Source organism: Triturus cristatus, chromosome 1_1 (assembly GCF_964204655.1).
Source record: "Triturus cristatus chromosome 1_1, aTriCri1.1, whole genome shotgun sequence".
NCBI classification, from domain to species: Eukaryota; Metazoa; Chordata; class Amphibia; order Caudata; family Salamandridae; genus Triturus; species Triturus cristatus.
Window position 1 is genome coordinate 848,140,418 of NC_140579.1, and position 72,089 is coordinate 848,212,506.

Consider the following 72,089-nt stretch of genomic DNA (forward strand, 5'->3'; position numbering starts at 1 on the left):
AGCGTACCCCCCACCCCAACAGTGTAAGTACGACACGTACCCCCACCCGCGTACGTATGGAGCGTACCCCCCACCCCAACAGTGTAAGTACGACACGTACCCCCACCCGCGTACGTATGGAGCATACCCCCCACCCCAACAGTGTAAGTACGACACGTACCCCCACCCGCGTATGCATGGAGCGAGCCCCCCACCCCAACAGTGTAAGTACGACACGTACCCTCACCCGCGTATGCATCGAGCGAACCCCCCACCCCAACAGTGTAAGTACGACACGTACCCTCACCCGCGTATGCATGGAGAGAACCCCCCACCCCAACAGTGTAAGTACGACACGTACCCTCACCCGCGTATGCATGGAGCGAACCCACACCCGTGTATATTCGATGCGTACATATTGTGAATTAGGAGGGGTGTGTGCAGAGTCCCCCCAGCAGTGCCCAGAGACAAGAGGGGTGGGTGCCTATCACTCCCAGCAGTGCCCAGAGACAGGAGGGGTGGGTGCCTATCACTCCCAGCAGTGCCCAGAGACAGGAGGGGTGTGTGCAGAGTCCTCCCAGCAGTGCCCAGAGACAGGAGGGGTGTGTGCAGAGTCCCCCCAGCAGTGCCCAGAGACAGGAGGGGTGGGTGCCTAACACTCCCAGCAGTGCCCATGCAACGCAAAGGGTGGAGTAGCCACAGATACCATGCCCACAAATGTCAGTCAGGTGCACAAAGACCCTGCAGTACATGTACCACATGTGTGCGAGGCTGGGAGTATACGCATGCATAGCGCCGAAAAGAAAACATGTCCACATGAAGTCATGTCAATAGTCCACACACACAAGTACTATGACTACCAAGGATGCCACGAATGATGCAGGTGGAGACATCGCTCAGCATGCATGTGCAAAGTTGAAGGAGTCCGTCACACACCCAGCTGATGTAGACACAGCTCAGCACCACATATTGGGAACACCCTGCAGGGAAGATGTCAGGGTACACAGAGGAAGGAATACACCTTGGTACAATTCCACCATGCAGCAACTGCGTACATGGACAGAGAAACCTAGCTAACACCGTGTGATGGCACACAGATACCAGGGTCCCCCCTATGAGCAGCACACTACTACATTTCCCACACACCCAACACATGATTACCACCCAAAATCAGGTCGCAGCCCCACCAACAGCAACATCAGAAAAGCAGTAGTGTTCAAAGGAAACAAAAATGGCTTTAATCAGCATGATCTTAAATAGTGTGTTAGTAGAAAGTTCAATATTTACAAAGCCCATAGGGCAGTCCATGAGTCACAGCTGGATGGGGGACACAGTGGGATGCGTGTCCCCTAGCTTGCCTGCACAGTTACAAGCCGTCGTCTTCCACAGGGATGAGGGCATCATGTGGGGGGAAGGAACAGGCACCGCAGGGACAGGAGGGCGAAGGGTAGGCGACGTGGGTGCAGGGATGGAGGACTCCACCACAGGGGGTGGGGCAGGGCCAAAGGTGGAAACTAGGAGCGCGCTGCACACCTTGGCAAGGTCCTCCAGGGACTCCCCTGCACCCGAAGGAACCACAGGCCCCAAGGAGGGGGGGGGTCAGAGAGATGGGTCGCAGCACCACTGGGGGAGGGTGTGGACAGGGGGGGGACTCAAGCACCCTGACCGTGGACTTCCTTGACCGCTTGCGGGGTGGTGTCACTGTGGGGCTCAGGGACAGAGCGGCCATGAAGGAGTCTTTGGGGGAGACGTTGCCAGGAGAGCTGAGGGGAGGGGATTTGGAGGGAGTGGATTGGGTGGAATGCGGACTCCCACTCTGGCTGCGTGTCACACGTTTGCCCCCCGACCCAGTGGGTGTGCCTACTACACCCTGTGTGTGCGTGTCAGGAGGTGTGCGGCAGACCTTCCCTGCTGGTGTGGTGCCTGTGTCTGTTGTGGTGGGTGCATGCTGATGTCTGGGTGTATGTGGGACAGGTATGGGAGTGGGAAGTGTGGAAGGGGCAGGGGTAGGGGGTGGGACGTAGCGCTGCAGGAGACCCACTGCTGCAGTCAGTGTCGAGTCTATGGACCTCAGCAAGTTGCGTTGGTCAGCCTGCGATGAATGAATGCCCTCCAAGTATGCCTCCATGTTGTTGAGGACCTGGCTGTGGGCATGGAGGACATTAAGGATCGCAGTCTGACCAACCTGCAACTGCCGCTGGATGTCCACAGACTCGGCATTGGCGGCAGCAGTGGAGACAGGGGCAGGGGGTGCGGTGCCTGGCAGGAAGGAGGCATGCGGTGACTGGGCACGCTGGGAAGGGACACGAGCACGTGGGAGGCGGCTGATGCCAATGGAGGGGGCGGTGCGAGATGTAGGGCTGCTGTCAGATGGTGGTGCAGCCACCGCCCACTCGGAGAGATCATCCTCGGACCCGTCAGCTTCATACTCTGTTGTGCCAGTCGACAGGTCCCCGGCTTCACTCTCCTCCGCCTCAGTCCCACTCAATGTGCCAGCCACGATGTCACCGCTGGCACTGGTGCTCGGTCCCTCTGCGCCGTCTGTGTCCATGTCTCCCTCCGCGTCCCCCGACGATGCTGTGGGCAGGGTGAAGAGACAGAAATTAATCATACACCTGTATACATATGTCACATGAGTCCAATCTACTTAGGTTACAGTGCATAGCCTGAAACAAAAGAAGAGTTACAACTACAAAACAAGGTACATATGTAGGCCCTGCAAGACACAGTTGTTTGACCCACCATGCCACGGATAAACTATGGAGAGCATGACACAATAGCAAATGAGATGACATGGAATTTTGACTGAGGAGCAAGGCCCTGGGGACAATCCAGCACTGCATCTGCACCACACAGCGTGGCAGGAAATAGGGATGAGCAGGGACCATAGCCAGGAACTAGAGGCACATGCAGCATAGGTAATACTGATAACATGCCCACCCTGACTGGCACACTGCACCTTGAGTGTATGTCCAGGCAAACATCACACACTGGCCAGTCCTAGCAAGGAGATTTCAGGTCTTGACATGTAGGCCATGCCCGCACCACCCACCCCCTACATGAGACAATTCTTTGGAGACACAGGAAGCACGTACATCTCTTAGTCTGGGTGAAATACACATGGGATGCAAAAATTCAATATTGCACACAAAATACCCAAGGTGCGCCTGTCCAAATAATCATGTACAAATGGGCATCATCAGATGATTGTAACAAGACACACAGGCAATGGCCACCGTGAGTATGTACTGGGAAAATCAGGTCAGGCTGGACAGTGGACACTTGTACTACATTTCACATCAATATACATGGTGCCAGGGGACAATGGCACAGAGCACAACCTATGCTGTAGACACAGAGATATTCAACATTTTCGGATTACACACATGATACCTAGGTAAAGATGCCCCTGGGGACAGTAGTGGCCACACAACTCCCATGCTCCTGAATGGGAATGACTGCAACACACGCTAACATCCCTGCACTATGCGTACCGCACACTCATGCACATCATGTCACAGGCCACCACATAGGACATGCGTGCTGGAAGGCCTCGCACTTGAGAGATTAACTCCCATGTCTGGACTCAGCATTAGTGCCAACTGACATGGAACCCACAAGTCCAGAACTGGACAGGGCACAGGCAAGGTCCCAAAACCTGTTACACACCACCCCCACACATGATGCTGCAGGCATAGTACACTTGGAGAAGGTGCCAGGCTACATAACCTTGTGACGGAGTGACTACACACAGACCAGGGAACACATTGCAAGGAGGGGAAGGGAGGCAGGAGAGCACTGCAATACTGTGGGTAACAGGATCTGCACAGCACCATAAAACCCTGGCAGTGTATCCATGGAACAGTGCACGTACAAATGCTGGTGAAACACAACAAACACACATGTACCTACCCCCTTCCTGTTGCTGCATCTCCTGTAGGCGCCTGTCCAAGTCTGGAAAGACCACCGCCAGCACACGCTTGTGGATGTGGGAGAGACGGCGGTGCCCGCGGTTCTTATGGCTCTCAGGTGAGTCCCCCAGCAGGACCCGTGCGATCCTCTGCGTCCAGCACCGGATATCCTGCCAGCGTTTCCTCCCCTGGGACAGGCGCCGCTTCCGACCATCCGCACTCCTCACGGCGCTGACGGCGGTCAGCCATATGTGCTCCTTGGCAGAGGCGTCTACCTGTGAGGATGAACAAGTGACACTACATCAATACACCTGGCACATGTCACAGAGACACATATTAGAACACATTTGCTGTTTACAACAAGGCATAGTATGCATCCAACGCATTGCACCTTTGTCATAGGGACATGATCCTCTGGGGAAGGCCAAAAGCAGTACGTGCCATTGAAAGGACACAGGTGGAATGAGGGCAACTACACAATCAATGGTCCAGGCTCACACTGTGCATCACACCCACCCCTCCTGTCTCTGGGCACTGCAGGGGGGACTCTGCACACACCCCTCCTGTCTCTGGGCACTGCTGGGAGTGATAGGCACCCACCCCTCCTGTCTCTGGGCACTGCTGGGAGTGATAGGCACCCACCCCTCATATGTCTGGGCACTGCTGGGGGGACTCTGCACACACCCCTCCTGTCTCTGGGCACTGCTGGGAGTGATAGGCACCCACCCCTCCTGTCCCTGGGCACTGCTGGGAGTGATAGGCACCCACCCCTCCTGTCTCTGGGCACTGCTGAGGGGACTCTGCACACACCCCTCCTGTCTCTGGGCACTGCTGGGAGTGATAGGCACCCACCCCTCCTGTCTCTGGGCACTGCTGGGAGTGATAGGCACCCACCCCTCCTGTCTCTGGGCACTGCTGGGAGGACTCTGCACACACCCCTCCTGTCTCTGGGCACTGCTGGGAGTGATAGGCACCCACCCCTCCTGTCTCTGGGCACTGCTGGGAGTGATAGGCACCCACCCCTCATATGTCTGGGCACTGCTGGGGGGACTCTGCACACACCCCTCCTGTCTCTGGGCACTGCTGGGAGTGATAGGCACCCACCCCTCCTGTCTCTGGGCACTGCTGGGGGGACTCTGCACACACCCCTCCTGTCTCTGGGCACTGCTGGGAGTGATAGGCACCCACCCCTCCTGTCTCTGGGCACTGCTGGGAGTGATAGGCACCCACCCCTCATATGTCTGGGCACTGCTGGGGGGACTCTGCACACACCCCTCCTGTCTCTGGGCACTGCTGGGAGTGATAGGCACCCACCCCTCCTGTCCCTGGGCACTGCTGGGAGTGATAGGCACCCACCCCTCCTGTCTCTGGGCACTGCTGGGGGGACTCTGCACACACCCCTCCTGTCTCTGGGCACTGCTGGGAGTGATAGGCACCCACCCCTCCTGTCTCTGGGCACTGCTGGGAGTGATAGGCATCCACCCCTCCTGTCTCTGGGCACTGCTGGGGGGACTCTGCACACACCCCTCCTGTCTCTGGGCACTGCTGGGAGTGATAGGCACCCACCCCTCCTATCTCTGGGCACTGCTGGGAGTGATAGGCACCCACCCCTCATATGTCTGGGCACTGCTGGGGGGACTCTGCACACACCCCTCCTGTCTCTGGGCACTGCTGGGAGTGATAGGCGCCCACCCCTCCTGTCCCTGGGCACTGCTGGGAGTGATAGGCACCCACCCCTCCTGTCTCTGGGCACTGCTGGGGGGACTCTGCACACACCCCTCCTGTCTCTGGGCACTGCTGGGAGTGATAGGCACCAACCCCTCCTGTCCCTGGGCACTGCTGGGAGTGATAGGCACCCACCCCTCCTGTCTCTGGGCACTGCTGGGAGACATCAGGCATTCCGCCCCTGGGACCCCCCCTACAGTACATAGCATGTGTGTCACACCTGGACACAATGGCAGAAGTCACAGTCACAAAAAAGGGACACAGTCTATGCCAGTGGACACTGCACTCACCTGATAACCTGGTCGCCCATACAGCATGGGGTACTGTGGGAGGATCACATCCACCAAAGCCATGTTCTCCTCCAGGGTGAATGGCTGTGACCTCTCCACAGCCCTTGACATGGTTCCAGGGAATCAGTAGCAGCAGCTGGGTCGTGGAATACAGAGATGTGCAGGCAAGTGCTCCCTCATGGGACCTGGCTGCCTTATATCTGCCTTGCTGGCCCATTTCATGCACAGGAGTGTAGAGTGATTGGTCACTCACATTTGCATCCTATGTTTCCTCCAATCCCTTCAAACCTAGCAGTCAGTGGGTTCTTATTCTGTTTTTTTCTTCAGCATGATGTCAACCCCACAAACACATTGCAACAAAGTAGATTCATTCCAACTGACTTCTGCTGTGCACCTTCCAGAACAAAATCAAAGTTTAAACTTGGTCTCCATGACAACCAGCATGCATGTAGGCCTTAATACTTGTCCCTCATGTGTCCCCTATGTAATTTGGAGCTTCACACACAGGTACGGTGCGTTCCGGGGCCCTAGGGCACCCCAAATGCATAGCAACGGCCCGTACACACGCCTGTACGCTCCCTATCACTATGGGTGTCCTCGCGTATGCGTACTCGTAGTGGTACGGCCCGTACACACGCCTGTACGCTCACTATCACTACGAGTACGCATAAGCGAGGACACCCATAGTGATAGGGAGCGTACAGGCGTGTGTACGGGCCGTACCACTACGAGTACGCATACGCGAGGACACCCATTGTGAAAGTGAACGTAGGCACGCGTGTACGGGCCGTACCACTATGAGTGTTCTTGCGTATGCGTACTCGTAGTGGTACGGCCCGTACACACGCCTGTACGCTCCCTATCACTATGGGTGTCCTCGCGTATGCGTACTCGTAGTAGTACGGCCCGTACACACGCCTGTACGCTCACTATCACTATGAGTACGCATACGCGAGGACACCCATAGTGATAGGGAGCGTACAGGCGTGTGTACGGGCCGTACCACTACGAGTACGCATACGCGAGGACACCCATAGTGATAGGGAGCGTACAGGCGTGTGTACGGGCCGTACCACTACGAGTACGCATACGCGAGGACACCCATAGTGATAGGGAGCGTACAGGCGTGTGTACGGGCCGCACCACTACGAGTACGCATACGCGAAGACACCCATTGTGAAAGTGAACGTAGGCACGCGTGTACGGGCCGTACCACTATGAGTGTTCTTGCGTATGCGTACTCGTAGTGGTACGGACGGTACACACGCCTGTACGCTCACCATCACGATGGGTACACATACGGCAGCACTCCCATAGTGATACGTGATGGTACACAGGCCCTCTTAGCAGAAGTACGGTGTTTTTCACACATCACAGTGGTGACAGGCAGCACACAGGAAGGGATAGGGCTGACACACTTGTCCATGGATGGACATCAAGGCATTGTCTGGGCAGTACTACATGTGTGGGGCACAGGTGTGAAAGGCTGTGACGTGGCACAATACTCCTGAGTGGAGAAGGCACCAGATGTATGATGAGATGTGTACATATGTAATGTGTGACGGTGCAATGTGTGCCAGGCATGCCCTTGACTCCTTTGACATGTGTGCATGTCGTACTGCACACTTGGCATGAGCGTCACTGGCATGGCACGGACACCAACACACGCAAGTGTCCCCTGAGGCCCGGTACAGGGGTTACCACACCTGACATGTCACTACCCACAGTGCACGATGTGACTATGTCATGTATGTGTGGGGGGTTCACATTAGGCAGATGTTTGAGCTCCCTCAAAAGCTGCAGCCGTTGCAGCAACCAACATGTGTCTGTGTGTAGATGGCCATGGCACACTGTTCCGCACACCATGCCACATGTGGTATCGGCTGTGAGGTGCGTATGTATGCATGGGACACGGAGTAGCGTAACAAGGACATGTCTGCATCCTCTCTATGAATGTGTGGTGAGTCATGACATGTGCACCTTCATGTGACCTGTGGCTCTAGTGTTCCGCTACCAGTCTCTGCAATCGACATCCTACTTCTGCTGATGTGTGGGTGTATGTCACTCCTGTCTTGCGTCTGGCTGTTCACTTGCACTGGGACACAGCTAATCCCATGCCATGGCATGTGGAGGTTCTCAATCTGCGTGTGTAGCTGGGTCTTGGTGGGAGTGTCACCTGCCAGCCATACGTGTCCAGGGCATGTGGCACATACCTGACTCCGTATGTCGCATATGTGTATAGACAGATTAACATGTGCTCAGGACAAATTATTTGTTGTTGTGGTGCACTCACTCTTCCTTGTCACTTCCAAATTACTGCAGAGCGCCGCCTCTTCCCCGACCAATTCCGGACTTGGCTGCCATGCGGGAGAATGATTGTATCCGGTGCTACCGCTTCCCCCAACGGTTGATTCTGGATTTGACGGCGAGACTGGCACCACACCTGCAACCGCTGCACAGGTATCCTACGGCACTGACACCCAAGCTGAAGGTAATGGCAGCCCTACATTTTCTAGCCACGGGTACCTTTCAAAATACCATAGCTCATGTTGGTGGCATGTCCCAGAGCATGTTCTGCCGTGTGCTGCATGATTTCTTAGAGGCCATGTTGATTCACCTGGATGACTTCATACATTTTCCTACCCCTGAAATGTTGACTGGGGTCAAGCGTGGATTCTATGCCCTGGGAGGGATGCCCCATGTCATTGGGTCCATAGATGGGACACATGTTGCTTTGGTACCACCACACGCACAGGAGGTAGCGTACCGCAATCGCAAGCACTACCACTCCATCAATGCCCTTGTGGTGTGTCTGTCCAACATGGTGATTTCACATGTCTGTGCTCGTTTCCCAGGATCAGCACACGATGCCTACATCATGAGGCGTAGCAGGATGCCAGAAATGATGACGCAGCTGCGCAACGAACGAGCATGTGTTGTTGGTGGGTACAGTCTGTCTGTCCTGTATTTTGCGTAGACTTCCAGCACGACCGCTTCTCCTGTTCTAACGATGTCCATGTGCTTCCCATGTAGGGGACGCTGGCTATCCCAACATGCCATGGCTGATCACACCTCTCCGCAACCTCATCACGCCGGCCCAGCTCCGCTACAACACCGCCCATGGCCGGACAAGGCGAGTGATAGAGAGGACGTTTGGGCTGCTGAAGAGCCGATTCAGGTGCCTACACAAGACCGGCGGCGCACTCCCATATGCCCCGGCGAAGGTCTGCAAAATCTTCATGGTCTGCTGCATGCTGCACAACATGGCAGTTGAGAAAGCTGTGCCACTCATCCTGGATCAAGATGACGAGGACCATCCACCCGTGGAGGACGAAGGGCTTGGCAATGGGGCTAGTGATGTGGAGGATGTGGAGCCGCAAGAGGACATCCGGACTCAGCTCATACGCGACTTCTTTGCTTAGTGGTGAGTACCAGTGTCTGAGTGTGCACGCATTGGTCCCCGTGTGGCATGTGTTGTGATGTGTGTCTCCACCTGCATGTATGGCACGTGAGTCAGAGGTGTGTGTGGGTGTGTCACTGGAGTGATGGTGCCAGTGATGGTTGTATTTCCCCAGTCATAATTGTGACCTAGCATGTTGTCATCCATACATGTGTCGAGTAAATGCACATGCAAGTGGCTGTGCTTTTTGTGGCTGACTTCTTGTGTGTCTCTCTTCCCCAGGTACTTGCGCATGCCGTCTGCTGCTTGCATTGTTGTGGCACTGCTATTCCTCATGGACACGTCATCGTGTGCTGACTCAGCGTTACAGGCACGGACACGTTTGGAAGTCTCCTTAGGGTAAGGGATGCATCAGGGGTGTATTGGGTGTGGCAGTTGTTCACGATGTATGCACACTGCCCCTGTCGATGTTTGGTTCCTCTGCAGCCATGTTGCATCACCATGGTACACATGACATGCAGCTGGGTACACCTGAATAGATGGTCAGACTTGTTGACAGTCATCAGTGATGGGATAGTGGATTGTGATGATGGCATCAATGTGTGTAACACTGCCCTCGGACACAAACGGTTTGCATTGGCTTGACATGCTCTGGGACTTCCACATCAGCGGATCAATGGTGTATGGCAGGCTCTCCGTGAGCAGCTGTGGGTGTTTAGCTGTTAGCCAACGCTTGTGTGCCAGTTCCATGGCTATCACGCATTTGTGCTGCAGAAGGGGGGTGCCAGTGTTGGACCCACATGTTACTCCACATGAAGTGTTCATGTGTATTTCAAGTTGCCTCTGCAATCCCGAAAACATGACTAATAAAGGTGTCCCTATGCCTCCAAGGTGCCTCTTCTCAGTCAATGCTGGTGTGTTGCCACGGTGCATCCAGCATGTCTGGCATGGTTTTCCCTGATAGTGGCTATGTGTCTATGTGTCGAGTAGCAAGATGCAAGCTGTGTGTGTGGGATGAGACTGTGTATTGTGCATGATGTCCATGACTGTGTGGGTATTGTGACATGTGCCATCCCCATGCATCCAACGTTGGCCAGGCCCCCATTATGTGCATCCACCGGACTCAAGCTTGCAGGACATGGTTCTGCCACCTGTCTACACATACCTGGGTGCCCCCCAGGACACTGGACATGATCCCTGACCTCTGCGCATGACTGTTGCTGTACTCAATATGTCTGTCAGCACGGTTGTGCGGCCACCCCCTCAGCTGGTTGGGCCCATCACGGGTGTATATGGTGCTCCATGTCTGTCTTGCCTAATACACTGTGACCCGTGTGTTCTGTGCCAGACTCATGCCCCAGGGTGTGGATGGTTGAAGTCAAAAGAGAACTCAGGCATGGTTAGACTTTACAAGACACATGTAAGGTAATAATGCAACCAGCAGGCATCTTCTCTTCATGGTGTGACTTTTTATTTTAGTAGGGGGGGTATGACATGAGGGGCTTTCCGGGTGTTTGGAATCCAAAGTTCAGTAGGGGAGTTGGTGTCCTTGCCATTTGAAATCCTCAGAGTCCATGCCACAGTCTTTGTCAACATTGGTCAGACAGTGACCAGCAAGGCCATGTGGCAGAGAATGTCTTTTGATGCTGTGCTGCTGTTGCTCCAGTGGGCCAGGTGCCAGGCCAGGTGTCCTGGGAGATGGTGCTGTAGCGCCGACCCTCACGGTCTTTTCCGTGGACGACCCGCCCTCCTGCGGGGACGCTCAGAAGCAGGCCGTGACGATGTCTGGGATGCTCCATCGGATGTTTCCTCCTCCTCCTCCTGATCCCTCCCTGTGGGTGGTGATGTTCTACGCCTTCTGGCACAGGGAGGGTTGCCCATGTTGTCGGCCATCCGACGGAGTGTATCGTGAATTCCCGTGTACGCCGTCACGAGCTCAGCCTGTCCGTCCTCCATCCTCCGTTGGTGTTGCAGTAGACAGGCATGTAGCTCCGCATGTTGCTGGGCCTGCTGGGTCTTGATCCCCTCGAGGACGGACACAACCTGGGCCAGGCCCGTGGTGTCCTGCCGGTATGTGTCCAGGATGTTTCGGACATGGGAATATACCGGATCCCCAGCCAACTGGTCAGGCTGGCGCCTCCGCCGTCCTCCACTCCCACCACCCCTGCCCACTTGCACCTGGCCTGCCCTTGTGGGCACATCGGGTCTCCGGGACCCCTGAGGGGTGGCATTGGCGTTGTCGCCTGCCTGCTCCTGGGTGCCCGGGACACCGTGTCCCTCCTGGCCAGCCTGGCTGCTTTGTGGTGGTGGGGCAGGGATCCTGGGTGTCTCCTGGGATGTGGCAGGAGTGGGGGTGGTGGTTGGCCCCGTTGTACCTGACGCAGGTGCTGCAGGTGGTTGGACACCAGAGGGGCCAGGTTGGTCGGGGTCGTCCACAGAGTGGTGAGAGTCGTCGCTGCCGGTGGGATCGGCCTCCCGCAGAGCCGGGTCCTGTGAGTCTTCCCCCCAGTGTTGGGGGGTGAACCACGAGGTTGACCTGTGTGTGAGAGAGACAATGTTAATTTTGGTCCATGCAACATCCATGTTTCATCAGTTTCAAAGTTGGAACATTTCCTCTGGGAATTTGGATCTGTCTTGCATTCCACTCACAGTGCACTTGTGCATGGGTGTGTCCCTTGGGCACAGCTTTGGCGCCTTTAACTATGTGTGGCACAGTCTTACTTGCTGCGTCAAGTGTGACTGCAGTCAGCAGTAGAGTGGGCAGGTGTGGCGAGCCGTGCATTGGCGCCTTCCGTGTTGCACTGTACGTGGGCACATGAAGTAGTTACACACACTTCAATGATGCAGGTAGCTGTCGTTGTGCTCGTGCACAGGTTGTGACATGGCCCTGTGTTTTGCCATGGAGGAGAGGGGGGGTGCTGGCACTGGCCACCCTTGTCTACATGCACGCAGTCCACCTGCTGACGAGAAGACATTCCCACACACCACATGGCTGATTTGCTCTCCCTGTGTCTCCCTCCCTCTATGTCCCCCTCTCCCTCCCTCCGTGTGTCAGCCTCCTCCCTCTGTCCGTGTCCCTGTGTCTCCCTCCCTCTCTGTCCCCCTCTCCCTCCCTCCGTGTGTCAGCCTCCTCCCTCTGTCCGTGTCCCTGTGTCTCCCTCCCTCTCTGTCCCCCTCTCCCTCCCTCCGTGTGTCAGCCTCCTCCCTCTGTCCGTGTCCCTGTGTCTCCCTCCCTCTCTGTCCCCCTCTCCCTCCCTCTGTGTGTCAGCCTCCTCCCTCTGTCCGTCTCCCTGTGTCTCCCTCCCTCTCTGTCCCCCTCTCCCTCCCTCTGTGTGTCACCCTCTGTCACCTCAGCCCAGCTTCCTGGGCACACACTGTTAGCAGATCTTTGAATGGCCCTTGGCTTGTTGATGTGAGTTTGTTTCTGATCTCCAGGCACCCATTGGGTGTAGTGTGTGTCTCTGCGCTGCTGCTGTGGTGGTGTGTGCTGCCACTCTTTCACAATGTTGGCTGTTCATTAGCTGCTGTCATGTGCAAAACAGTGCCTTCACCCCCATGTGTTAATGCAAGGCGTCCGCCATTTGCTGGCGAGTCTTTCCTGTGTGGGGACACACTGTTCGTCTGGCTGTGACCTAGGCCATATGGCCAGAGGGCATTGTTGTCTGCTTCTGAGTTGCACTATGTGAATTTTGGGGCCCACCCTCCCGCCATCCGGGTTACCGTGTCATGTGTTGGTGTCTTCTGTGGCCTGTGACTTGACATTGTCCAGCTGGGTGCATGGGGCATGGTGGCGCCAGTGGCATGTGCGTGTTCATGGAGTGTGGTTGAGTCATGCGATAGCTTGGGGTGGTTGCGTGCCTGTTTGTGAGTTTGGTTGTGGATGACGTTCCCCCCATGTGAGGTGCGTTGTTTGTGTACTCACCCGGGTCTCGGAGTCCTCCTAATCCTGCAACTGCCTCCACCGGCAGTATGGCCATCACCCTCTCCTCCCAGGGATGGTAGTGTACGGGTCTGCGGGACGGCCCTCCTCCAGTGATGTTGGCCTGGTTGTGTTCATCCGTCATCTTGGCTCGGACCCTCCTCTGCAGATCGTACCACCTGGCTTGGCATTCCTGCTTTTTCCTTCTGGTGTCCGCAACAGCATTCACAGCATCGACGATGGTCTGCCACATGGCTGTTTTTTCTGCAATGCTGGTCTGTCTGACCAATGTTCCAAAGAGCTGTGGCTCGACTCTGAGGATTTCATCGACAAGGACCTCCAACTCTCGGTTACTGAACTTTGGATTCTTGTTAGTGGGCATGGTGAGGGGTGTGGGTGTGGATGGTGGGGGGGGTGTGTGGATGGGTGTGGGTGTGTGGGTGTGGTTGTGCAGGTGTGTGTGTGAATGTGATGAGGGGGTGTTTGTGAAGGTGGTTGTGTGAAGGTGTGCAAGTGTAAGGTGTGGTGAAGCTTCTAGTTTGGTGCTGTAGGTTGTCTGTGGGGTCTGGCAGCAGTGAGTCTGTTGCAAAGGCTCATGGTTTGTGTGTGTGGGCCCTTTTTATTGGTCCATTGGTGGGTGTGGCTGTGTTTGAAGTTTGGGTGGGTGTGTTATAAGGAGTGGTGGTGTTTTGGGCCTCTGTTTGTTTTTGGCAGTTACAGGTCAGTGAATGTGTTGTTTTGGTAGTTGTTGGACATGTTTTGTGGCTTTGAATTCGAATGGTGTATTCTTGTGTCGTTTTGGTTTGTCCTGGTTGTGTACGTGCGTTTTTTGGCGTGTATACGGTGTGTACATGGCCCATTTTGTTGTACAGTGCTGTCCTTGTGTGTGGCTTGGTACGAGTCGTACATTCGGTTGTGATGTTGGGGCCTGGGGTGCGCTCCGTCCTTAGGATGTTGTGGTGGGGGTACGCTCCATGCATACGCGGGTGGGGGTACGACTCTGACGTACACGGGTGTAGGTACACGGGGGTACGACATGTACAGGGGTGTACATACACGGGTGGGGCTTCGACACGTACAGGGGTGTACATACACAAGGGGGTACGACACGTACAGGGGTGTACATACACGGTGGCACGACACGTACAGGGGTGTACATACACGGTGGTATGACACGTACACGGGTGGGGGTAGGACTCGAACGTACTGGGGTGTACATACACGGTGGTACAACACGTACACGGGTGGGGGTACGACTCGAACGTACAGGGGTGTACATACACGGTGGTACGACACGTACAGGGGTGGGGGTACGACTCGAACGTACAGGGGTGTACATACACGGTGGTACGACACGTACACGGGTGGGGGTACGACTCGAACGTACAGGGGTGTACATACACGGTGGTACGACACGTACACGGGTGGGGGTACAACTCGAACGTACAGGGGTGTACATGCACGGTGGTACGACACGTACACGGGTGGGGGTACTACTCGAACGTACAGGGGTGTACATACATGGTGGTACGACACGTACACGGGTGGGGGAACTACTCGAACGTACTGGGGTGTACATACACGGTGGTACGACACGTACACGGGTGGGGGTAGGACTCGAACGTACAGGGGTGTACATACACGGTGGTACCACACGTACAGGGGTGGGGGTACGACTCGAACGTACACGGGTGTACATTCATGGGTGGGGGTTCGACACGTACACGGGTGTACATACAGGGGGGGTGTACATTCACGGGGACTACGACTCGAACGTAGGGGTGCTGGGGGGAGTGTTGGGCGCGTATGCGGGCACATGTCTCCATGGTTGCAATGGGAGTTCGGTGCGGACGGTGTTTTTACCATACGGTTGTAAGATCAGACGCACGGGTTGGATCGTGATTCCTCGGTCGGACTTCACTTTTCACATTTGTACGGTAAATCGTCCGAGGACGTGTCGGACACATTTTCCGACCCGAGGACGTGTGGGGAATAATTCCCAAGGCGGTTCGTATGGACTTTTTACCATGCGAATCGTGATTGCCAGTTTGTACGGCACTTGTACGATTCGTACGGTAAAAAGACCGGATACGAGTCGTACGGGGAATTTTTTTCACGGATCGTGATCGGCACCCGAGTTTTAAATTTCGACCTACAAGTATATCGAGTTGTTAATATCGTAGGTAAAGAATATCGAAGTCAAGAATATCGATGGACAGAATATCGACCCCAAGGTAAGTATTTTCGAAGTTAATAATATCGAAGTCATTAATATAGATGTAAGTAATATCGTAATCAAAAATTTCGATGTCAATAATATCGATATTTTATTAGTGTAATGTATTTTAATATGTATTTTATTTGTATGTTAAAGATTATTGTAATGTATTTTAATACATTTAAAAATAAATGTTTAGAGATTAATAATTATTTAAAATATAATTTAGCGTTTTAGTATCAGAGCGGGTTGTGGGTTTATAGGGGAATAGGGTGGGAAGTAATTTAATTATAATTAATTAATTAATTAATATGTATTGTTTAATTGGTATTTATGATTAATTAATTGTTAATTAATTACTACTTGTAAATTAAATATATTAATTGATTAATTAATTGTTAATTAATTATTAATTGTAAATTAATTTTATTAATTGGTTAATTATATAAGTTATAATTAGTTTAATATTAATATTTATTTATTGGTATTGTTAATTAATTAATTGTTAATTACTAATTAATTGATTTATTTTTATTAAGTGATTAATTGATGATTAAATTAATTATGTGAATTTTTATGTGTAGTGGGTTGTGGGTTTATAGGGGAATAGGGTGGGATGTAATTAAATTCAAATAATTACTGATCATTTCTATTTATTTGTAATTAATAATAATTAATTGTTAATTAATTATTAATTGGTAATTAATTGCTATTAGTACGTTAAATATAGTAAATATAAATAATTTATTATTTTATGTTATTTGTTGTTATTGCTAATTAATGTATTGTTAATTAATAATTAATTTGTGAAAAATTTAAATTTGGTAGTTAATATGTATAAATTAGTAAATAATAAGTATATTAATTATAAAGAATGTATTATTAATTGTAAATAATAGATAAACTGATATTTAAATGTATTGTGTATTTTGTATGTGTAGTGTGTTGTGTGTTAAAGGGGGAATAGTGTGGGTTGTAATTTAAAGTTATTTATATAAATATTTATTTTAAATAATTGGTATTTAATAATAAATATTTTGTAAATTAATTATTAATATGCAATTTTTTTATAACTAATTATTTAATTGGTTATTATGTTTATAAGATCCCTATGCTATCCAGTGCTTTCCCAACTGTTTTACTATCTGGAGTAGGAATAGTAATTTTTACCCCTACGCTATCCAGCGCTTTTCCTACTGTTGCACTCTCTGGAGCTGGAATAGTAATTTTTACCCCTACGCTATCCAGCGCTTTCCCTATTGTTTCACTTACTGGAGTGGGAATAGTAATTTGTACCCCTACGCTATCCAGCGTTTTCACTACTGTTGCACTCTCTGGAGTGGGAATAGTAATTTTTACCCCTACGCTATCCAACGCTTTCCCTACTGTTGGACTCACTGGAGTGGGAATAGTAATTTTTACTCCTACGCTATCCAACGTTTTCCCTACTATTGCACTCTCTGCAGTTGGAATAGTAAATTTTTTTCCCTACACTATCCAACACTTTTCCTACTGTTGCACTCTCTGGAGTGGGAATAGTAATTTTTACCCTTACGCTATCCAACGCTTTCCCTACTATTGCACTCTCTGGAGTTGGAATAGTAATTTTTACCCCTACGCTATCCAACGCTTTCCCTACTGTTGCACTCTTTGGAGTTGGAATAGTAATTTTGACCCCTACGCTATCCAGCGCTTTCCCTACTGTTTCACTTACTGGAGTGGGAATAGTAATTTGTACCCCTACGCTATCCAACGCTTTCCCTACTGTTGCACTCTCTGGAGTTGGAATAGTAATTTTTACCCCTACGCTATCCAGCGCTTTTCCTACTGTTGCACTCTCTGGAGTTGGAATATTATTTTTTACCCCTGCGCTATCCAGCGCTTTCCCTACTGTTTCACTTACTGGAGTGGGAATAGTAATTTTTACCCCTACGCTATCCAGCGCTTTCCCTACTGTTTCACTTACTGGAGTGGGAATAGTAATTTGTACCCCTACGCTATCCAGCGTTTTCACTACTGTTGCCCTTTCTGGAGTGGGAATAGTAATTTTTACCCCTACGCTATCCAACGCTTTCCCTACTGTTGGACTCACTGGAGTGGGAATAGTAATTTTTACTCCTACGCTATCCAACGTTTTCCCTACTATTACACTCTCTGAAGTTGGAATAGTAATTTTTTTCCCTACGCTATCCAACACTTTCCCTACTGTTGCACTCTCTGGAGTGGGAATAGTAATTTTTACCCTTACGCTATCCAACGCTTTCCCTCCTATTGCACTCTCTGGAGTTGGAATAGTAATTTTTACCCCTACGCTATCCAACGCTTTCCCTACTGTTGCACTCTTTGGAGTTGGAATAGTAATTTTTACCCCTACGCTATCCAGCGCTTTCCCTACTGTTTCACTTACTGGAGTGGGAATAGTAATTTGTACCCCTACGCTATCCAGCGTTTTCACTGCTGTTGCACTCTCTGGTGTGGGAATAGTAATTTTTAACCCTATGCTATGCAATGTTTTCTCTACTGTTGCACTCATTGGAGTGGGAATAGTAATTTTTACTCCTAAGCTATCCAGCGTTTTCACTACTGTTGCACTCTCTGGAGTGGGAATAGTAATTTTTACCCCTACGCTATCCAACGCTTTCCCTACTGTTGCACTCTCTGGAGTGGGAATAGTAATTTTTACCTTTACGCTATCCAACACGTTCCCTACTATTGCACTCTCTGGAGTTAGAATAGTAATTTTAACCCTACGCTATCCAACGCTTTCCCTACTGTTGCACTCTTTGGAGTTGGAATAGTAATTTTTACCCCTACGCTATCCTACATTTTCCTTACTGTTGTTTTTGTTGGAGTTGGACTAGTAGTTTTATTGTGTCTGATATTTAATATGTTTTGTATTATTTTTGCTATTGTAATATATCATTAATAATAAAAATTATTCACATTAAAAATATTGATTATTATTTGCTATATGTAATTATTAAATATTTATTAATGTTATTGTTTTATGTGTATAGATGTATTGGTAATTTTTAAAAACATTTAATAATTTATACGTTACAGAAATTATTATTAAAATTAATTATTAAGTAAGTATATATATTATATATTATATGTTTAATTAAAGTTTTATTAAATTATATATATTAATTATACATTTTAAATATTATACAATATATTTAATTATGTTTATTTAATTTCTAAGTATAATTTGGTTTATTTTACATATATTTTTAAAGTAAAAGAAAAACGATATTTTTAATAACGATATTTTTGACATCGATATTTAATTTTCGGTATTTTCGTACTTACCATGTTGTAGATAGGATGTCGATATTCTTGACATCGATATTTTTGTTGCGATATATTTGTAGGTCGATTTTCTGTCTGTCGAAATTATGTCATACAACCTTCCTGCGTAGAGTGTGTTGCTGTAGTCATAGCCTGCTGCTGACAAGGGCCTGCGTCACCGTTCTTCTTGTTTCGGTCGGGATCCACTTGTAGATCCTGCGGAGCATGCGGAGGGTGTTGTAGCAGGAGGAGGAGACGGCGTTGACCTGCTTCACCATGGAGAGGGAGGAGTCGAGGACGAATCCTAGGTTGCGTGCGTGGTCGGTGGGTGTCGGCGCTGCCCCCAGCGTGCTGGGCCACCACGAGTCGTCCCAGGCTGAGGGGCTGGGTCCGAGGATGAGGACCTCTGTTTTGTCCGAGTTCAGTTTCAGACAGCTGCTCCTCATCCAGTCGGCGACGGCCTTTATGCCTTTGTGGAGGTTGGTTTTGGTGGTGTACGGGTCCTTGGTGAGGGAGAGGATGAGCTGGGTGTCGTCGGTGTAGGAGATGATGTTAAGGTCGTGCTGGCGGGCCACTTTTGCGAGGGGGGCCTTGTAGACGTTGAACAGCGCCGGGCTGAGGGATGACCCCTGGGGGACTCCGCAGATGATGTCGGTGGCTTCGGAACGGAAGGGTGGGAGGCGGACTCTCTGGGTTCTGCTGGAGAGGAAGGACGTGGTCCAGTCGAGGGCCTTCTCTTGGATTCCGGCTTCTTGGAGGCGGGCTTTTAGAGTGCGGTGGCAGACTGTGTCGAAGGCGGCTGATAGGTCCAGGAGGATGAGGGCTGATGTTTCGCCGATGTCGAGATGGCGCCTGATGTCGTCTGTGGCGGCGATGAGGGCTATGTCGGTGCTGTGGTTTCGTCTGAATCCGGATTGGGTCGGGTCCAAGATGTTGTTGTCTTCGAGGTGGCGGGCTAGCTGCGTGTTGACGATTTTATCGATGACCTTCGCCGGGAATGGGAGCAGGGAGATGGGCCAGAAGTTCTTGAGGTCCTTGGGTTCCGCCTTGGGTTTCTTGAGGAGGGCGTTGATTTCGGCGTGCATCCAGCTTTCCGGGAATGTCGCTGTTTCGAAGGAGATGTTGATGACCTTCCGTAGTTGGGAGGCGATGGCTGCGTCGGGTTTGTTGAACACGTGGTGTGGGCATGGGTCTGACGGTGATCCTGAGTGGATGGAGTTCATGACCTTGCGTGTCTCATCATCATTGACGTTGAGCCAGGAAGTCAGGCGGTTGGTGTGGGTGGTGTTCGTGGGGTGGGGTCTGGCATTGTCGGGGTGGTTGTGGTGTTGAAGCTGTCGTGGATGTCAGCGATCTTACGGTGGAAGGAGGTTGCCAGTGAGTTGCACAGTTATTGTGAGGGTGGGATGTCGTTGGCGTTGGCGCTGGGGTTGGAGAGTTCCTTGAAGATTTCGTGTGCGTTGTTATCCAGGCGGTCTTTGAAGAAAGATCTCTTGGTTCGTCTAATGAGGTGGTGATGTCTGTGGGTGGCGTCCTTGTGGGCTGCGTGGCTGTCTGGTGTGCGTTCGTGGAGCCATTTCTTCTCCAGTTTCCGGCAGGCGCGTTTGGAGGTCAGGAGCTCGTCGGTGAACCAGATGGCTTTCTTGCTGGCGTGGTTGATGAAGGGTTTCTTGATCGGTGTGAGGGTGTTGGCGCAGTCTTCGATCCACTGCCTGAGGTTGCGGGCGGCGGCGTCTGTGTTGGTGGGTTCTGGGCGAGGGTGGTGGTCAGATGATCTTCGGTGATTTTGCTCCAGCAGCGATGGGGCAGTTGTTGGGTGCAGTGGTGCGTGGTTGGTTTCTTGAAGGTGAAATGAATGCAGCGGTGGTCGGTCCAGTGGAGTTCGGTGGTGTGGTCGAGGGCGACGTGGGTGCTTGTGGAGAAGATGGGGTCCAGCGTGTGGCCGGCGGCGTGGGTGGGTGCGGTCACGAGTTGTCTGAGGCCGAGGTTGTCGATCAGGGTGGCGGAGTTGGCATCGTTGTTGTTCTCGAGGTGGAAGTTCAGGTCCCCGAGGAGGATGTAGTCCGTGGAGGCGAGTGCGTGGGTGCTGGCGAGGTTGGCGGTGGAGTCGCTGAACGGTGCTTGGGGAACGGGGGGTCTGTAGACGAGTGTTCCTCTGAGGGTGGTGTTGGGGTCGGTGTGGATCCGGAAGTGCAGGTGTTCGGCGGTCTTGAGGGTGTCGTCCGCGTGGGTGGAGACCTTGAGGGTGGACTTGTGGATGATGGATATTCCTCCTCCGATTCCGTTGGTGCGGTCCCTGCGTGTGATCTTGTAGCCGTCCGGGATGGCTATGGCGATGTTGGGTGCCGAGGAGTCGTTCCACCAGGTCTCGGTCAGGAAGGCAACGTCTGGGGCGGAGGTGTCGAGCAGATCCCAGAGCTCGACGGCATGTTTGCGTGCAGAGCAGGTGTTGAGGAGTATGCAGCGGAGGTGGTTAGGTCCAGTCCATGGGGGTTTGGTGGCTCTGTCGCAGGTGAAGCTGCAGGTGCGGTAGGAGAAGGGTCCGTGGGTCCATTTCGGGGTGGCCTGGCAGAAGGTGTGGTATCGGCCGGCGTTGAGAGCGTGGAGGGTGCTGGCGTCGTAGCGGAGTCTAGTGTTGTGGCGTTAGCGGGGTCCAGGGGTCCTGGCGCTGGGCGCGGTCCAGGCGCGGACAGGCGCAGACGGGCTTGCCTCTGGTACGCCAGCGGTGCGGCCGCGCTGCGGCCTCCATATAAGGCAGAGAGGGAGGAGCAGCTGGGAGGCGGGAGCGGGGCGGTGGTTGGGCATGGGAAACAGAAAGCAAAAGGGGGGCGGGGCCACAGGGGAGCGGCGGCAGGAGCGGGAGAGACTGGGTACAGAGGCAAGAGGGGGAGACAATGAACCAGGCAGCTCACAGCAGAAATGAGTCAGAAAAATCCAAATACAAGCAATTGAATACAGGGAAGAAAAACGGCAAAGTTAACACAGTGGGCACAATAGAGGCGGCGAACTTACGCTAACAGGAGGCGGCAGTGGGGAAGGCACAGGCACAACTGGTGGAGCTGTGCGGCGTGAGGAGCAACCTGGCCCGCAGAATTAAAATTACCTCCACCTACCCTGACTAAACTGACGAGTAAGCCATGTGATGTGCAAGCGCTACGCGTAGAGGGTCGGAGTCAGAAAGTTTGTGGCAGCCACGGAGCTTGGACAAGGTACAGTGAGCTACTCATGGTATTTTCAGCTGTAGCTACCGCCATTTGACACCGAGGGGGAGCGGTGGTCAAGGCCATCAAGGTGCCAGGTGCCCCGAGGGGCAGCAGCGCTGAGTTATCAGCCTCCCGCTCGAGTCTCCCATAGTGTTCTCTTTGTGGCAGCCGTGACCTCCTGATCCTAATCCAACAGAGGGTGAGCGTGGTGGCTGTAGACAGCCACCACTTGGAGAGAGCCCCAGACCCCCGCAGAAGCGAGCCAGCTAGGACTGGGTGCCGCTTGTGGGTGCGCCCGGCGTGCTCTATACCCCCCCCCGACCAGCTCTCTTCCTCACTGCCTAGCGCCCCACTCAAAGATTAGTGGACCTTGCAGGCCACGCAGATTTCAAGTGGAACTACGACAGATGACAGTGTCCAGTGACCAGTAGAAGCTGGGGCCTTCAGCCCACTCCCTACGCCAAGTCATCTGCCTCAGCAAGGACATCTTGGGCTGTCCGATGCAGGAAAGAAGGGTAAGAAGCCAGAGGACAAGATGCTAAAAGCCCCTGGAAGGGCTGTTTCTTGCTTTGGTATTTTCTGGGAAGTGCCTTGGAAAACTGGACCTTGGACCAGTGTATGAGACTCTGACAAAAACAAACATGGAAAAAGCACTGCACATAACTGCTCTCTGAAGCCGGCAGCCCACCAACCAGCAACTGCAAGAGGGCATGTTGCCAGTGGCGGCTCCTCCACTAAGGCAGAGGAGCATCGCCCCACTGCTTTTGGAGCAGTGAAAAAGGGAACAATAAAATGATAATAACGTTATTATCATTTTATTTTTTGCAACTGCGGGACTGGGTTAGGGTGGGGTGGGCTGGAGGCACAGAGAGGAGGAGTGGTTTGGACACACTTAAGTGCACATGACTGCTTGGCCGGCCGTCTCAGCCTGGCCAAACATTCATGCACACTTTGCATATTCCCTACCAGGTTGTAAGGCACAGCCTGGTGTGGAATATGCACAGATTCCCTGTCCCTATCTGAGGGCCAACCGTTCAAAACACTTTTGTGTTGTGATTGGCTCTGGGAAGCTTGTGTGCCCGTGTGCTTCCTGCAGCTTCTTCCGGACTGGAATTAGGAAGAGAAGTAAAACGGAGACGGAGGAGAGGCGGCAGAAAAGGTAAGTGCATTTTTATTTTGTATTTTTCAAATCCCATCCCCCTGCCCTGCCACCCCTGTTCCCTACCAGCTTCTATTGCATGTTGCCGTCTAGACCAGCCGGCTAATGACCCCCCCTTTCTTAACAGTACATCACAGGATCCACGGCTAGGACGCCAAGAAAGCGCAGACAATCCAAGTTAACTTCAAGGCAGGGGTGAGTACCCTCCCTTCAACATACTCTAAATACTCAGTTGTCGCCCTACACAGGGCTTTTGAAGTGAGAGGAGAATGGGGACTGGAAGAGACCAGAAGAGACCAGAGGCCCCCCTCAATCTAAATACTCAGTTGTTGCGGAGGTAGGCAAAACTCCACCTCTGTGGAGAAAAAAACACTACGTAGAACGTCTTGCAAGTGCGCATGCGCAAGACGTACAATGTAGTGGTTTTTCCAATGAAGGACGCGAGAGGAGAAGGAAGGAGAGCGGCCAGGCAGGTGAGGCGGCAGACACACAGGTAGGTGCCTTCTTTTATCATTTTTAAAGAATTTGGGAGGAGGGAGGGAGCAGAGCAGAACGAAGCGTAGCTCCACTGAGTTTTTTTCAAACTCCGTGGAGCTACGTGTAGAAGAACTACGCCAACTCTGCCCACCCTTATTCATAATGCACACACACCGGGGAAGTGTCTGATATCCCATGCGCCAAGTGGTGTGCCTCATGGAATCACAGGAGTAAATGAGCCAGTGTAAAGATATAGTCAGTACGGGAGAGGGTACCATGGGCTCCTGAGTGATAGGTGCACTGTCGGGTGGTCAGATTGAGTGCCCTCCATAAATCCGTGAGGCCTAGAGCCGATAAAATACCCCCAGATTAGTGCCTGACTGGTCTTGAGGGTGCACGGGTAGACGGTTGATTTCAAATGAAAGAGATGCATTACAGTCCCCTCCCATAATCAAGATGTCCTCTGGAAGATCAAGGAGGTGAGCTCCCAAGTCAGGGAACAACTGTGTCTGCAGCCTTGGCGGAGCGTAGAGCAAGATTATTTTGAGTAGTTGACCCTCCCAACTGCCTGTTATGGCTACAAAGGGATCCCGGTCATCATGTGTAGTCTTGAGCATAGTAAAGGGAAAAGGAGGAGAATATCAATATACCCACCTCCCTGGAGTCTCGGGTGTAGCCTTCTTGGGCAATCATTTTGTAACCCCACCTGTTTAATGCTCCGTACTGTGTTCCCTGGACATGGGTCTCTTGCAGCAGGACCACCTCGGGTGAGTATCTTTTTAAGTACTGAAAGACCTCCCCCCTTTTTATCTTATTACCCAGGTCGATAACATTCCAGGAGAGAATCCTAAATCCTTTGATTGATGCAATGTTACCTATCTAACTTATTTCCCAGGAGATGGTTTTACAGGACTGGGATTCCGTGTTGCCCCCCTTTGGGATGCAACTGTGAGTATCCCCTCTCCGCAGGATGGCTGCTCGTAGAGGCCTTCCTTTAGACCCACCAGCGTAATCTGAACCTGGGAGAGAGGGGGCTAAGTCCTCTCCTATTGGAGCATGCAACATTTCTTTTATATATCTCATTGCAGATCCTCTAAAAAACAACAACTTCGAACAAAACCAGGCAGTTACAGCCCAAATCCTCTCCCCACCTCCCTGCATGACATAACCTATGTAGGGGATGGACACCAGACCAACCCGCCCAATTTCCGCCGCAGCCTTCTGTTAGCACATGCTTTTGGGACCCGATACAGCAGGGGCGCTGTGACGGAAACGAGGCTCGCGCCCGGTCGCCTTCGTCGTAGCCCACCGCCGTGACAGAGAGTAGCCCAGCACCCTCGATTGCATCCTCGCCCGCGCTGCCCACTGCCATTGTACTTACAGGTCAGACCAGTAGAGTTTGGGCCCCGTCTCGTTTCAACACAGGCTCCCAGTTCACAGCCAACCCGCCAGTAAGATATACTCGGCTTCCTTTTGCCTGCTCTGGATGTTGGGCCATCCCGCCTGGTGCAGGCAGCGGAGGACTGAAGCGTCAATCCCTGTTGCCTCTTCCAGGCAGGAGACAAACTCGATTTCGGAGGTATAGAGTAGGTTTTCATTGCCTCTGCAATCGACTCTGCATGGATGTAGTACAGATATTTGAGGATAAATGCGGCGGACGGTCAGAGCTTTCTTAAGCTGCGCCCATCTTGGTTGGCAGCTAACCACACCCCCCTCAATAACTACTCTTGAGTCACAGAGAGTCCATATTGACTGAGTGGAATGATGTTGTAGATTTCAACAACATCGTAGCAGAAAGCAAGCAATTCAAGGAGTGGGGCATCCTTGTCAACAAGCCAATGACAGAAAAATACCCCCATATTGTGTCTAAGAGCCAAAATTATTCGATGCAGGGCAAAACTGCTAGCCGTATACTGAGAGGAAGTGGCAAGTCACAACTCAGAAATAGGAAAAAAATATCACCATGAAATTGTCAAGAGATATGGGGGTCAGCTCCCCCCTCGTGCTCCAAAAGGACTCACCAACACCTATCTCAACGATCAGACCAACTGGGCCTCACTATCAGCAGCTCTCACAACCAATGGCCTGACGAATTCCTAGCACTCAGTTAAACAACGAAAAGGCACTTAGAACCGACATAAAAATAATTAGCTGGAACGTTGCAGGACTGAATTCTCTAATGGGCAATAAGAACACTTTGGAATATCTGGATACTGGTGATATCCCATGAATACAAGAAACGAGGTTCACTGCGCACATTTCCATTCCAGGGTACCAAGCAATTCACATGGTAGCCCAAAAAAAAAATCTGTTATGGAGGCTGCTGGGTGGTCTCTAGACCTACGTTAAACTGGACGTGCAGGCAAAAGTTAAGGAATTAATGAACTCTACCTGTGACATTGAGGCCCTTGAACTTAATGGCTTAGCAATGGATGAAAAAATCACTCCTATCATGGTAGTAAACCTGTATTTTAACCTACGCAGAGACATAAAAGTTGAGATTTCCAGGAATATCAATGAGCAAATAAAAACTGTACTCTATGAACACCCAGGGCATGGGTGCATAGTGGCTGGTGACTTTAATACATGCAACATGTGTCAACCTGGGGAAGAACATAAGGACCTATCCTGCAATATATTAGAGGCCTGCATTAGAGAACCTGATCTGGGATCGACAGACGCGAAAGGCACTCTGAAGAACAAACTAAGGCCCACCTTAAAAAATATATCTACATTGGACTACATCTTTTTAAGCGAAATCTTGTTAACTAAATGTGAAAGGTATCAAGTCCATGATAGAAATGAAAGTGACCATCATCCACTCTCTATTGTGCTCAATGCATACTCTAAGATCCACAGGAGCCAAAATCCGGATGACCATCCACTACCAACTGATGCAGTGTTTACCCAGAAATTATCACCAACCCAGGGTCCGGGTCACTCCGGTGGGGCCCATATTACCGAAGTACACACACCCTGTCACACACTTTTCCCCAGACCCTTGCAAATAAAACTACAATGGGTTGCAGGAATTCTCTCCTATCACGGGATACCTTTAAGCACAGATTTTAACATCAACATTTGTTTCCAGCACATCATTTTACTAACTGATCTATGCATCAATGTACCCCGCTAATTAGGTCGATGGACCAATTAGTTGAGCAAGTTGATGGTGATTGTCATGACCAGCTTAAACTCACTACAACAATACATTGATTTGCATAATTAATTGACTCTATAAGAATCACAAACACCTGAAATCATTTAAAAGATTTTATGTAATTAATTTGCATAAAGAAAATTATCATTTATTCTCTCACTATTAATTCTCACTGAGCATTGCCATTTATTCAGGAAATAAATCAAGAAACTGTTTAATATAAGTCATGAAGTGAAAATGTAGGTTTACATTCATTTCATTTTTCTCAAAATAGTTAAAAATCAATCCTTGGCCATGTAACTGACAGAGGGTTCCAAAAATGAAGGATCAGTGAACCATAGTTAAAGAACCATGCATTTAATTCTAAAGATTTCCTACACTAAAACCTTCCTACCCAGCACTAAAACCCCAGCTTACTTATTAACCTTGGCCTCCTAGACGCATCTCACTCCCAGGCTAGTGTCCCGCAACGATCTCGAACCTACAGGGGTCATCAGTGCGCATTCTGGCATGGTTTCAAGCTCCCAGCAGCTCTGCAAACAGCTTCTCTGCAACCAGGTTCTCTGACACTAAAGCCCAATTTTGGTCTGATATTTATACTGTGTTTGCTGGCTCTCTACCCTCAAATGTTTCAATTCTTGCTGTTTCCCTTGCTCTGATTGGTCATTACATTGTAGTTCTCAGCTCCCAGGATGTCCGTTCATGACAATACAGTTCTCAGCTCCCAGGATGTCCGTGAATAACTTTGTTTGACAAGCTGTAGATACAAATTCATCTGTCCCACAGTTCATTAGCAGGCATTCAAATGTTCATTGGCAGGGATTCAACTGTTCATTGTCAGGGATTCAGCTGTTCCCACGTGGTCATTCTTTGGCAGGCATTCGACTGTTCTCTTTGGCAGGCATTCAGCTGTTCTCGTGCTATCATTCTGTCTCTCAGCCACTTGCCGGCATTCACACCAAATGGCCTCAAACATAGTCAGCTGGAGTTGCAAAGTTCAGTGGAGCACAAGGCATGCACAAGGTTCCTCCAGCCAGATGATGCAAGCGTTCTCTAATGCACAGACCCGGGAAAACAAAGCCATTTTGAGACTGGCCACCAGCCAAACTACGATAAACACACACAAAGAAAATGTGAATACACAGAAAATAAGTGTTTTCTGTCCCCCCCACCCGCCAGTGCTAATATTTATCCCCTAAAACTGTTACCTAGCGGGAAAGCATCACACTACAAGCCATTAAAATAAAGCAAAAGCAGCATGTAATGCACAATGTACACTACAACATAGACATGCACTATTACACTATTTAAATGCGCAAAATAGATTAAACATGCGTTTTACACCATTAATTAATATGTTAATCAAACCTGTTAATGCAGAGCATTTCCCACATGTAATGTGTGTGTTTGGCTAATATACAGCAATCAAAATTTATATATTACTTTGTTATGGGGGTGATTGGTCTGAACGGGGTACACACAAAATCTTCTGTACTTTGCTCCATCAATTCCAACGTCGGCCCACTGCTAAAAAGAGTTAAATGGGCCCAGTTTGTAAAGACCTGTACTCAAAATCGAAACTGACTTTCACTCCTCCAGCTTTGGGGCATAAATTGTACCTAGTTGAGAAAGACTGAGGTGCAATAATAATAAAGCTGCATGCGTAAAAAGATTTTAAGGAGAGCAAAAGGATGTGTTGCCTTGAATAGACACTACACAGAAGGGAGAAGAGCCTAAGTACGAAAACTATACTAAAAGATGCAAGGAAACAACACAAAAAGCTAGTTTGGGCATTAAAGCAAAAGCACATAGAGGAAGAGTGGAAATGCTTATTTTCGCTGCTAGTACCAAGCAAGTCCAGAGAATTTTGGGCTATGTTAACGCCTTGGCAGGTAAAACCACTGGCAAGGCAAACGCCATTCCTGCTGGAAAATTGGTTGTTTATGTTTCAAATCTTTATGTAGACTCCACTTAAAGAAGGTCCACTAGCAAAAATGTACCTGTTAATGTCCTAGAAGGTCTTGAGGAGAACCCAATTGTAGTAATTGAAAAGGAGACATTAAGCATCCTTAAGTCAATTAGGAGGATGTGGGTCAGGCTCACACGGCCTACCTTCAAGGAGGACCTGGCATTTTGGGCCCCTTATATGCTCAACCCTTTTAACGAACGTACTCTGCTGTCTGCCATCCCAGATTCACATAAAGGCTTCATTCTGCATCCAGTTTATAAAAAAGGACCTAACACCTTAACTGAAACTACAGGCTAATAGCCTTACTAGATGTAGACGGTAAAGCCTTTACAAATGATTAATGATAACATCATCCCCCAGACATCCTATCCACTATGCGCAGCTTCTACGCACAACTACACAAGTCCACTTTCGATCCGGCAGAGGACCTATTGTGCGACTACTTCGACGCCATTGCACTAGTATGGTTTAACAGAGCCAACCGGGAATACATGGAGGTGCCCTTCACGGTGGAGGATGTCAAACAGACCATAGGAGGTCTCCCAGCCGATAAGGCCCCTGGACCAGACGGCCTGACGGCTAAATTTTATAAAGAATACGCCGATATCCAGGCACCACAACTCCTGGCAGTATATCAAGAGGCCATGGAGGTAGGCCATTTGCCCACCTCAATGCAAGAAGCCATTATCTTTACAGTTTTAAAACCAGATAAAGACCCCTCCAACTGTGATTCTTACCATCCACTTTCGCTGATAAATATAGACGCAAAAATCTTCGCCAAACTTCTGGCTATCCGAATGCAACCACTCCTCCCTCTGATAATACTCACAGACCAATCTGGATTTATACCAGGCAGGTCCACGTCCCACAATCTCCGGACGTTGTTCGCCCTAATGCATTATCTCGCACCACATGTCCTGGAGATCGCGGCCTTGCTGGATGCCACCAAGGCATTCGATTCCTTAGAGTGGGGATTCCTTTTCCCACTGCTCCAACGGAGAGGTCTCAACCCCATCTTCATCCAACAGATAAAACTGCTCTACGCTATGCCCACGGCGTGCTTAAGGGTGAATGACATGTACTCTGAACCCATTGCAATCACTAGGGGAACAAGGCAGGGATGCCCCTTGTCGCCCTTACTTTTCGCCATAGCAACTGAACCGCTTGCTGCTCGAATCAGACAACATCACACACACCGCAGTATTGGGTTCACGACAAGAGGTCTGACAGTATAATTATATTAGGATGACATCACGCTATACATGACAAACCCTAAAGACAACCTAGCACCCATGACGCGAGAACCGATTCGATATGGGGAACTCTAACTGCCCCCAACCACTGTACAAACCGGCCATTTGAAGACATACGATAGCCACTGCAACAATAATGTAATGTACTGCTGTTGATCATATCTGCTATATGTTGCGCAAGGACTTGGATGCTACCACACCATCGTCCTGGTGGTGCTGAGCGATGTCTGGTGACTGTTTTGTTGGATTGTAATTTGTTTTTTACAAATGCCAATACATTTTTTTTTTTTAAATGATAACATCATCCCATGCTATCAAATGGGGTTCAGGCCAAAGGCCTCAACAATGGACAATGTGATAGCTCACTCCTATCTGGGAGCCAAGGCCACTGGAAAAATCAAGCCCCGCTTTGTGCCTGTTTTATTAAATAAAGTGCTGTGTTCGACACAATTTATTGGAACACTCTTTGGACCAAGCTTGGGTTTTGGGGAATACCGAGGCAACTCCTGGCTGCCATCACAGCACTGTACACAGACACCCGGGTCTGGATTAAGATAACTCAAACCCAAGCCACGGCAAAAATACAAACAAAAAAAAGGTTTGAAGCAGGGATACATTATTGCTCCCACCCTGTTCAACCTATATACAGCTCACCAAGGTGTGGATTTGTTTAAAGGAAATATCTTTCCACCTAAGCTAGGCCACATCAAATTACCTATCGTTCAGTACGTGGATGACTTAGTGCTATTGGAACACACAAAAATTGGGATGAAGAGATGAGGAGGGCCTTGGGCATACTGCATTCCTATAACATCAAGAACTCCCTGCTTGCAAGTGCTGCATAAACGAAAGTCCCGGTTCTTGGCCAAAAAACCAAGAAACATCAGCTGGAATGGGAGTTGGGTCCTTTAAGTATTAGTACAATGTGCAAATACAATTACCTCAGTGCCTGGTTGTCAGACACCAGCAAACACTTATTCCACACAAAGGCACTTGAAGAAAAAGCAGCCAAAATTACTTTTGATCTAACCAGACTGCATTGCCATCTACAGAGTCCCACGGCCGATAGGATTCAAAGAGTAACGAGGGCGAAACTGCTACCCTCCATATGTTATGGCCATCTCGCTTTTGCTGGCATGCTCACAGAGACCTTAGAGCCCTGCAATACAGCTGCATACAGGAAAATATGCGGTCTCCCTAAAACTACTAGACCTACTCTGATTGCTTAGAGTTTGGATTAGCAAAAATGGATATTGACAGTAAAAAGGATATAATAAAATATTTCCGTCAAGTGGCCAGAGAAAACACTGACTCAATGAAAGGCGCCTTCCGTGTGATATTCCAGGATACAAAGAGCTACTTGTCAAGGTATCTTGATAATGCGACTGAGGCACAAAACTTTTATTTTGAAACCTTTATTTTCAGTTTTATTATAAACATTACGGCAGTGTTCAATAAACAAATGGTAGTACAGGCAAAAAGATATAATTCAGAGAAGTCCATCCGCAATACCCGCATCAGGCCTCATACAATTTTCACTGAGATTCCAGTCACCTGGCAACTTTCACAAACAGGGACTCTCGTTATAATCCATCGTACCTAAGTTATGAAGTTCCCCCTCCAACAGAATCCTCCCCATCTGATTCTCCATACCCGCCATCCTCATTATCAGAGGAGGCCAGAGCCACGTCCGGATCCAGCAACACGTCTCACAACTCCCTCCAAACGGCAATGTCTTCTACCAACCACTTTATCATCACGCCTAGCAAGTCTAATGTGAGCTTTCTCTGCCACAGTCCTGTCTAACACATCATGATGCCAATGAGTGAAATCAGGTGCTCTCTGAGCCATCCAGGTAATAGCTACACTGCACTTGGCTAGGACCTGCGCCAAGTGCAGGAATCTGTATGCCATCTGTCTGCCCCTGGGACACCCAGGAGGCAGCACTGAGGAGTAAGCACAAAAACTATACGGACAGTCCTCTGATCTCAACCACTACCCGGGTCCATTAGTCCTGTATCTCCCCACAATACCAAGCCAAGTGCAGGAAGCCCACTCCATCGTGACCAAAACTGGGGCAGGCATCTAGGCGTTATACGTTTATGTGGTGTAGGGTTATGGGAGTGAGGTAGGTCCTATATAGGAAATTATAATGCATCAACTTAAAGCAGGCATTAGAGGAAACAGTGTGGGTGAGCTCTTTGACTCGCGTCCAGTTCCCCCGGTAAGTGGAATGTCCAGGTCCATGTCCCATGCCAATCGCGACCGGGGGGTGGGACCCGTTGCATCGGAGTAGAATGGCTTTGTGCAACAATGGGAACAGGTGATGTCCAACTCCACAATTCAGAAGAACCCAAGTGTGTGTGGATGAAGGAGTGAATGGGTAGGTTGGCCACGTTATCCTAGCTATTTCAGACAGTCCTGCATGATGAATAAAATGACCGGGCACAAGCGAGAAGATGAGTTGAGCCTCCTCAAAGGTAAGGAAGAGCTCACTAGAGTATAAATCCCTTAGAAGGTTCACACTCACTGGCATGCCATGTTTGGAATGACATTACCTGCCATGAGTCAAATCAGCCATAATTATTAACATGTAGACGAATCTGTGCCAGAGTATTGCTGTATGCCTGACTATTAGTGGAACTTCCAGAGGGAGGCCAGCCCCTTCCATAAGGAGCTGATGCAGGTGGGCAACATCCATCCTACCTGTCAGCAAGCGCTTTCCCTAGTTGTCTACCGGATCGAACCACTGCGTGGCATGTTGTAGTTGAGCTGCAAAGTAATATAAATCAAGCAATGGAAATTGCAGTCCACCCTTCCCATATTCTCTTGTCAATGCACCCATGGAAACCCTGCTACGCCATCCTACCCATAGGAGAGCGATAACCATGGAGTCTAAATGCCCAAAGACTTTGGCCACGATTAGAGCTAAGGAATTCTGCAGCACATACAGACATCTGGGGAGAAGGGCCATCTTGGCTACGGCCAAACGACTCATTAATGAAAGAGGCAGGATGTTCCAAAACTGGACCGAGACCTTTAAGCCGTCAATTACCCTCTCCATATTTAGACAGAGCTATTGCTTTTAGGTGTGGACCACACTAATACCCAAATAATGAAACTGGACCATTTCCAAGAGTAAGCCTACCTCAGGTAATTGCTAGAGGGGAAGCCCGACCAACATAGAGAGGGGGAACACCAGGGATTTAGCTCTGTTCAGGCATAATCCAGACATCTGTCCAATCTCATCCAAGAACCTAAGCAAAGCCGGCACAGCCACGTGAGGAGAGGCCAAATAGAACAGAGCATCATCGACGTACAGGGATATCACATGAAAAATGTTACCCAATCGGAAACCACACTCGTTCAATTCCTGACGCATCCAGATCACTAATGACTATAGCGAGTGCAAACAGGAGAGGGGAGAGCGAACAGCCCTGAAGTGTTCCACGACCTAAAGTTCATGGCTCCGAGCGAGCACTTCCCACTGTTACTCTGGCACGGGGTTTGGTATAAAGCAAACGCTCCCTCCTGTGGAATTCGGGACCAAAACACATTACTGTTAGGACTTTTGGTGGATAGCCCCAATCCACGGTGTCAAATGATTTCTCTAAATCAATGGAGAGCAGCACCTCCTCCTCCTGCCGATTCTGCACCTCATTTAGTATATGAGACAATCGCCTTAAGTTTAACCCAGTGTCGGTATGAAACCGCACTGGTGCTCATGCACAAGGCGCAGCATATGGATGGATGAAGGTGTATAAATAGGCTTACAAAGTATTTTTTGTGTCTGGATTGATAACTGTGAGGAGCCTGTAAGCAGCTGGGTCGGTTTCATCTCCAACTGGTTTAAGGCGCATACATTTATTTATTTATTTATTTATTTTAAAATGAGAAAAAAAAAAAAGAGAAACATGGTGGCGTACACATCCACTCGCCTGCAACCCTGCGGGCCGGCTACTTTGTATCTGACAATCAGTGCGTACCTCAGCGTTTCCCACATCCCGGAGGCCGGGTATATTAAGGAGCATACATATCTTCCCTTCTCTCAGAGAGGTGCCAATATCCCCACTTCTCGGGCCTCCAGAAGGGCTTCTAGAAGCTTTGTGTCAAGATTGATGAATCTTGTTTGACACAGTTCAAGGAGAAAACCATCTGTACCAGGTGCCTTCGATCGTGGTAAGGCTTGCCAAGCTGTCCTAAGTTCCTTCAGGTCCAGAGGGGCATTCAAAGTCTCTCTTATTACAGGGCTGTGACTGGAAAGCCCCACTGAAGCAAAGCAAGCAAAGCATTGCGTTTCAACTCCCAGGTCCACTGCCTGAACCCGCAGGAGATGTTGCTAGAATGTTATTACTATACCAGCCGTATCGGTGATGCTAGTGCCCTCTGGGGTGATTAATCCAGTTGCAATCGGGGGGCCTGTTACCTTCGCAATATCCATGCTAAAAGCCTGCCGGATGCATCTCCCTCCCTATGCAGCGCCTGTCGATTCTGGCGCAGGGTATGGTTATCCAGTCTGTCCCAGAATTCTCAAAGCTGCCTGGGGCTCATGTGTTCACGGCAAGTCAGTTCCGGTGACTTTGGGGAAGCTGTATGTACGTCTAATAATTCCACCTCTTCCCGGCGAATATCCGCCAGGAGCTGGCAGCGGACCCCGCAAGTGAGACCCAGACAAGCACCCCTAAGCACGGCCTTTCCACTCAGTAAATCTCCACGCAGTAGAATCCAAATTCACGTCCAAATGCTCTGTAAGGGTGTGACCATTGATCTCGCGCCCCCCCCCCCTCCAGGGTAGCCAAACAGCAGACGTGCTAGGGGTCAGATAGAAACCTCATCAAGTGTGTGATGCTCGCGGCAGTCCCCCCATGAGCACCCTATCCAGTCTACTGTAGGTGTAGGTGTTATGTGTCAATGAGTGAAATATTAAAGTCTGAGTTGCTGGATGAGCCAGTTTCCAGGGATCTTGTAGCCCTATATTCCTCATCACTTCTCAAAGGGTGTTAGTCGTATGCAGTTTCGACCCCACCATTGATGGAATTCTGTCCATATGGGGGTCCAGGACACAGTTAAAGTCACCCAGTCATATCAGTCGAGAATCCACCTGACAGGAAAGTAAGCCCTGCATATTATAAAAGAAGTGTGGGTCGTCATTATTGGGAGCATACAAATTCAGCATAGTTAACTGTCAGCCGTCCAGGGTGCCCTGTACAAGAACATACCTGCCACACACATTGACATCCTTATATGCAAGGGAAAAGGGACACTAGGGGCCACCCAGATCAATGTGTCATGAGCGTTGGTCGAATAAGAGGCACGGTAAACCTGCCCTTCCATTTCTTAGCAAGTTTGTGGCTCCAGTGTCTTTCAGGTGCGTTTTTTGGAGGGAAGCGGTGTCCATTTTTTGGCACCTTAGGAAAGAGAGTACTCTGTCCCATTTTATGTATGTGCCCAGGCCCTGGACATTCTAGGTGAGTATTCTATGTTTACCTTGCACCATTCTGGAGGTATATAGCGGGATACTTCCTCATTCATTGTGCCATTTCCGCACCCACTGACTGCTGAGTTAATTTAAAAACTGTAACTGTGCATAAACAAAACAAAGACATTCTCCTTCCCCACCCAACCACAGTATTAACATGCGACTAATGAAGCCCAACCACTGCTGTGCCAACACAAGCATAACACACTGATTGTGCATCAGGGACCTCCTAACATATGTGTGCAAACAGTTGTCCTGCCAACCAGGCACATCCCCAATTATCACCAGAGTGTAACCTCAAGGAAGGAAACCCTCAGTCGAGGTGGAAGTAAACTCTAGTTCAGGCAGCACACAACTGCAAACATTCCATTCAGGCCCTCCCCAACCCCCTGTAGCAAGGAACACTGTATAAATCAAACCTGAGCAAATGTTTCAAAAATATAGTACTCACCACACGTATAACCCTAAAAAGATTAGTCCAGGCTGCACCTGAAATAAGTGCAAGTGCAGTAACCCTCAACCCTTCCCATTCACTCCCTCAGGGACAGCAGTGTCTGGGATCATTTCAGAGGTGGGGCTCGAAGCTCCTGAGACAGCACCCTCCAAGGACATCTGTGAAGGAGAGACTCCCTCCCTCCCTCTTCATAGAATCCGGAACAGTCAAGTGTATTGTGCCATCCTCACTAATTCACACTCTCCTGGAGCCCAGGGGTGATAGGTTTGGGTTACCATACTCAGGGTGCTACTGGTCAAGACCTTCACATGGTTGCTCACCCCAGGTCCGGCACTGGCTACACCAGGTTGTAGGTTAATCTCTGATCTTGAGCCACTCCCAGACTTCTTCTGGTCTGTCAAAGAAGTGGACCTTATCATGAAGTATGACTAAATTTCACTGGATATAACGGCATGTATCACAGTTCTATTGTTCTCAGTTTCCGATTGACAGCAATAAAGGATTTACGTTGATCCTGTACCAGTTACATATAATGTGGAAAGATAGCTATTTTACTGTTCAAAAAGTGTGGAATCTCCTCCTCATGTTCCGTTTTCAGTATGCAGTCCCTGTCCCAACAGTTGAGTATCTTGGCAATGATAGCCATGTGGGGGCCCCGGGGTGTGGTGGTGGTGGTGCGAAGGCAGTATGTGCTCATTCAATTACAAACAAGTCAGAAAGACCCCACGGTTTCAGGGTAGGCCAGACCCAATCTTCTAAGAATCGCTCCGTGGAAAAGCCCTCCGACCTCTCAGGAAAACCCAGGGTCCAGATATTATTGCGATGGGAGAAGCCCTCCAGATCATCTGCCCTCCTACCGAGCTCCGCAGCAGTGGTAGTCATGGTAGCCATCTGGCACTTCAAGGTTGACACCTCCCCCTTCAGTGTCACAATGCTAGATTCAGCAGTGGTGACTCTATCGGCTACTTTGTGAAGATCTGCTCTTAGTAAATTGATATCTATTGAGACAGACTCTATTTAGTGCTCCAAGGCAGTACGAGAGCCCTGTATGTACGCCAGCAGGTCCGCCCAAGATGGCTATGTCCCCCCCTCACAAGAGCCCCCCACCTCAGAAGCACCCTACTGTCTTGTCAACCTCTGCGTGGGCTGCCTCAGTGTGGTGTACTGTGCATGGGCGAGAGGATTTGTCTTTACCCATAATTACCACCGGCAGGGGAGTTGTGCCAGACATAAAGATCCAGAAGCTCGGTGCAAGATGACAATCGCTGGTGTTGCAGCAAGGCCCCTAGGGCACTAGATCCGACCGTTTACGCATGTATCATGTTTGGTGTACGGAAGATGTAAGGCTTCATGTCAGTTCGTGTGTGGGTCTGATGCAGAAGTGTTAAAGATGCATCCAAGACTCAATTAGAGGCTGGTTAGAGTTCCCCACAAAAGAGGAGTCCCTACAGCATTTCCTTTGCAGTTATCCTATGACAACCAACGGAAGAAAGCGTCCCTTCAGTAGCAACCCCCAATTATGTGGATTCAGCACAGAGGTACCTAGGCAATACCCAAGAGAGGACAGTAGGCTCTCATCAGGAAACAGGCAGGGTGGAGGCACAGCGGGAGACCAGGTGTAACAAATCACAATTCCCCCAGCAGGCAGCACTGATGATGCAGTTGCCCAAAAAGGTGGCCAGCGTTTGCCTGATGAGGCCTGCTGCATTGGGCCCTCCACACACTGTAGAGGCGCACCACAGCCACTGCAGCCAAGGAGTAGTCAGGGCACCGCTCCCGGTTCAGGTCTAAGCCCGCCAGCAAGTCACCAGGGCCCCCAGGTCAGCAGCAGTGGACTGGACCAGGGCATTTGAAATGTGCACTGCCCCCTGAGCAAATGTTGAAGGAGGATCACCAGGACCCTCAAGAAGTGCAGCTGTAGTTGTCCAAGTCAAGAGTGGAGCCCAAGATCCCGGGCCTCACAGCATGGGGGACAAGGGTGTGTCAATAGAAGCACCGCTCCTGCTGATGAGGATCCAGCCGTCAGCCATGTCTTTCCTGTTAATGTGCCAGGTGCAGAGCAGGGAGACCACACACTCCTGATTGTCCCTGGGGGTCGTGATGTGTCACGCGAGCCCCCACAGGGCAGACACAATCACCATGATTGCCGCAATGGCACTCGACAGGCATCCCACTGGTGTTTGCGAGCCTCCACGATGTTTCCGTGCCCAGATATGGAGATCCCCTGCTGGTCCGGAGCGTCTCATTCCATACAGTCACAGTCTCATGCCCACAGACAGGCAACTGGGCGGTGGGTCCCAGCGGGCCCCTCAGAGCTCCCAGGTCAGTAACCACCAACACCGCAGGCGCTTGGCAGTGACTGTCGATCCGGGGCCGGAAGTCAAGCACAAGAGTCGCCACAGGGCATAGCAGCTTCTCCTCCTCAGCTGTAACACATGTCCCCCTAACGGCAAAGCATTCCCAGGTAGTTTACCATCGTAGCCGCAGGCCTCCATAACCACTGCTCACCCCAGGGGAGTACAGGGGTCGCTAGCCTCACTTGCTCCGGGCAGTTGCAGTTGTCCGAATCTTGTCTGCAGGCCACCGCCTGTGACTCAAAGGCCAGTTAGACTGCACCAAAAAAGGACTGCATTTTTAGCCAGAATTAGTATTTGGCAGTCAGGGACAGCGCTGTAGCATGTTGCAGTATTCGTGGCCACTGTGAACAGTCAGGATCGGGCAGGATTATGTAGGATTCAGGGGATACAATCATCTGGCTGACTGGGAGCTTGGGAGTTCACATCCTGTCAGCCATGTTTCCAGGGCCATGCCCCGACATACTAAACTTGACCACAGAGTGTCTAAATGACTGACTTTCAACCGCTCAGCACCTAAAGAGGACCTTGAAAGAACAGGGAAAGCTTATATCAACGGAACAAGATATTAACGAAATCAGAAACTTCTGGGGAGCATTGTGGCTTGACAAATCGCATGAAGCCACTACCAGCCAGCCATATTTGAAAGCAGCCTTCTGAAGACAAGCCCTAAAGAGCATCTTGCTGACCAGGCTACTGACATTGCCGATATGGAAAGACAGGGCACACTGGGAGACTAACTCTCCAGGACACAGGCAGTGCAGGCTGTGCACATATTCCCTAGAATCTGTTGCCCTCATAGCATGGTGTTGCCCAGTACTGCTCCCTCAGAGGCGAGTCTACTTGAGGCCAATTTTCCTGCAGCAGGGTGTAAGAACATGCAAAGAGGCAGTGGCTTATATCTTCTCATATGATGTCCTGATGGAACTAGCACAAATTGGCAAGTTCTTTCCCATGGCTGGAAGGCTATTGAGGGACGCTGGCCCACTCCTCGGTACAACCCTCTGATAGCATCAAGTATAAATTCGAGCATGGAGCAGCTATCCCATAGATCTGATATATTTCGATGTCTTGGCACCTTGCTCTTTAAAAGTCTAAGGTGCCGATTACGATCCGGTATAAAATTTCCCCGTGCGACTCGTATCCGGTCTTTTTACCGTACGAATCGTACAAGTGCCGTACGAACTGGCAATCACGATTCGCATGGTAAAAAGTCCATACGAACCGCATTGGGAATCATTCCCCACACGTCCTCGGGTCGGAAAATGTGTCCGACACGTCCTCGGACGATTTACCGTACAAACGTGAAAAGTCAAGTCCGACCGAGGAATCACGATCCATCCCGTGCGTCCGAGGTCACAACCGGATGGAAAAAACACCGTCCGCACCGAACTCCCATAGCAACCATGGAGACGTGCCCGCATATGCGCCGACCCCCCCCAGCCCCCGTACGAATGCGCCGACCCCCCCCCAGCCCCCGTACGTACGCGCCGAACCCCCCTGTATGTACACCCGTGTACGTGTCGAACCCCCCGTGTACGTTCGAGCCGAACCCCCCATGTACGTTCGAGTCGAACCCCCCCGTGTATGTTCGAGTCGAACCCCCCCGTGTACGTTCGAGTCGAACCCCCCCGTGTACGTTCGAGTCGAACCCCCCCGTGTACGTTCGAGTCGAACCCCCCCCGTGTACGTTCGAGTCGAACCCCCCCGTGTACGTTCGAGTCGAACCCCCCCGTGTACGTTCGAGTCGAACCCCCCGTGAACGTACACGGGGGGGTTCGACTCGAACGTACACGGGGGGGGTTCGACTCGAACGTACACGGGGGGTTCGACACGTACACGGGTGTACATACAGGGGGGTTCGGCGCGTACGTACGGGGGCTGGGGGGGGTACGGTGCGTACATGCGGGGGCTGGGGGGGTACGGTGCGTACATGCGGGAGCTGGGGGGGGTACGGTGCGTACATGCGGGGGCAGGGGGGGTACGGTGCGTACATGCGGGGGCAGGGGGGGTACGGTGCGTACATGCGGGGGCTGGGGGGGGTACGGCGCTTACCGGGCCACCTACTCTGGTCGTTTCGCGCCGTACTTCGCATTTGCGGCACTTTTTGGGTGCCGTGAAAATATTGCCGTCCGGACTGCTGTCGGTTCGAATCGTAATTCCTGGGTCGTGAAACGCTGCCTGAAAGCGTCCCGACGTCACGTCACAGCATTCCCGGATCACATTCGTATGTATATTTTCGTCGGTCGGTGTTTTTTACGATTCGTACGGAAATGGTGTTTCCGTGCGAATCGTAATTCCATGTTTGTAAAGTTTTACGACCGGGTACGAGTCGGACGGGGAAAACGCTCCGACCGACGGTTCGTACCCGGTTTTTACCGGATCGTAATCGGCACCAAAGTCTTGCTTATATATATACTTCACTGGTCCATATGTTTATATCTTGTACATGGTTTCTCTGTGCTGAGTTATTCCTTATGACTTGACCACTTGGCACCTTGCATTTTGAAAAATTGGCCTATTTTGAAATGTTGTCGAATTTGCACGTACAGTACTTGCACTTTTGTTTCTTATGCTGCTGGGCTTTGTCTGGCGATTCCACTGACTTGAGAAACTCAATAACTTACGCTAATTTGTACATTTGTACAATCTTGTCTTGTTAAATTTGAGGAACTATGAAGTATATGTCACAATATTTACATGCTTATGTTTTATTGATTCATTCGAATTAACAAAACTGTAATAACAAATGTGTATGTCTTGATTACTGTCTCTCTTATTAACACATTTGTGATACACTTTAGGATGAATTCAGATTGTTTTTAGAAAGTTTTAAACAATTTGTATTTTATATGATTGGATATTTGTCTTTTTATTGATAGCATTATTAAACAGATCTTTATAATTGACTTTTGGGTTCTGTCTTTGATTGTTATTATGAAATGTGTGAAAGTGTAAATAGCACAGTGTGAGGTGTTTGAATGAGTCGATCTCTCCACGAGAATTTGTTTTCTGATATACTAACTGTATAAGGTACCCTGTCTCTTGCAGTAGTGGGACAGCTCTCCTTTCTTTGAGATTGACCACTTGGCACCTTGCATTTCGAAAAATTGGCCTGTTTTGAAATGTTGTTGAATTTGCACGTACAGTACTTGCACTTTTGTTTCTTATGCTGCTGGCTTTTGTCTGGCGATTCCACTGACTTGAGACACTCAATAACTTTGAATAACTGGGCACATAGAAAGTTACGTTCATTTGTACATTTTACTCCTTATCAATGGGGATCTACTTATGTTGACTCCAGACTATTTTGACTCCTGTCCTTTAAGTTTTTCTTATTTTTATTGAGCTCTTTTGAGAGCACAAGATAAATATTCCGTTTTTCCTATTGATCAATTTTCACATAAAAGCTCTTGCTTTTAACCTGATCCATTACACATGACACTTTGGAACTGGACATTCATCTCCTTTTGGCCACGCCATCTTTTATGCCTATATCTATTTTACTGCAATATTTTAATGTGTGCTGGCATTTTGAAGGCATTGTAAAGATCTTACGTAATCATGCAATAAACTATTGATTGACTGATACATACTTCAACATAGTTTTAAGAAACTGAGTTGGTTACGTACTTGAATCACCCTTTTAATCAACATATCTTGAAGATTGATATCTATACTTAATATGCTATTTATATTTATGGAAGGTGTCCTATTAGCACAATAGGATTAGTGCACTAAGAATTACCTCACTTGCAAATTACATCCCGCTGGAGTTCGAAACGCATCGGCAATACCTCTTGAGAGCAGAGGAGTGGTACAGTACCCTAGGACGTTTCCCACTGTGTATTAAAAAGGGCATTAATACACATAAAAAATAGAGGAGAGAGGAACCTCTCTTTTTCCATCCTCCCCATTTAATGTACATACACACAAAAGAGTCAAGCATTTGCAATGCAGTAGGTCTCGCATTTGCAAGAGTTTGAGCTATTGGCATTGTAAATGACAGCGCCTTTTATTTATGCATTTTGAAAACCTGCAAGTGGTGCATAAACACGCACTTTGTACTTCTAGTAGTTGCTTATAAGAAGCAAGGCTGTCAGTAACTGCGCCTCTTTTATTGCCAGCCTTGCTTCTCTTAAGCAACGGCTAACTACAAAGTGCGCATTTTCGCACCACTTGCAGGTTTTCAAAACAGATCAATAAAAGGCACTGTCATTTACAACGCAAACAGCTCAAACTGTTGCAGATGCAAGACCTATTGCATTGCAAATGTTTGTCTGACACTGTGGTTACAGCTGGTTAAAATGTATTGAACCACCGAACCTGCTGCCTGTTGTTTGGAGGACCGGGGGAAATGAAAGGAATCTTCGCTGCGCACAGCACAGCGCCCACGGCATCGCTCTAGCGTCAGGAGTCGCTGCAAATCGGCCACCAGAGGCTGGGCTGGGCCACCCCCCTTTCCTGTGTGCCAATTGGGACGCTCACCGAGGTGAGTGTTATTAGTCAAAAGTAATTCTTGCAACAAGCCTCCGATATGGGTAAACAAATAGGGACACTACCCCCGACCAGTCATAAATAGTATTGATAGCATGCTGGAAGGTTCCATGATGGAATATCGTTAACATAAATATCGTCAGAAATAAATATCGTCACTAAAATATCGCTTACATTAATATCGTCATCCTATACTTAAACAAGAATTCACACAAATATCGATTTTTTTTTATCGACAACCCTAATATCGTTCACACTAATATCGACAACATAAATATCGACTACTACATTATCGACTTTATTTTAAATAACATTACCTTAGACATAAATATCGACTACACTAACATCGACGACCTATCTGCTTATAGAAATATACAAAAAATATCGTCTTTTTATTACCAACTGGATATGCACTATTCTTTTATTTTACTCACTTTTTTTACTATTTTACTTTACAAAACTATTCACACATATAATTATTTAGTTTTCCTAATACTTATTGATATAAAAATATATACCCTTTTGATCAAAAATAAATTGTATTAAATAGCATAATATTTACCATGTTTAGTAATAATTTACTTTTTATTGTTAAAAAACAAATGAATATTGTAAAATATACATTAATATGTTCAATAGAATTATGTATTAATTGTTTATTGTATATTAAAAAATGTTTTTCATTGTTAAATATTTTTCTCAGATGTTAAAAAATGTAAATTTATGTTATGTACATATCGTGATAAAATCAATGACATAAAAAATATGTAATATATTAAATTTTTATAAAAAATATTAAAATTTAATATACTAATTTATGCATAATTGAAACTGTATTTATGTACAAAACTGCAATATAATTTGTTAGCAAAAATTATGTTAAATGTTTTATAAAATGTTCAAAATCTTTGCAGTAACAAATTAAACTATGAATAAAAAAAAATTTTAAAAATTTTTTATTTCTTAATTTAGAAACTTGTCATATGTATGTAAAAATGTTATAAAATGTATTTAATTTATATTGTTGAAATGAATATTACAACATGACATATATTATTCTTATTAAAAATAGTAAATAGATAATGCTGGATAATAAACCATAATAATTAACTATTCTAACTCCAATCCTACGTAAGTCAGGGTAAATGGTGGATAGTAAACCATTATAATTAACTATTGTAACTCCAAACATAACATAAGTCAAGGAAAGTGCTGGATAGTAAACCATAATAAATTACTATTCTAACTCCAATCCAACATAAGTCAGGGAAAGTGCTGGATAGTAAACCATAATAAATTACTATTCTAACTCCAATCCAACATAAGTCAGGGAAAGTGCTGGATAGTAAACCATAATAAATTACTATTCTAACTCCAAACATAACATAAGTCAGGGAGAGTGCTGGATAGTAAACCATAATAAATTACTATTCTAACTCCAATCCAACATAAGTCAGGGAAAGTGCTGGATAGTAAACCATAATAAATTACTATTCTAACTCCAAACATAACATAACTCAGGGAAAGTGCTGGATAGTAAACCATAATAAATTACTATTCTAACTCCAATCCAACATAAGTCAGGGAAAGTGCAGGATAGTAAACCATAATAAATTACTATTCTAACTCCAAACATAACATAAGTCAGGGAGAGTGCTGGATAGTAAACCATAATAAATTACTATTCTAACTCCAATCCAACATAAGTCAGGGAAAGTGCTGGATAGTAAACCATAATAAATTACTATTCTAACTCCAAACATAACATAACTCAGGGAAAGTGCTGGATAGTAAACCATAACAAATTACTATTCTAACTCCAATCCAACATAAGTCAGGGAAAGTGCTGGATAGTAAACCATAATAAATTACTATTCTAACTCCAAACATAACATAACTCATGGAAAGTGCTGGATAGTAAACCATAATAAATTACTATTCTAACTCCAATCCAACATAAGTCAGGGAAAGTGCTGGATAGTAAACCATAATAAATTACTATTCTAACTCCAAACATAACATAACTCATGGAAAGTGCTGGATAGTAAACCATAATAAATTACTATTCTAACTCCAATCCAACATAAGTCAGGGAAAGTGCTGGATAGTAAACCATAATAAATTACTATTCTAACTCCAAACATAACATAAGTCAGGGAGAGTGCTGGATAGTAAACCATAATAAATTACTATTCTAACTCCAATCCAACATAAGTCAGGGAAAGTGCTGGATAGTAAACCATAATAAATTACTATTCTAACTCCAAACATAACATAACTCAGGGAAAGTGCTGGATAGTAAACCATAACAAATTACTATTCTAACTCCAATCCAACATAAGTCAGGGAAAGTGCTGGATAGTAAACCATAATAAATTACTATTCTAACTCCAAACATAACATAACTCATGGAAAGTGCTGGATAGTAAACCATAATAAATTACTATTCTAACTCCAATCCAACATAAGTCAGGGAAAGTGCTGGATAGTAAACCATAATAAATTACTATTCTAACTCCAAACATAACATAACTCATGGAAAGTGCTGGATAGTAAACCATAATAAATTACTATTCTAACTCCAATCCAACATAAGTCAGGGAAAGTGCTGGATAGTAAACCATAATAAATTACTATTCTAACTCCAAACATAACATAAGTCAGGGAGAGTGCTGGATAGTAAACCATAATAAATTACTATTCTAACTCCAATCCAACATAAGTCAGGGAAAGTGCTGGATAGTAAACCATAATAAATTACTATTCTAACTCCAAACATAACATAACTCAGGGAAAGTGCTGGATAGTAAACCATAATAAATTACTATTCTAACTCCAATCCAACATAAGTCAGGGAAAGTGCTGGATAGTAAACCATAATAAATTACTATTCTAACTCCAAACATAACATAAGTCAGGGAGAGTGCTGGATAGTAAACCATAATAAATTACTATTCTAACTCCAATCCAACATAAGTCAGGGAAAGTGCTGGATAGTAAACCATAATAAATTACTATTCTAACTCCAAACTTAACATAACTCAGGGAAAGTGCTGGATAGTAAACCATAACAAATTACTATTCTAACTCCAATCCAACATAAGTCAGGGAAAGTGCTGGATAGTAAACCATAATAAATTACTATTCTAACTCCAATCCAACATAAGTCAGGGAAAGTGCTGGATAGTAAACCATAATAAATTACTATTCTAACTCCAAACATAACATAACTCAGGGAAAGTGCTGGATAGTAAACCATAATAAATTACTATTCTAACTCCAATCCAACATAAGTCAGGGAAAGTGCTGGATAGTAAACCATAATAAATTACTATTCTAACTCCAAACATAACATAAGTCAGGGAGAGTGCTGGATAGTAAACCATAATAAATTACTATTCTAACTCCAATCCAACATAAGTCAGGGAAAGTGCTGGATAGTAAACCATAATAAATTACTATTCTAACTCCAAACATAACATAACTCAGGGAAAGTGCTGGATAGTAAACCATAACAAATTACTATTCTAACTCCAATCCAACATAAGTCAGGGAAAGTGCTGGATAGTAAACCATAATAAATTACTATTCTAACTCCAAACATAACATAACTCAGGGAAAGTGCTGGATAGTAAACCATTATAAATTACTATTCTAACTCCAATCCAACATAAGTCAGGGAAAGTGCTGGATAGTAAACCATAATAAATTACTATTCTAACTCCAATCCAACATAAGTCAGGGAAAGTGCTGGATAGTAAACTATAATAAATTACTATTCTAACTCCAATCCAACATAAGTCAGGGAAAGTGCTGGATAGTAAACCATAATAAATTACTATTCTAACTCCAATCCAACATAAGTCAGGGAAAGTGCTGGATAGTAAACTATAATAAATTACTATTCTAACTCCAATCCAACATAAGTCAGGAAATGTGCAGGTTAGTAAACAATATAAATTTTTCTATCTAAATTATTTTTTAGACCCTATTCCCCTATAATACCAAAATAACGCTTCTTCAATATTAATTTAATAATTTTTATTAATATTAAAAAATAAATTTCGTGTAAAATTTTAAATTTTGATGTTAAATTTTGATTTCATGATAAATTTCTAATTTATTAATATTTTATACAATTTTTTAACACTACATTTTTAAATTACTACCCACCCTAATCCCCTATAATACCAAAAACCCGCTCCTAAAATTTTTATTTGAAATTTTAAAATTTAATTACAAATTTAATTTCGTGAACAATTCGAAATTTCAAATTAAAATTTCGATTTCTTAATTATTTTCTAATTTGTTTATATTTTATAAATTTTTTAAAAACCAAATTTTAAATTACTACCCACCCTTATCCCCTATAATACCAATAACCCGCTACTAAAATTTTAACAATTCTTTTGTAGAAAATATTTTTTAACACAGATTATTACTAGTAGGAGTTTTGTAAGTTTTTTAAAAACATAATACATATTTTTTTATAAATTTTATAACACCTTATATTTTTGTGTCGATATTATATAAAACGACATTTTGATCAACGATATTCTGTTCATCGATATTTTTTTATGACGATATTTTTGTCATTCTCACGAAACGATATTTTTTACAACGATATTTTCTATTACGATATTTTTAACAGTCGATATTCTTACCACGATATTAATGCTAGTCGATATTTTCCCGTCGATATTCTATCTTTATACCATGCTGGAAAGGGTAGTTAATATAGTGGCAAATGAAATCGAACTAAGAGGAGGCTGTCCCTTGGAATCAAAGCATCACAGGGTGGCCTCATGTTAGGGGCGGCTCCAGTTGACCCAGCTGTTCCCTTCTCGCCCTGCCATGTGCAGACCACCAATTCAAGTAATACACCGGTCCCGCGCACAGGTTTTATTCTCAGTAATGAGGGCCTCGCTATCGAGACCTCTAATGTTGACACTGTCCGTATTAAACGAGGATCCCTCTTCAATTCCTGTGGCCTTGGGGGCTAGGCGCAAAAGGAAGAGGACCAAATATATCTCCACAAAGAGGAAACAACCGCCCGTACTAATTCATCGCACACTGTTATGGCTTCTTGGTTACAGGCACCTTCAACCACTCAGACCACCGAGACTGCAGAACTTACTTCCTATGGGGAATCAAGGAGTTCCATCAGCACCCAGACAGGCGCTACACTTCCCTCTTTTCCCTGCAGTAGCCTGGGAGATACCTTAATTGATACCCTCATGGACACTGTCGTATTAAAGATCTAATTGATTTAAACTTTACTGCTTTGTGGAAACGACTAGACAGATTGGACACTCTGCCAAACAGATTAAGTTCACAACTTAAAAGTGCCAAGCCTGTTACTTCAGTGGGGTCTGCTCCAAATGTGATAACTGAGGGTACTCTCTGCCCTCCACATGTTTCTGTACCAACATCCCCCCCAAAGTCCGGGCCCTGTAGTACCTGTGTTAGAGTTAAAGAATGTTTTTCATCAAAGGTTACCACTGTTCCCGGAAATCAATCTAATGTTGGTGGTATTAGTGGCTTGCCTGTTACAGCCCCATGTATGCCTCCAAACACTAGCAGAATGACGTGTGATAACTCAGAAAAACTAAACTCGGGGGGTGGTAAAATATGTGGGGGGCTCAGATCATGAGAGAATTGAAACCCTTCAATCTAGTAAAGATATACTGAGTCTACCACCGGCTTCTTGCCCTTTTATCTTAGTCCTTGCAGGGGTACCTCCCCTCAGGAAAAACCAAACAGAGACATGGCAATAATTGCGCAATAAATGCGTTGATTGGTTGTCAAAACACAAGGGGTTTAGGGTAGCAGGCACAAACAACATTATCATGGTTCGCAGGGTAAGCTGGGTAGGGCCGTCCACAAAACATATTGAGGGGGATTGTATTGTTGTTAACTTCCGAAACCCTGCAATGGTTAGATCCTTATTGACAGTGCAGTAAGAAATATCCACTGGCTCAAGCCATATTTGGTCACTGCCATTGGGTTATTTCTATAAACCAATTTTGGGTTTAAAAAGAAATGATGTTCAGTCTCTAACCATGCATAATAGGTTTCTACCATTGTCCTCCCTAGACACTCAAGATTGACTCCTACCCGCTCAGATAACTAACGAGGGCATTCCTGCATTTAAGGAGTATCCACCCTCTGGGCCGCACATCCCAATTAGGACTGACACCGACCGAAATTTAAACATATTAAGTTGGAATGTCGTCGGTCTGGCATCTAAAATAAATGTACCTGATTGGATTGAAATAGTCTAAAATCAGTACATCTTAATGATGCAGGAAACCTGGGCCACACGGGACTTTTATTTGGAAGGCTTCCAATGCTTTAATATTGTTGCCCTCATCCCTAAGGCAGGTCGCCCATCTGGTGGGCTCTTAATTTGGGTTAACATCGCGACAGGAGGTACTGTAAAGGTTCTTGGCACAAAAAATGATAAGTTACAAGCTCTGATATACACAATGGGTGTTTTTATCTGTTTAATTCATTTTAATAACAATGATTTCTACACTGTACCTAACATGAATTTTATTAATTTGTTTAATTTTGTTTTAATTCTATAAAACCTCAAGGCTTTTTGCTAATGTAGTTGGTATTTGCTTGGGGGATTTTAATGCTAGGATTTCTAGGGGGAATAAATTAACGACGTATTCGCTTACCAATGTGCCCCGATGTAATAGGGGGATAGAATGGTTGGACCATCTACGTAACCACAACTTAGTTGATGCTATGGGAATTGCTGCAGCACCCGGTGACGATAATCGTATTGAACGACATATAGAGGCAGGGGCTGCGCCTCCACTATTGATTGTTTTTCTCTCCTCTACTTTAGAAGATTGTCTGTTAAAAGCTGAGGTTATACCGACTGTTCATGGTGACCACAATCCTATTAAAATAACACTGAGAATTGCCCTTAAGCCCACGTACACTTAGGAGTGTGGTGCAAGGAACTTATCACCCTCCACTGATAATTTAAGATTAGTTTGGCGGGGTATTGATAACAATAATCTGTTTCTTAAAATTGTAATCGAATATTCGTCACTTATTGATACCTGTCTGACACTAAAAGACCATAATCCTGAGGTAATTGGTGCCTTTGATCAACTGTGTGAGGGTATCAAACATTTGCTATCTAGGCCCATAATGGAAGTTCAATCTGGACCTAGATGGTTTAATAGAGATTGTTCCTTAGCCAACAGGGAGCTTCGTGAGGCACTTTCAATGATCCCCAGAGACTTGGTACTTATCAAAACTTTGAGACACCATTATAAGACAGTTATTAGGCTAAGAAAGGACGAGATTTTAAAAGAGTGCTGGGATAACCTTGCATGTGCCGCTGCTTTGAAAAACGGGAATGGCTTCTGGGTTGCAGTTAAAAACATCAGGTCAATGGGACACTCATTGACCCCCATAAATTGCAATATAACAAGAGACTCTTGGGAGGCACATTTTTCCAAAATCTACTCAGCTCCAACTGAAAATGAGGATTCTTATGAATATAACATAACAAGTGAATTTGTAAAGTGCACGTTCACCAATTGGTCTCTTGGCGCTGAATAACAGATGTTTATTGTTACCCAACTCAATGGTACTCATTTTATCAACCTCAGATGGATGAAAGGCTGAGTGGACCCACCGGGATTTGAACCTGTGACCATGAGGTTGAACACAGGGCCCTGCAATAGATGCATTAGTCCACTGAGCCACCAGACCCAGCACACTCCTACCAGTATTGAAATAACCCTGTCAGAAGTGGAGGGAGCATTTCAACAGAGCTTGGGTAACAAAGCTCCTGGTCCTGACGGGCTGCCCATTGATCTCATTAAAAACAAACCTGATTTCTGGGCGCCCGTTTTATTAAATATTTTCAATAACTTAACCACCGCCACGATTCCCAGTACATGGTCTACTAGCATCATTGTACCTATTTTTAAAAAGGGCGACAGATCTAATTCTAGTTGCTATAGACCAATCTCCCTGATTGACAACACACAGAAAATTTTAGGGAGGATTCTTTATAATAAGATACGGTCATGGGCCGAGGAAGACCATATTTTACAGCCTTGTCAATTAGGGTTCAGAAGCAAAGTAGGCACAGTTGAACCTTAATTTGATCATTGGCAAGTACACTGTAGCTCAAAAATCTCCTATTTATCTTGCCTTTATGGATCTTACCTCGGCCTTTGACTATGTCAACAGGTCACGTTTATGGTCTATCCTTGTAAACTACGGCCTGGATGAGGTTTTAGTCCATTTCTTAGCTTATTTGCACAGGGATCTGCATGCCCGGGTGAGGATCAGTAAGGACGGGGAGGTATCAAGAGATATTAAAATTGACAGAGGTGTCAGACAGGGGTGCGTTCTCGCACCCCTTCTCTTTATTTTATATATTAATGACCTACATATCTCATTAGCAAAACTTACTATTGACGTTCCAAGAATAAATGGCAACATACTCCCCGCCCTACTGTATGACGATGACGCCGTTTTAATGGCCCGCACACCCAACGCACTACGCACTTTAGTACGAGGTTTCGTAGATTTTATGGCTGTTTAAGTTTTAAGGACTAATTTTAAAAAATCGTTTTTAATGGCCTGTGGCCCTAAAAAGTACCCTATCAATACAATCACTGTGAATTCTGAAAGTTTACATAGCACTTGCACTTTCCCCTATATTGGGCTGGTATATGCAGCAAATTGCTCCTGGTCCGACCATGTGGCACATAGTAGTAGTAAGTTTTCTAGAAGTATTAATACAATCCTTGGTTTTCCTCAACCTAAAAGGACTGAAGTGGTTTTAGCTATTAAGAATTTTTTTTAATTACAGTGCATCCCCACCGCAACATACGGCGCTGCAGTTTGGGGCTACACAAAATGTATTAGTATCCAGGAGGAAGAAAACGGTATTTGTAGGAAACTCTTGGGAGCCCCGATTTCTTCTTCTGTGTATGTTTGTCACAATGAACTGAAATTGGTCTATGTTGAAGACTATATCAGGGCTCGCCCGGCCTTATTCTCGCTCGCAATATGGAATAATTCAGCAGCAACTCTCACCAGAGACATAATAATCGATTGTCTTAAATGCGAGAAGGGTGGGAATATACCTTGGCTCGCTGCCGTAAGAGAGAGTTTAAAATGAGTGAATCTTTTGCATACTTTCTTAAATCCAACCGATTCTGAGGCTATTAATAAAAAAGTGTTACAAGAGGCTATGTACGAACAGTACTGTAACGCAAGACATGGGAAAAAGGCTCAGAAAACGTCAGTTGTTAGGTATATGTCTATTGAGGACACCTCCTGTATGCCAGCCCGATATCTTTTAAAACCCATAGGGTGCTGGGAGAGAGAATTGTTCTTCCGCCTAAGGGCTGGCACTCTGAAATTCCTATTATGTTTTCCTTTAGGATATAATGCTAATCTCGATGAATTGCCCTGCCCGTGCGACGAACGTAGCAATCAAACATCTTTACACTTTTTATTCTTTTGCAGTTTTTATTCCAAATTTACAAAAGGATTCTTGATGCCATTTTTTTTTAAATGTGCTATTATTGATCACAAAGTAGCCTACATGGAAATCCGTAAACTGGAAGAAAATGAATTCATTTTCCTTGTCGGCTCATTTTTGAAAGCAGCAGTATGCACACGCAGAATTATGTGTACCCCATGAAGGCCGAGTGAATTGCATATTAACTGTATTGATGTTAACTCCTTTTAACACTTGTACTTTTGTTTTTCGTTATAACTTATAACTTATTGTATCTTTTAAGGCATATACACCCCATACAACTCAAGGTCTATATCAGAAACAGTTTTTTTAAGATATTGCATTACCTCCTATTGATCACATATGTTTACGTTTTTACTGTTTGATTTTATCTGTGCTTTTATGGATATATTATATCCGAATAAAGATTTTTGATCGATTGATCGAATGTATTGTCACAGTGGGATTGGTTTCTGCCAAAAAGGGTTTTGATCTGAACCTCTACTCTGTGCAAGTAAAGAATAGAAAAAGCACGTGCTCAAACTTAGTGAAATCTTTCAAAGGTTTGTTATTGATTTCTCACAAGTACCTGGGAAATCCATCAATTTACAATTAAACACACACCTCCTTTAATGACATCGTCAGTGCTTGGCTAGCAGCATCTGAAGTAAGTTCACTGGTAAAGTGTGGTAGAATAGCAGTACAAGTACCAGAATGCAGCATTTGGACAGTGCTAGATTTCAGAATTTAGGTGCCAATTCCGATCCGGTAAAAAAATTCCCCGTCCGACTCGTATCCGGATTTTTTTCCGTCCGAATCGTCAAAGTAGCGTACAAACTGCCAAGTACGATTCGAACGGAAAAAAGTCCATACGAATCGCATTGGGAAGATTTCCCCACACGTCCTCGGGTCGGGAAAAGTCACCGACACGTCCCCGGTCGAAAAACCCACCGTGCGGAAAAATAAAGTCCGACTGCGCAAGTACGATCCCTCCCGTCCTCCCCATTTCACAACCGTACGCAAAAAACACCGTCCGAACCGAACTCCCATAGCAACCATGGAGACATGTGCCCGCATACGCGCCGAACACCCCACCACCCCCCCCGCCCGTGTATGTACGCACCGAACCCCCACCCGTGTATGTACGCCCCCGAACCCCCACCCGTGTATGTACGCACCGAACCCCCACCTGTGTATGTACGCCCCCGAACCCCCCCCCAGCCGTGTATGTACGCACCGAACCACCACCCGTGTATGTACGCCCCCGAACCCCCACCCGTGTATGTACGCACCAAACCCCCCCCAGCCGTGTATGTACGCACCGAACCACCACCCGTGTATGTACGCCCCCGAACCCCCCCCAGCCGTGTATGTACGCACCGAACCACCACCCGTGTATGTACGCACCAAACCCCCCCAGCCGTGTATGTACGCACCGAACCACCACCCGTGTATGTACGCCCCCGAACCCCCACCCGTGTATGTACGCACCAAACCCCCCCCAGCCGTGTATGTACGCACCAAACCCCCCCCGCCGTGTATGTACGCACCAAACCCCCACCCGTGCATGTACGCCCCCGAACCCCCACCCGTGTATGTACGCACCAAACCCCCACCCGTGTATGAACGGACCGAACCCCCCCCAGCCGTGTATGTACGCACCGAACCACCACCCGTGTATGTACGCCCCCGAACGCCCCCGAACCCCCCCCCAGCCGTGTATGTACGCACCAAACCCCCCCCAGCCGTGTATGTACGCACCGAACCCCCACCCGTGTATGTACGCCCCCGAACCCCCCCAGCCGTGTATGTACGCACCGAACCACCACCCGTGTATGTACGCACCAAACCCCCCCAGCCGTGTATGTACGCACCGAACCCCCACCCGTGTATGTACGCCCCCGAACCCCCACCCGTGTATGTACGCACCAAACCCCCCCCCAGCCGTGTATGTACGCACCAAACCCCCCCCCAGCCGTGTATGTACGCACCAAACCCCCACCCGTGCATGTACGCCCCCGAACCCCCACCCGTGTATGTACGCACCAAACCCCCACCCGTGTATGAACGGACCGAACCCCCCCCAGCCGTGTATGTACGCACCGAACCACCACCCGTGTATGTACGCCCCCGAACCCCCCCCAGCCGTGTATGTACGCACCAAACCCCCCCAGCCGTGTATGTACGCACCGAACCCCCACCCGTGTATGTACGCCCCCGAACCCCCCCCAGCCGTGTATGTACGCACCGAACCCCCACCCGTGTATGTACGCACCAAACCCCCCCCAGCCGTGTATGTACGCACCGAACCCCCACCCGTGTATGTACGCCCCCGAACCCCCACCCGTGTATGTACGCACCAAACCCCCCCCAGCCGTGTATGTACGCACCAAACCCCCCCCCAGCCGTGTATGTACGCACCAAACCCCCCCCAGCCGTGTATGTACGCACCGAACCCCCACCCGTGTATGTACGCCCCCGAACCCCCCCCAGCCGTGTATGTACGCACCGAACCACCACCCGTGTATGTACGCACCAAACCCCCCCCAGCCGTGTATGTACGCACCGAACCCCCACCCGTGTATGTACGCCCCCGAACCCCCACCCGTGTATGTACGCACCAAACCCCCCCCAGCCGTGTATGTACGCACCAAACCCCCCCCCAGCCGTGTATGTACGCACCAAACCCCCACCCGTGCATGTACGCCCCCGAACCCCCACCCGTGTATGTACGCACCAAACCCCCACCCGTGTATGAACGGACCGAACCCCCCCCAGCCGTGTATGTACGCACCGAACCACCACCCGTGTATGTACGCCCCCGAACGCCCCCGAACCCCCCCCCAGCCGTGTATGTACGCACCGAACCACCACCCGTGTATGTACGCCCCCGAACCCCCACCCGTGTATGTACGCACCAAACCCCCCCCAGCCGTGTATGTACACACCGAACCACCACCCGTGTATGTACGCCCCCGAACGCCCCCGAACCCCCCCCAGCCGTGTATGTACGCACCGAACCACCACCCGTGTATGTACGCCCCCGAACCCCCACCCGTGTATGTACGCACCAAACCCCCCCCAGCCGTGTATGTACGCACCAAACCCCCCCAGCCGTGTATGTACGCACCGAACCACCACCCGTGTATGTACGCACCAAACCCCCACCCCAGCCGTGTATGTACGCACCGAACCCCCCCCCAGCCGTGTATGTACGCACCGAACCCCCACCCATGTATGTACGCCCCCGAACCCCCCCCCAGCCGTGTATGTACGCACCGAACCACCACCCGTGTATGTACGCCCCCGAACGCCCACGAACCCCCCCCCCAGCCGTGTATGTACGCACCGAACCACCACCCGTGTATGTACGCCCCCGAACCCCCACCCCAGCCGTGTATGTACGCACCGCACCCCCACCAGTGCATGTACGGACCGTACTGACGCCAAAAAAACACGTACTGAACCAGGACAAACCATACTTACACAAGGAGAGTCAAGTAGAGTTTCCCCACACCACCAAACATGCCCAACAACCCCACAAACATCACATACACTCACCTGCAACTGCCAAACTGCCAAACAGAGGCCCAAAACTCAATCACTCCTCATAACACACCCACACAAATTTCAAACACAGCCACACCCACAAATGGACCAATAAAAATGGACCACACACACAAACCATGAGCCTTTGCAACAGACCCACTGCTGCCAGAGCCCACAGACGACCCACACCACCATACTTGAACCTCACACTTGCATACCTTCACACAACCACCTACACAAACACCCCCTCATCACATTCACACACACACCTCCACTACCACACCCACACACCCACAACCATCCACACCCACACCCCCACAACCATCCACACCCACACCCCCACAACCATCCACACCCACACCCCACGCCATGTCCACCACCAAGAATCCAAAGTTCACAAAGGAGGAGCTGGAGATCCTTGTCGACGAAATCCTCAGAGTCGAGCCACAGCTCTTTGGGACATTGGTCAGACAGACCAGCATATCCGAAAAAACGGCCATGTGGCAGAGGATCGTCGATTCTGTGAATGCTGTTGGGACCACCAGAAGGACCAGGCACGAGTGCCAATCCAGGTGGTACGATCTGCGGAGGACGGTCAAGAGGAAGATGACTGACAATCACAACCAGGGGAACATCACTGGAGGAGGGCCGCCCCCCAGACCGGTACAATACCATCCCTGGGAGGAGAAGGTGATGTCCACGCTGGCGGTGGAGGGACTACACGGACTGCCAGGACTCCCAGACCCTGGTGAGTACACAAACAACTCACCGCACATGGGGGGGATGCCATACACAATCAATCATGCATGCCACCCCCCCCAAGCCACCACCGGACACAACAACACTCCACAAACACACACATGCCACTAGCGCCTCCATGCCCCATGCATCAATCAGGGCCATGCCAAGTCACAGGCCACACAAAACACCAACACAACACAGGATGTGGTCGATGCTGGGAGTGGGGGCATCAAAACTAACATTGAGCAACTCACAAGCACACAACAATGCCCTCAGCCCATATGGCCCAGGGCACAGCCATACAAACTGTGTGTACCCACACAGTACTGTCTTGCCTGCAAATGGTGGCTGCCATGCAGGATGACATGGGTCTGAAGGCACAATTTGCACATAACAGCAGACAATGAAGATGCATCGCTCTGATAGAGTCTCAGCACACACCGCCACAGCAGCAGCCTACACTCAGACACACTGCCCAATGGGTGCCCGGAGAACAGGGACTAACTCACATGAACAAGCCAATGGCCATTCAAAGACCGGCTAACTGTGTGTGCCCAGGAAGCTGGCCTGAGGTGACAGAGAGTGACAAAGAGAGGGAGGGAGAGGGGGAATGAGAGGGAAGGAGACAGAGGGGGAGACAGGGAGACAGACAGAGGGAGGGAGTAGGGTGACAGAGGGAGACCGACAGAGGGAGGGAGGAGGGTGACAGAGGGAGGGAGGAAGGGAGACACAGGGAGACTAAATCACCCTTGGGTGGTGTGGCCATGTCCACTCGTCAGCCGGTGGACTGTGTGCATGCAGACCAGGTCTGGCAGTGCCTCAACCCCCCCTTCCGTAGATGAAGACCGGTCCATGTGTCAATCTGTGCACGAGTCCATCCGTGCTTCAGGCACAGACCTAACCACACACCCAGTATACCCACCCACTGTGTCGGTAAGAACCCTGTCACAAATGCTTCAGTCCCCTACCTGCAACATCAAATTGCCTTGGCAAAACACCATTTGGCCACGTACAGTGCAACACGTAAGGCACCTCTGCATGGCTCGCTACGCCCGCACACCACACTGCTGACTGTGTACCCAAATAGATGCATCAACTAAGATTGTGTCTCACACATGCGTAAAGCCCTGACAGCTGTGGCCAAGGGACATAGCCATGCACAAGTGCACTGTGAGAGGAATGCAGGACAGATCCAACTACCCAGAGGAAGAGTGCCAAATCAGAAATGCATGCAACATGGATGCCACATCTGACACTGTTAACATTGTCTCTCTCACACACAGGTCAACGTCGACGAACACCCCCCAACACTGGGGGGGAAGTCTCACAGGACCAGGCTCCGCGGGATGAGGACCCCACCGCCAGTGATGACTCTCACCACTCCGTGGATGACCCAGACCAACCTGGCCCCTCTGGTGTCCAACCACCTGCAGCACCTGCGTCAGGTACAACTGTGCCAACCACCACCCCCATTCCTGCCACATCCCAGGAGACGTCCAGGAGCCCTGCCCGCACACGACCACCCAGCCAGTCTGCCCAGGAGGGACACGGTCCTCCGGGCACCCAGGAGGAGGCAGGCGGCAACGCAGATGCCATCCCTCAGGGGTCCCGGAGACCCGATGCACCCACAACGGCAGGCCAGGTGCACGTGGGCAGGGGTGGCGGGAGTGGAGGACGGCGGAGGCGCGAACCTGACCAGGCAGCTCAGGACCCGGTAGTGTCCCAGGTCAGCAACATCCTGGATACATACCGGCGTGACACCAGGGGCATGGACCAGATTGCGTCCACCCTCAATGACATCAAGGGGACCCTCCAGGAGATGAAGACCCTGCAGTCCCAGCAACATGCCTGTCAACTGCAACACCAAGGAAGGATGGAGGATAGACAGGCTGAGCTCGTGGCGGTGCAAACCCAAATGACCGGTGTACTCCGTCGGATTGCCGACAACATGGGCAACCCTCCCTGTGGCACCAGGCGAAGGCCATTACCAGACACAGGGAGGGATCAGGAGGAGGAGGATTCATCCGACGGAGCGTCACAGACATCGTCACGGACTGCTTCCGAGGGTCCCCGCAGGAAGGTGGGTCGTCCACGAAAAAGACTGTGAGAGTCAGCAGAACATCACCATCTCCCAGGTCACCTGGCCTGGCACCTGGCCCTCTGGCCCAATAGCAGCACATGACATTCTCTGCCACATGGACTTGCTGGTCACTGTCTGACCTATGTTGACGAAGACTGTGGCATGGACTCTGACATTTTGCTACGGCAAGGATACCAACTCCCCCAGTGAACTTTGGATTCTACACTCCCGCTGTGCACCTCTTGTCATCCCCACAAACCCGTACCCCAACACAAATAAATTAATCACACTTACAAGATGATGCCGTGATTCTGCATTATTACAATACATGTGTGTGTCGTGAAGTCAAAGCATGCCTGATCTCAGAATTAACTCCAACCATCCAAACCGTGGGGTCGCAGTCTTGCCCAGGACACACATGGGTCCCAATGTATCATCTGATACAGACATGGAGTACCATACTCACCTGTGCTGGGCCCAACCAGCTGAGTGGTTCCCGCACAACTGTGGCTACAGACACATTCAGGGGAGCAACAGTCATGCGCAGAGGTCAGGGATCATGTGGAGTGACCTGGCTTGCCGCTCCCAGGTATGTCTAGACATGTGTCCCTACAATGTGCAGCATGCTTGCGTCAGGCGGATGTTGAGAATGGTGGCTAGGCCAAGGTTGGATGCATGGAGATGCCAGAATGCAGTTTAGGATCACAGTGCCACATGGTTGTGTTGGGGTTGTGGGCTGCATCATGAGTGTGGGCGTGGATCGAGAAGGTCATCCTGCAGCTGGCTGTGAAACATTCCCCCCATCCCGTTTGGACGTTGATGTGGCCTGGTTGCCCGACGCAGTAGCAGAGCTGTGCAGATGCACTCCGGATATGGACAAGTACCATGGGAGTCGTAAGGCACATGTCCGTAGACTGCAGGGTAGGATTCGACACGGATGTTGTAGTTGCCCTGGGGGATGGTCTCTCTTGCCTTGAGGTGGATGGAACTGTGCATCTTGTGCATAATACAGTTCCCACTCCCTGACAAACCCCTAGCATCTTGTCACTCTACACATAGACACATATGCACCACCTATGAAAACTATGCCAGACATGCCGCACGCACAGTGGCAACAGGCCACCATTGACAGGGAAGAGGCACCTTGGAGACAGAGGGACACATTTATTAGTCATGTGTGTTGGAATGACAATGATACTCTGTCAACACATACACAGGTCATGTGGATGAACATGTGGGAGCAACACTGGCACCCCCCATTGCAACACAGATGCTGGTATCCCATTGACCTGGCACACAAGTGACGGATAACAGCTAAACACCCCCTGCTGCCACGGAGAGGCCGCTATACACCATTGAGGCCCTGATGGGGCAATCACACACCATGTCAACCCGGTGCAACCTGTATGTTTCCGAGGCCAGTGTTACACACAATGATGGCCTCATCACAATCCCCAATCCCCTGCCACATGACAGTCACCAAGTCTGACCATGGCTCCAGGTGAAGCCTGCCCCATGTCATGTTCCCCATGTAGGATCACCATGTATGCAAATGGAACACACATGAACCGGAGAAGTGCACACAGACTACAAACAATTCACACACCAAAAACGACGTGAGGCATCCCTTACCCTAAGGAGATTTCAACACTTGCCCGTGCATGTGACGCTGAATCAGCACATGTTGCTGTGTTCATGAGGAGTAGCAGGAGCACAACAATGCCACCAGCAGACAGCATGCACATGGACCTGTGGAAGAGAGACACACAAGGAGTCAGCACAAAGGAGCACATCCGCAAGCATGTACTCAACACGTATCATGTTGTCAACATGACAGGTGACAATGATGACCCTCAGACAACATCCTTCCATTGCGCCATCACTTGAGTGACACTTCAATACACACCACTGACTCACTTGGCAGACATGCAGATGGACACACACATTGCAACACATGCCACACACGGCCCAATGCGTGCACACTCAGACACTGGAACTCACCACTAAGCAAAGAAGTTGCGTATGAGCCGACTCCGCATGTCCTCCACAGCCTCCTCCTCCTCCACATCACTTGCCCCGTCACCAAGGCCTTCATCCTCCACGGGTGGATGGTCCTGGTCATCTTGATCCAGTATGAGTGGAACAGCTTCCTCCACTGCCATGTTGTGCAGCATGCAGCAGACGATGATGATCTTGCACACCTTCACCGGGGCATATGGGAGTGCTCCGCCGGTCTTGTGGAGGCACCGGAATCGGCTCTTCAGAAGGCCAAACGTCCTCTCAATGACTCTCCTGGTCCGCCCATGTGCGTTGTTGTAGCGGTGCTCGGCAGCCGTGCTGGGGTTGCGGACAGGCGTCATCAGCCATGGCATGTTGGGATAGCCAGCGTCCCCTACAAGGAAACATCATGGACAGAAGTGTGTCAGCACAGGCAGTGAGATTGGAAGATGACGCCAAACACTGAACTGCCAGAGTCTACCCACCAACAATACATGCTCGCTCGTTCCGCAGCTGCAGCATCATTTCAGGCAGCCTGCTACGCCTCATGATGAAGGCATCGTGTGCTGATCCTGGAAAGCGAACACAGACATGTGAAATCACCATGTTGGACAGACACACCACAAGGGCATTAATGGAGTGATAATGTTTGCGATTCCTATACACCACCTCCTGTGCCTGTGGTGGTACCAACGCAACATGTGTCCCATCTATGGACCCAATGACATGGGGCATCCCTCCCAGGGCATAGAACTCACGCTTGACATCTGTCAACTGCTCACGAATTGGGAATTTTATGTACTCATCCAGGTGAACCAACATGGCCTCTAAGAAATCATGCAGAACACGGCTGAACATCGTCTGGGACATGCCCCCGACATCAGCAATGGTATGTTGGAACGTACCCGTGGCAAGGAAATGTAGGGCTGCCATCACCTTCAACTTGGGTGTCAGTGCACTGGGATACCTGTGGCGCGGGAGGAGTTGTGCTTCCAGCCGGCCAGTCAACTCATCAATCAACCGTTGGCTGAATCTGTAGCGGCGTATACAGTCCCGTTCATGCAGGGCAGCCATGTCTGGCATACGTCGAGGGAGAGGCGGAGCCCTGCAGTGAAATGGAAGGAACACCGAAGAGTGAGCACTGTACAACGACATCGTCAATGCACTGAGCACATGTTACACAGCCAATACACATATGCCACGTTGTGAGTCAGGTCTGTGCCACATTTCCTGGACACGTACGCCAGTCAGGTGACACTCCTACCAAGGGACAGCCACTAACGGAGGGGGGCAAGATCACGATGACATGGCATGAGACTAGCTGTGGGCCAGTGTGAGTGAACATGCACACGCATCACAGGATTCACAGACATCCACACATGTGCAGAAGTAGTATGCGTATGGTACAGACAGGTAGTTGGATGCGATATGCACTGGTCACATGTCATAGGAATAGGACAGGCCACACACATTGCCTTTGAGGAGTACATGTCGAGACAGAACATACATAGGGAGCATGTGGATATGTACTTGTGTTGATACTCCGTGTAGTTGCATACATACACACCTCATGGCAAATCACATATGTGGGCTGGTGTGCGGAACAGTGTGCCATGCCCATCGACACACAGACACATGTTGGCAGCAGCAACTGCTGATGCATTGAACCACACACCTACAGCAAAATCATGGAAAGACATGCCACACACATGACATGGTTGCAGCGTGCAACGCAGCCATACACATGTCATGTGTAATATTCCGTGTACCTGGCATCAGGGGACAGGTGCGGGTGTCCGTGACTGGGACATGCAAGTGACTCATGGCTCCACTAGTGTGTACGACATGCACACATGTCAAAGGAGTGCAGGGGATGTGTTGTACAATGCGCACCATCACACCCGACATGTGTACACAGCTCATCGTACATGTGCTTTGCCCACACCTCAGGGGTAAAGTGCCACATCACATCCTGACACACCTGTGTCACACACATGTGGTATTGCACAGACAATGCATTGGTGTCCACCCTTGGCAATACCAGTCCGCTCCATTCCTGTCTGTGTGCCGCCTGTCACCACTGACAGTTGTGAAACGCACCGTACATACGCTCGGAGTGCGTGTATAGGGTCCCTGGGCCAATATTGCCGCTGGCGTATGCGTACGCCACAGTAGTACGGCCCGTACAAGCGCTTGTGCGGTCCGGATCACAATATGGGCGCTGGCGTATGCGTACGCCACAGTAGTACGGACTGTACAAGCGCTTGTACGGTCCGGATCACAATATGGGCGCTGGCGTATGCGTACGCCACAGTAGTACGGACTGTACAAGCGCTTGTACGGTCCGGATCACAATATGGGCGCTGGCGTATGCGTACGCCACAGTAGTACGGACCGTACAAGCGCTTGTATGGTCCGGATCACAATATGGGCGCTGGCGTATGCGTACGCCACAGTAGTACGGACTGTACACGCGCTTGTACGGTCCGTACTACTGTGGCGTACGCATACGCCAGCGCCCATATTGTGATCCGGACCGTACAAGCGCTTGTACAGTCCGTACTACTGTGGCGTACGCATACGCCAGCGCCCATATTGTGATCCGGACCGTACAAGCGCTTGTACAGTCCGTACTACTGTGGCGTACGCATACGCCAGCGCCCATATTGTGATCCGGACCGTACAAGCGCTTGTACAGTCCGTACTACTGTGGCGTACGCATACGCCAGCGCCCATTTTGTGATCCGGACCGTACAAGCGCTTGTACGGTCGGTATCACTGCTTGTGGGGTGCCCTAGGGCGTGGAACGCACCGTACCTGTGTGTAAATGTATGAAAACACATAGGGGACACATGAGGGACAAGTATAAGGGCCTAAATGCATGATGGTTGCCATGGAGTTAAATTTTTGAATTTGAGCACCAGGTGCACAGCAGAAGTCAGTTTGAAAGAATCTACATTGTTGCAATGTGGATGTTGACTTGACATCATTATCAAAACTGAAACCATGCAAAGCCACACACTGGGGTAGGTTTGAAGGGATTGGATGAAACGTAGGATGCTAATGTGACTGACCAATCAATCTGTACTCCTATACATGAACAGGCCAGCCAGGCATATATAAGGCAGCCAGGTCCCATGAGAGAGCACTTGCCTGCACATCCATTCATCCATGACCACTGCTGCTGATAGTGATTCCTCTGGCACCATGTCCAGGACTGTGGAGAGGTCACAGCCATTCACCCAGGAGGAGAACCTTGCCCTGATAGATGTGATCCTCCCACAGTTCCAGAGCCTGTATGGTCGACCAGGGGTTCAGGTGCGTGCAGACTCCACTAGCTTAGACTGTGCCCCTTTTGTGTGACAGTGACTTCTGGCATTGTGTCCATGTGTGACAGACATGCACTGTTGTTTGGAGTGGGTCCCAGGGTGTGGAAGGCCTCATGTCACCCATGCAGAGCATGCTGTGTTTCCTGTGTGCACTCCTCACTTGCATAGTGCCTACTGTGACAATGAATGCAAGGTGCATGCCACATTCTGCCTGCATACTCCTCCTGGGGATGTTGTTTCCACAGTCCTGATGTGATCCTGTGTTCCCCCCAGTGTGACAGGTGTCAGTACCCATGGATGTGTGTTTGTTCAGTGTACCTGTGCTGTGAGTGTCCAAAGGCCGTGTTCGTCCCCTGCACATTGGTGTGTGTTAGTCCCCTGTCATGTGGGTGAGTGCATATGGGGAGTGTTGCACACAAGCAGCATGAGGGATGGATATGGCCTGGCCATCCGATGTGAGCAGGGAGCAGTGCTGTGTGCATGCCGTGCTGAGCCAGCCCCACACCTGTGACACCCCCGTCTACTGGCACATGGGCAGAGTGAGGTGTGTACCCGCAGTTGGCAATGCCATGTGATTGTCCTGTACCTGTGTGTGTCTGTGTACTCTGCTGAGGTAGCATCAGTGTGCTGGGGCAGGTGACTGCTGTGAGGTGCTGTACATAATCCTGGTGTAGCCTGTGAGGCACAGTGTGATCCCTGGTCATTGAGTGTGTGGTACCCCTCATGCCACCCGTGTGCTTTCACTGGCACGTAGTGCATTTGGCCTTCCACAGTGGATAATGTCCCTATGACAAAGGTGCAATTAGTTGCATGCATACCATGGCCTGTTCATAATGAGGATTGTTCTATATGTGTGTCTCTGTGTCTTTGCTCATGTGGATTAATGTATTCTCTCTTTTGCATCCTCACAGGTAGGCGCCATTGCCAAGGGGGAGATCTGGAGGGAAGCCGTCAGTGCCGTGAGGGGTACAGAGGGTCGGAGGCGGAGCCTGTCTCAGGTGAGGAAACGCTGGCAGGACATCCGGTGCTGGACGAGGAGGATTGCACGGCTCCTGCTGGGGGACTCACCTGTGAGCCGTAAGAACCGTGGGCGCCGTCGTCTGACCCACATCCAGAAGCGTGTGCTGGCGGTGGTCTTCCCCGATATGGACAGGCGCCTACAGGAGAGGCAGCAGCAGGAAGGGGGTAGGTACATGTGTGTCAGTTGTGTGTCCCCAGCCAATGTAAGTGTGCAGTTGCATGGATACACTGCCAGGGTTTGATTGTGCAGTGCGTCAACTTCTCCACAAAGTAGCACAGTGCTGTTCTCACTCCCTCCCTTCCCCTCCTTGCAATGTGTTCCCTGGTCTGTCTGTAGCCACTCTTGCACAAGGTTATTTAGGCAGGCAGTTCATGCAGGTGCCCTATGCTATCAGCATCATATGTGGGGGTGATGTGCCACAGGTATGGGGACCTTGCGTGTGCCATGGCCAATTTCAGTCATTGTGGTGTCCATGTCACTTGGCACTGATTGTGAATCACGACATAGGGGTGTGTCTCCAAAATGTACAGCCTTCCAGCATGCATGTCCAATTGTGTGCCCTCTGACATGATGTGCCTGAGTGGGAGGCCTGCTAAGTGCAGGGACGGTTGCTTAATTTGCAGTCATGTCCATCCTGGACCATGGAGGAGTGTGGGCACTACTGTGCCCTGGGGCACCTCTTCCTAGGTATCATGTGCGTCATCCAACAATATGGCCATTCACTGTGTCTTCACCATGGGTTGGGTAGGGTGGCATTGTACCCTGGGCTCAACTGTTAGGACCTACAGGTTGCTACATGTGTCCACTGTACAGGGGGACCCATTTTGCTTGTGCATACTCACAGTGGGCATTACCTGTGTGTGTTGTTGAGACAATCTGATGATGTTTGCCTGTCAATGATGTGTGGACATGGCCACCAGGGGCTGTGTGTGTACAGTCATGAATTAGTGGAGGCCATGTGTTTCCATCCCAGAGTAAGAGGTGTACATACTTTCTCCGTCTCAATGAGATTGTCTCAGGTGTGGGTTGTTTGTGCGTACAAGGCCTACATGTCAGAAGCTTCATCCTCCTTGCTGGGTTTAGCCTGTGTGTGATGTTTGACTGGACATACGCTCAAGGTGCAGTGACCCTGTCATGTGTGGCCTGGTTTCATGTATTGCCTTTGCAGCATGCGGCAAGAGTAAATGGATATGATTCATGCTCATCCCTTTTTGACGACGCAGTGTGGTGCAGGTGCTGTGCACATTTGTCCCCAGAGGCTGGCTCCTCTCTAAAATTTCAGGTGCAGTGATTTGCTGTTGTGTCATGATCTCCATTGTGTCTCAGTGGCATGGTGGGTCGAAAAACTGTGTGTTCCATGGCCTACATGTGTACATTGTTTTGTAGGTGTTACTCCTGTTGCTTTTCAGGCTATGCAATGTGACCTATGTATATTTGACTCATGTGACATATGTGTACAGGTGTCTGATTTTCTCCTGTCTCTTCACCTTGCCCACAGCATCGCCGGGGGACACGGAAGGAGACACTAGCACGGACCGGGAGGAGGGATTGAGCACCAGTGCCAGCAGTGCTGTCCTGTCTGGCACATGGAGTGGCACGGAGGCCGAAGGGAGTGAGGCAGAGGACCTGTTGACTGCCAACACAGACTATGACGCAGACGGGTCCGAGGCTGAGCTCCCAGAGGTGGCGGAGTCTGCCCCCCCAGCTGATGGCAGCCCTCCACATCCCCCCGCCACCTCAGTTTCCATCACCGGCCTCCCACATGCTCGTGGCCCTTCCCTCCGTGCTCGGTCCCCACATGTCTCCTTCCTGCCAGGCACCGCACCCCCTGCCCCTGTCACCACTGCTGCGGTGAGTGCGGAGTCTGTGGACATCCTGAGGCAGTTGCAGGTTGGTCAGACTGCGATGCTAATTGTCCTCCATGCCCACACCCAGGTGCTGACCCAGATGGAGGCATACATGGAGGGCATGTCGGCTGCGCAGTCTGACCAACGGCAGTTGCTGAGGTCCATAGACTCCACACTGACTGCAGCACTGGATCTCCTGCAGCGCTGCGTAACACCCCCTACCCCTGCCCCATCCACAATTCCCACTCCCGTGCCTGTCCCACGCACATCCAGACGTCAGCGTGCACGCACCCCAACAGACACAGGCACCACACCACCAGGGAAGTCGAAGCGCACACCTCCTGTCACGCACACACAGGGTGAGGAAGGCACACCCACTGGGTCGGGGGGGAAACGTAGAACACGCAGCCACAGTGGGAGTCCGCATTCCACACAACCCACTCCCTCCAAATCCACTCCCCTTAGCTCTCCTGGCCAACAGTCAGTGACAGCATCATCCACTGCGAGTGTGCCCCCCAGCCCCAGGATGACACCACCCCGCAAGCGGTGGAGGCGGGACCCGGCCAGGGGAGTTGAGTCCCCCACCCTGTCCACACCCTCCCCCAGTGGCGCTGCGACCCATCCCTTTGCCCCCCCCCTCCTTGGGGCCTGTGGTTGGATTGGGTGCGGGGGAGTCGCTGGGGGAACTTGCCGACGTGTGCAGCGCCATTCTGTCCTCCACCTTTGGCGCTGGCACCCCCCCTGTGGCAGAATCATCCCTCCCTGCACCCACAACACCTACCCTTTCCCCTCCTGTCCCTGCGGTGCCTGTTTCCACCCTCCCCCCTGATGCCCCCTCTTCTGTGGATGAAATGGACTTGTGAACTGTGCAGGCAAGCTAGGGGACACACGTCCCGATGTGTACCCCCCCCCCGGACTTTGCTGCTGGGCTGGCCCATGGCCCTTGTACATAGTGGACATTTTCTCAGATATATTTTCCTGCTGAATAAAGCCTTTTATTTTGGTTTTGCACACTGATGCTTTCCTGGACTTGCTGTTGGTGCTGGTGCTCCCTGCGTTGGGGTGGTGATAATGTGTTAGGGGTCTGTGAAATGTTGGAGTGTGCTGCTCATGTGGTGTACCCTGCCATCTGCGTGCCATCACAAAGGTCTCTGCCAATGGTATTTGGTCATGTTTGATCTCACTGTATGGTGACATAGTCCCAAGGTGTGTTCCATCCTCTGTGGAGCAGGCCATTTTCCCTGCAGGGTGTCTCCCAAATGCTGTGCTGTGCTGTGTCTACATTTCCTGGATGTGTGAGGATTGCCGTTCAATATAGCCATGCTGGCTCAGCGATGGCTCCGCCTGCATCTGGGGTATCACCCTTGTAGGTCACTGAACTTGTTGATGGGGTATATTGTCCTATGTCTGGGCACTGCTGGGAGGACTCTGCACACACCCCTCCTGTGTCTGGGCACTGCTGGGAGGACCCTGCACCCACCCCTCCTGTGTCTGGGCACTGCTGGGGGACTCTGCACCCACCCCTCCTGTGTCTGGGCACTGCTGGGAGGACTCTGCACCCACCCCTCCTGTGTCTGGGCACTGCTGGGAGGACCCTGCACCCACCCCTCCTGTGTCTGGGCACTGCTGGGGGTGTTTGGCACACCCCATTCTTATTGCAGGTTCGGTGCGTACATACACGGGTGGGGGTTTGGTGCGTACATACACGGGTGGGGGTTCGGTGCGTACATACACGGGTGAGGTTTCGTTGCGTACATACACGGGTGGCCGGGTGGCGCTTGGGTGCGTACATACACGGGTGAGGTTTCGTTGCGTACATACACGGGTGGCCGGGTGGCGCTTGGGTGCGTACATACACGGGTGAAGTTTCGGTGCGTACATACACGGGTGGCGCTTGGGTGCATACATACACGGGTGGGGGTTCGGTGCGTACATACACGGGTGAGGTTTCGGTGCGTACATACACGGGTGGGGGTTCGGTGCGTACATACACGGGTGGGGGTTCGGGGCGTACATACACGGGTGGGGGTTCGGTGCGTACATACACGGGTGAGGTTTTGGTGCGTACATACACGGGTGGGGGTTCGGGGCGTACATACACGGGTGGGGGTTCGGGGCGTACATACACGGGTGAGGTTTCGGTGCGTACATACACGGGTGGGGGTTCGGGGCGTACATACACGGGTGAGGTTTCGGTGCGTACATACACGGGTGGCGCTTGGGTGCGTACATACACGGGTGGGGGTTCGGGGCGTACATACACGGGTGAGGTTTCGGTGCGTACATACACGGGTGGGGGTTCGGGGCGTACATACACGGCTGGGGGTTCGGTGCGTACATACACGGCTGGGGGTTTGGTGCGTACATACACGGGTGAGGTTTCGGTGCGTACATACACGGGTGGGGGTTCGGGGCGTACATACACGGCTGGGGGTTCGGTGCGTACATACACGGCTGGGGGTTTGGTGCGTACATACACGGGTGGGGGTTCGGTGCGTACATACACGGGTGGGGGTTCGGGGCGTACATACACGGGTGGGGGTTCGGTGCGTACATACACGGGTGAGGTTTTGGTGCGTACATACACGGGTGGGGGTTCGGGGCGTACATACACGGGTGGGGGTTCGGGGCGTATATACACGGGTGGTGCTTGGGTGCGTACATACACGGGTGGGGGTTCGGGGCGTACATGCATGGGTGGGGGTACGGGCCGTACTTCTACGGGTGGGGGTACGGTCCGTACATACCCCTGCCCACGCTCTGCGTGCCTGGGTACGGGCCGTACCCATGCCTTTGGTGGGTGGGTACGGTGCGTCCCCCCATTGTTGCGGTGCCGTGGGGTCCGCACCGTACACAGGCCTTGGGGGCGTGGCTACGGGTCATACCACGCGTACCCCTACATGACCCCAGCAATGCTGGTACGAGCTGTACCAAGGCCTTTCTGACGTGGGTACGGGCCGTACCGCCATTGTTGGAGTGACGTAGGGGGACGCATGGTACGTTCCGTACCCACGCTCTTGCGGCCTGGGTAGGGTACGTACCGGTTCGCGTGACCATCCACTTCCGTTGTGGCGGACGCTTGCGTTGCTGGCCTCGCCCCCACACCCTGGCAGTGTCCAGGCCCTGATGGTCAGGTATGTCCAGGCCATGTGTGATTTGGTACCATGTGTTGGTGTTGTGTGTCCTGCCCCTGCCCCCCCCTTTGCCCCTGGTTGTTGTGCTGACCTTCTGCGGCGTCTGCATCGGTTCCTGTACGCCAGGTGGACTGCTAGGAGGGCAGGGATGGCACGTAGGTTCGGGTCCATGTCTGTTCGTCGCGTCCAGCTGCTCCTTGCGTGTCTCGTCCTGATTTCCCGGCAGTTTTTGGCAGCCGGTAAATATTTACCGTGCGGGATGACGTCGGTTCGATTCGTACTTCCTGGTTCGTGAAACGTAGGCTGGATGCGTACCGACGTCACGTCGGCGCCTTTCAGGATCGGAATTGTGTTTAGTTTCTGTTCGGTCGGTGTTTTGTTCGATTCGTACGGAAATGGTGTTTCCGTATGAATCGTACTTGCATTTTCGGATGGATTTCGCACCGGGTACGAGTCGGACGGAGAAAAGGCTCCGTCCGACGGTTCGTACCCGGTTTTTACCGGATCGGAATTGGCACCTAGGTGTGGAATGGCCCGCTTTGCCTGGCAAGAGCTGTGAAGTTAAGCTGTTGCATTTGTGAATAGCTCATCCAGTTCGATATTTCATTTGAAATTTGGAATTTTTATTGCAGATGTTTTAATGTATTAAACAGAACTACAAATCCCAGTGTGCAACAAACAAATATCTGGGCTGGGTGCAGCGTAAATAAAATGCATTAAAAAAAAGCAAAGACAGTGCATGTGGGTGACCTCACCGGATGAAGATCCCGTACCTGGGAATGCAATAGTTGTTAACTATTTTAAAGCCCTACGAGCCCTCTAGGTTTATATGAACCAAACCTGTGTGCCTTTGACGCTTAGTGTCTGACATTTTAGATGGATCTGGAAGGGCTGATGAGAGCTTGTGGTCCCCCTTGGATAGGAGACTTTTGCTGTTCTTCTACCCTGGAGATGGGCCACTTGTGCAGTTTGTAGAACCTGTTTAGTGTCACCTGTTGGCGATCTAGGTGGAAGTTGCCTAAAATTGACCCTCCTAGAAACAGTGCTTCTACATCAGGATAATGGGGATGCGATTCGGCCTAGTGCACGAAGCCAGGGCATTAATATGAATCCAGGACAACAACATTAGATGCAGTAGCGAGGACATGCTCTAGGGCCGTGGTACTCATAATTAAAGATGACCGCAGGAGCATACTTAGTGAATACGTATTAAATGCTCCTTCGGCCATCTTTTGTGTTTACTGTCGGCCTCTGTGATGTCACACATGGCACCGTTGGTAAGCTTCCCTAAAGGCCATTTAAAAGTCAGCTGTGAGCTCTTTCACAGCTGACTTTTAAAGGGCCTTTTGGGAAGCTTCCTGTTTCGTGTTGCTGACGTAAGCACATTCAGAATTTGGACAATTGCGTTTGGAGGGACAGAGACACAGAGAGATGAAGACAGAGACACAGATAGAGATAGAGAGACAGAGACACAGATAAAGACAGAGACACCGATAGAGACAGATAGATACAGACACAAATAGAAATAGATACAGACAGAGACACAGACAGAGACAGATAGATAGAGACAGACACAGATAGAGACAGACACAGATAGATGGAGACAGATAGATGGAGACTGCTAGATGGAGACAGATAGATGGAGACAGATAGATAGATACAGACGGATAGATACAGACAGATAGATACAGATAGAGATAGATAGGTAGATACAGACAGAGATAGAGACAGATAGTCGAGACCGACAGATAGATTGAGACAGACAGATAGATTGAGACAGACAGATAGATCGAGACAGACAGATAGATCGAGACAGACAGATAGATAGAGAGACAGATAGATAGATAGAGAGACAGAGATAGATAGAGAGGCTGAGAGACATAGAGAGATAGACAGAGAGATATAGAGATATAGAGAGATAGAGAGATAGATAGAGATAGAGAGAGAGAGAGAGATGGATATAGATAGAGAGATAGATATGCATAGAGATAGAAAGATTGATAGAGATAAATAGGTAGAGATAAATAGATAGAGTTAGATATAGAGATACATAGATAGGGATAGATTTAGAGATAGATAGCTAGAGATAGACAGAGATAGAGATAGAGAGATGAATAGAGATAGAGAGATAAATAGAGAGA